At 42.9% G+C, this 72,089-nt stretch overlaps 3 protein-coding genes and 1 pseudogene across 6 annotated transcripts in view; all 4 read left to right on the top strand.

Annotated features, from left to right (window-relative positions):
- LOC147622503 (uncharacterized) overlaps positions 1-7,645 on the top strand; it is a 12,490-nt gene extending 4,845 nt beyond the window's left edge. The window contains exon 2 of the mRNA XM_086822078.1: positions 7,208-7,645. The gene's annotated coding sequence lies outside the window, so the exon portion shown is untranslated. The remainder of the gene's footprint in view (positions 1-7,207) is intronic.
- A 24,034-nt stretch (positions 7,646-31,679) lies between these two features.
- On the top strand, positions 31,680-51,570 carry LOC147622502 (uncharacterized). 3 transcript variants are annotated; one of them, XM_086822077.1, is made up of 6 exons: positions 31,680-32,435; positions 33,044-33,250; positions 33,430-34,520; positions 34,663-34,798; positions 34,951-35,295; positions 50,508-51,570. In XM_086822077.1, the coding sequence occupies exons 2-6, from the start codon at positions 33,076-33,078 to the stop codon at positions 51,149-51,151; spliced, it is 2,391 nt and encodes a 796-aa protein (XP_086678203.1). In that variant the 5' UTR covers positions 31,680-32,435; positions 33,044-33,075; the 3' UTR covers positions 51,152-51,570. The 3 variants fall into 3 exon arrangements, with proteins under 3 accessions (XP_086678203.1, XP_086678201.1, XP_086678202.1); XM_086822075.1 differs by having other exon boundaries at positions 33,424-34,520; XM_086822076.1 differs by lacking the exon at positions 31,680-32,435 and adding an exon at positions 32,762-32,897 and having other exon boundaries at positions 33,424-34,520.
- Positions 51,571-51,919: 349 nt separating this feature from the next.
- Positions 51,920-52,812, top strand: LOC147622501 (uncharacterized; annotated as a pseudogene).
- Positions 52,813-66,778: 13,966 nt separating this feature from the next.
- The window catches only part of LOC147622500 (6,7-dimethyl-8-ribityllumazine synthase), an 8,295-nt gene continuing 2,984 nt past the window's right edge, over positions 66,779-72,089 (top strand). Inside the window, exon 1 of one of the 2 annotated variants that reach the window (XM_086822073.1) lies at positions 66,779-67,216. In XM_086822073.1, coding sequence (XP_086678199.1) covers positions 66,898-67,216 — 319 coding nt within the window. In that variant the 5' untranslated portion in view covers positions 66,779-66,897. The remainder of the gene's footprint in view (positions 67,217-72,089) is intronic. The other variant, XM_086822074.1, reaches the window with a different exon arrangement.

Genomic DNA, 72,089 nt, shown 5'->3' with positions numbered 1-72,089 from the left:
TCTTTCATGAGGCCAGTCTACTTTTCAAGTAGAGTGATGACATCAGGTGAGAAGAACTATACTCCTATTGAGCAAATGGTGCTAGCCCTAATGTTTGCAGTTGGCAAGTTTCGGTCATACCTCCTACCAAAGAAGTTCACAATCATCACCATGGAAGAAACTTTCCCTTATGTCCTACGACACATGGATGTATTAGCCAGAATCTCCAAGTGGATGGTACAGCTACAAGAGTACGAATACACGACGGTGGTTGAGAATTCTACACGAGCAAGTTTAGCTGACGTGCTCACGCACCGATGCTATGAGAAGAAATTCAACTCAAAGCCCCGAGAGGTACCTCAAGTAGAGCCGCCCAAAGATTTGGAAGATGCACACACATTGTTCTTCGATGGTGCCTACAAAAGGAAGGTGGACAAAGCAGCAGTAGGGGTGGTAACAATCAATCCTGGTGGAAGCAAATTAATGGAAAAAGGTTTGAATCTAACTGAAATCCACTCTAACAATGAGGCGGAATATGCAGCATTAACCCTAGGCTTACAGTAGTTCATTGAGCTAGGGATAAAAAGGCTAAATGTTAATGGTGATGCCATGCTACTAATCAAGCAGATTCAGGGCACGTGGGCATGCAAGAATTCTGGTCTTGCAATCCACCTGAAGAAAGTGAGGGGTCTAATGAAGAGGTTTGAAGCAATTCAAATGCACCATGTGCCAAGGGAAAGAAATAGAGACGCAGATGCACTTGCAGGAGAACAGCTTGATGAGTTCATTGTGGGAGCGGTGGGAATCCAATTACCACAATTCCAAGGAAGTGATGATCTACATGATATCATGCACTTCTTGGAGACTGGAGCATGCCCGAGTCATCTTACCAAAAATCAAAAGAGCTGGCTTGCAAGGAAGGCTGTCAGGTATCGGATCAGCAACAGTGATCTTTACTGCAAGGGTAAGGATCTAGTGATGAGGAAGGTTCCTCTCTCTCATGAGATTGAATCAATCTTAAGCAGTTGTCATGACGGAGTCTGCGGGGGCCACTTTGCTCAAGAAATTACGAGCTAAAAGATTCTTCAAGCTGGGTTTGTATGGCCTAGTCTCCACCGAGATGTGCAACATTGGTGCAAAACATGTACAATCTGTCAGAAAACAGGAGTAAGAAATCTCACATACGAGCCACAGACACCTATCCAATCATTTGGTCCATTTGAAAAATGGGGGATAGATGCAGTAGGTCCTCTCCCTTGAACCCATTCAGGGAAGGAGTACATCATCATGGGAGTAGACTACATGACAAGGTGGGCTGAGGCTATACCCACTAGCCGAATCACTGCTTCAGAAGTGAGCAAATTTGTTTTTGAATCTATTTGCTGTAGGTTTGGGGCTCCCCTAGAAATCATTTTTGACAGGGGGCCTGGTTTCCGAAGTGATCTAGTAGGGGATTTAATGAAACGCTTAAGCATTAAGCGCCGCCACTCCTCAACCTACTACCCACAATGTAATGGTCTTGTAGAAAAGGTCAACGGTATGATTTGTAAAATCATCACCAAGCAGATTTGTGAAAGACCCAAAGACTGGGACAAACATTTGAATACTGCTCTATGGGCTTACAGGACATCATTCAAAACCGCCTTGGGGTTCACTCCATTTCACCTCATCTACGGAGAGGAGGCTCTCCTACCCATTGAATTGGAGCTAGCTAGCCTTAGGATGCTAGCCCATACTAGTGAGAACCCAAAGAAGCGGCTGAAAAAGTGCATTTTAGATCTAGAACGGCTGGAGCTAAACAGAGAAGAAGCCATCAACTACAATGCAGCACAGGCAGAGCATAGGAGAAGGAAGTTCAATGAGAAGATCAGGGACAAGAAGCTGGAGAAAGGCTCGCTCGTGCTCAGGTATGACAACCGTTTTGATAATAGAAAGGATGGGAAATTTCTTGCAAGATGGGAGGGACCAGTCTTAATTCTGCAGAGGTTTGACAATGGAAGCTACCAGCTACAAGATGTGGATGGAAAGATCCACCAAACAAGGGTGAATGGCTGGCGACTCAAACCTTATTTTCAAAGGATTGAGTTCAGGGATATTATGGAGCAATCATTTGAAGAAGAGCCACCAACTAGGGAGGATAGTCCTCCCTACTCTGTCAGACCATCATCAGCAAGCTAGAGGCATGAATGCCTCTAGCCTTAGGGGTGGGCTAATGATGTGGGATTTTCACCCAAATGTTTTTTGCACCTTAAAATGTCCAGACACCCCCCCTAGTGAGAAGAATGATGTCTGGAGCACCAGCTTTGTAGTTTTAGTGGCAGAAATGGCTTCTTGTTCATAGGATGGCATGTCTCGGGAGCACCCATGGGAATGGGGGCTTGGAAAATCTCTTTCACCAAGGCCAACTGGACTAAGTATTCACTTGAATGGAGGGACCAAGTAGAACACATGGTTCTAGGGCCCAAGGATAAGGCACACCAGGCTAGTCAACATAGGCATTGAATGCCAGCTGCACAAGCATCATCTTGCATCACAGTATGATTTCATAGTGAGCCATTTGGCACCACCAGCCAAATTAGCAGCTGCATAGGCAAGAAATTGAGTTCCTCTGACATCACTCGGGGAGTACAAAGTCCACCCCTTCATAATGGTCACCTTGGGCACATATGGAAGCTCACAAGCTCTGGACCCATGCCCACATGGTTATCTTCTTAATTTTCTCCATTTTTATCTCATCTGTTTTTCTTATTGTACCTGTGTAAATACACCTTTTGTTCACACGCATGGGTCAAGTTACTACCTACTCCTCTCACATATTTGGTCCAAACAATGTGGCCCGCTTGATTTACCTTAGCATTCACACATCTCTATACTTCCACTTACCCCGTACTTATACATATGTAAGAGATTTTTTTAATTTTATATATTTTACATATGTGCATATTTTTATATATAATATATATAAGAGAAAAAAAATAGGTTACGGGTACAGTGGAAGGAGGCCAGTCACTTTTGTTAATATGAGCACCAATTATGGTTGGTCCAAGTCTAGACGGTCACACTGGCAGGGTGGATTTTTGGACGAGCAAGGCACCTAGGGAAGGTAGTTAAATTTATACAAGGAATGCAATTCTGCTAACTCTGCCATTTGGAATGCCCTATCAGGTCATTGTCGGAAATGGGGAGATGTCAATGTTGGGAGACGTTTTTTTTAAAACAAGCAGCGAAGAAAAAAGCCTTTCATCCCAGCTCGAAGTTTTTACCAAAGGAGAACAAGTTCTTAACGAAGTCGAAGCCCACCTCGGTGGACAGGTTAGCTTATGGAATCGGTATTCAACATGTCATGGGTTCAAGACCCAGTCAAGGTGGATAGATTGTTGTGGCCTCTTGGGATTGATCCCACAGTTCTAGAAAAAAGGAACCTTCTTTGTTCAAGGTGGGACCACCCCCTAGTGGGGTGGTCAACTTCTTCATATATAATCAAAAGAGAATCTCTCTCTCTCTCTCTCACGCTGACGCGCATCAGCCAAGCAAGCCACCCACCCTCCTCGTCGCCTTGCGCCACCGCCTCCCCCTTTCGCTGTGCGTCAACCAGGAGGAACCCTTCCCCGTGCTCTGACCAAAACCGAGCAGGCTTCATCTCTCTCTCTCTCTCTCTCTCTCTCTCTCTCTCTCTCTCTCTCTCTCTCTCACGCGTGCGCGTGCGCGCTTTGCTTGGTGGTTCTCTCTCTCTCCTTCGCACTCGATCTGAGCAGGCGGCCATGGCTGGACCAGCCGCGGCCATGTATTCAACATCATGAGCTTCAGCTGAGAGGCCCCATAGGACCTCCCTCTCTGCTCTCTGGTGCCCTTTCTCTGAGCAGGCAGCCCACAAGGGGCCACCCCACAATGTCCAACATCATGAGCTTCTACACGAGGGGCCCCAAGGCCTCCCTCTCCCTCTCGGCGACGTTTTCTGAGCAGCAGGCCACTTGGGCCGCGCCCTGACGGTGTTCATCATCATGAGCCTTGTAAAAGGGGGGCCACCACTATGGGCCCCTTCCCCTATTCTCTCTCTCTCGCCCCTGGGCAGCGCACCAACACACACACTCTCTTTGTTCACACACACACACACAAACACACACCCCCCCACTATCTCGCGCGCCTGTGTTAACGCCATCCACACACACATTTTTTTTTATTTTTTTTTCACTAAGGCTAATATGGCCATTCACAAGGCCATGCTCCCACACTCCTACACACATTTGCCTCATGGCCACCATCAAGAGCATGTATACACACAATGGTACACTTACACATATGCACACGTGTACTCATACACTTGATCTGAGCAGGCGGCCATGGCTGGACCAGCCGCGGCCATGTATTCAACATCATGAGCTTCAGCTGAGAGGCCCCATAGGACCTCCCTCTCTGCTCTCTGGTGCCCTTTCTCTGAGCAGGCAGCCCACAAGGGGCCACCCCACAATGTCCACCATCATGAGCTTCTACACCAGGGGCCCCAAGGCCTCCCTCTCCCTCTCGGCGACGTTTTCTGAGCAGCAGGCCACCTGGGCCGCGCCCTGACGGTGTTCATCATCATGAGCCTTTGAAAAGGGGGGCCACCACTATGGGCCCCTTCCCCTATTCTCTCTCTCGCCCCTGGGCAGCGCACCAACACACACTCTCTCTTTGTTCACACGCACACACACAAACACACACCCCCCCACCATCTCGCGCGCCTGTGTTAACGCCATCCACACACACATTTTTTTTTATTTTTTTTTCACTAAGGCTAATATGGCCATTCACAAGGCCATGCTCCCACACTCCTACACACATTTGCCTCATGGCCACCATCAAGAGCATGTATACACACAATCGTACACTTACACATACGCACACATGTACTCATACACTCACCCATTCACACTTTTTCACTCACATGCCTACCCTTTTGATCACGTTTTTCTTACCCTATACACACACATATACAAAAATCTCTACTACTATATAATCAATACATTACTTACCCACACATAATCTTTGTAAACAAAATATATTTTAAAATAAATAATTGATGAAGGCAAATTCACATGCATATAGGCACGCATTCCTAAAGGTATAAGTGTACATACATAAGAACATGCACACACCCATACTATATACTTGCATACATATATATATATCTTATACAGCTTTCACCCCACCGTCAACATATCCACACCCACAAGATATATTTATAGATGCATGCCTAGCTATATTTCTACTATGTATAAATTGGTAAGTAAGCATCCATGAGCAAGTATACATGCATGTCAACATAGCCATACATACATGCACCCATGCATATACATCTCTAGGGAATCATCATGAGTCATCTAGGCAAGCATGTTTTAAACCATCCATGATTCTGAATCTATGGACATCCACATTTGTGTACATAGATGAAAATTCAAAAGGCACATGGTAACTATAACCGATTCAAGCACACACCCATGCAAAAGTTAACATGCTTGGAATATGAGCCACTATTCAACACTTTTTACATCATGGTATGCATGTACATGGCTATCATGGCCCTCTTTAGCATTGCATAATTCAACCATGTTCACTCCAACCATGGCCATGGCTTCACCATTAGGTGAACCTTCTTCGTCCCCGAGAAGCAGGTACGGTAACCTCGCCAACAGCTAATTCCTAAATCCATGTACAAAGCATTCCTACTTCCTTTTTCCCCCCCCTTGTAAATAATAAGTTGTGGGTGCATTCTAGCACCCACCCCACCCCCACCCCTCCTTTTTCTTTGTAGAAATATCTATCTCTTCTCTCTTTCCCTTCCCCTCTTTGCTCTCTCTAACATCACCTTTGGCTCCATTCATTAGGAGCCAAAGGTGGGGTTTCCTTGCCCCCCCCCCAAAAGTCTTTTCTCTAGGCCCCCCCTTGATTCCTCCCAACCATGGTTAGGTGCTCAACCCAAGCCCTAATCATGCTGCACCACTCCCATAAATAGCCCCATCTTCCCCTCTCAAGACACACGACACACCTTTAGGAAGGCAAGCACAATAACACTCATGATCATTTGCACTCGGGAGGAATTATCACATTGAGCACATGCATGGGCTACTTTGTTTTGATTTGAACCCCATTCCCTCATTGGTTTCCATAATGCAAGAGCCCCTCCTTCCCCTATTCCACATATGTTATATGGTGGTGGATGTAACACTATTCTCCATGCTCAATAAAAGCTCCTCCTTGATTGTGTGTCATTTCTTTCGCATTGTGGCTTATAATTTCTAAGCTTTTCATCACTTACTAGAATCTCTTTCCTTCTATCTCCTTGGTGTTTGTGATTAATCATTAAGAGCCCCCCCCCTCGTAACATTCTTCACATTAGCATATGTCTTGCTTATCTATTTTATTTTTTTTACGAGGGAGGATGGTGTGGTGTTTTGATTTAGTGGTGTGAGTTGGATGTCCTAGTCCATCCTACCCTTGGCTAGGTGGTGCCCCTTCTTGTTGTGCTCCTTTAATGAGGCCTAGGAGTTTTGAGAGGGTGTAGAGGCCGCTCTCCCATTTTCTCCCCTTCAACATTTGCTTTTCAACGGTGGAGTATGTTATGAATATTAGAATTTATCACATTTTATGCATTGAAGTGATGGTTTTGCAGGTTAATATGGAAGGAATGATGGTAGGACCGTTGGATTGATCAAAGATTGGATAGCCCACACCTAAACAACAAAAGTGCAGGCATTAGTATACACCGTTAGATCTTCTCTAGATCTAGGGCTCACAATGGATGCACAAAAGTGTAGGCATCTTTATGTACCGTCAGATCTTAGTGTAGATCTAGGACTCACAACAATGAGTGCACAAATTTTTAGACATTAATATGCACCGTTAGATCTTATTGAAGATCAAGGGCTCACATCTGATGCACAACCCTAAACTCTATTCATGTAAGTGAAGCCCTCAATTTGTATCATCTTGTTCATGGAATGAAGGGAAGCTCACATGATTGCCTCTAGGCACTCATGTGGGGGGAGTAGAGGTTTGCCCCAGTGTTGTGCATCGTCTCTTGTGCAATTATGCTCTCAGCCACTCTAGGCGACGAGCAACTCTTCTCCTTTCTCTATCTCTATTTTCTTGTCTAGCTTTGCATGCGTAGCACTAGATCTTGCAAGATGTGCGTATATTTGATTATTATTTTTATGTTTTTATTGCTAATTAGTGCTTCCGTTTGCAACAGTTGGCATGGAGGTATTCATCACTGACATATCTCCCACAGAGATTCTACAGCTGGACTACACCGACTAGTCCTTACCTACCTCCCACCTCACTCTAGCGTGTTCACATTATGGACCGCTTGTATATACTCCACTATGTTTGGTTTTATGGTATCTCCTTCATAGACCTCTTTTGAGTAGAAGAAGAAGAAGAATATTTCAGTCTCTCACCTTGTGTGTTCTTCTCTAGGGTTTTGTGTGTGTGTGTTTGCTTACAAGAACTCAAGCTCCTTTCTCCCCTACATCTTTTCATGGTATTAGAGCTTGGTATAAGCTAAGGAATTGAGAGGCAAGCATAGGAAGCGGGACGAGGGCAAGAGCTTCATCCTCTTCCCCCTTTGCGATGGCTACTACAACATTACCGGGAGCTCTTCCGGGGCGGCGGCATGCGACATCGGATTGAGGAGTTCGTCTTCACAGGATTGAAGGCAAAGTCATATTGTGTTGTCCCTTGGACTGCATTTTTTGGGCTGAAAATTTGTTTCAGGTTTATCTTGATCTCCGTTTATGAGTTAGAGTGCGTTCACATGCACTATCGAAAATTGTCGATATTCTGTAAAGCTCTGTTTTTTATCTACATATAAAAATTTTAGGTGTGCAAACACTGTGTCTCTTGCATAAAATTGTGATAGAGCTATTCGGGTGTATGTATGCACATTGTGGTTGCTATCTTTGAGAGATAGTGTGAATTTGGTACCGCTCCAGAGTATACACCAAGTTGTGCAGGTGTTGTGTCAAGTGACAACATTAACCAGATTGTTGCTGAAAACCTTGATAAGAGTAACTTCCATACTTGGAGGTTTAGATTCACCAATTTATTTATGGGTAAAGATTATTGGGATTACATTGATGGTGAACAGGAGGAGGCACCAGAGTTGCCTGAAATTTATTCTACTACTGCACAGGTTAAAGCATATAAGGATTGGAATCAAGGAGCCAGGAAAGTCATGCATTGGCTTTCTATTAGTAAACAGGATACCATGATTGGGCATATACAAGATGCCGAGTCTCCCAAGGCAGCATGGGATATCTTAGTACAGTTGTTTGCTACAAACAGTAAAGCTAGGAAGATTCAATTGAAGAATGAGTTGCATACAGTTGAGAAGAAGAATATGTCTATCAATGACTATTCTCTTAAGATCAAGAGTATTTGTGAATCTCTTGGATCTATTAATGTTGCAGTTGTGACAAGGGTGAGAAATCAAACCAAGCCAACGACAAAGATAGAGATCGAGAGAAAGAACCAGCAAACTCAAGCAATAGCGTGCCCTCTGAGCTGCAAATCAGCAAAGCGAGCACCATGTGAAAAGGAAAAGCAGCAAGCAAACCACTGCAGCCCATACCCTTGCCTACAGTACCATCACTCAACAACCCCAAGAACGAGGATTCGGCATCAAGGGTAGGATTCAAAACCTTGCTAAGCGTGGATTGGGCAGCTTTAGCATAGCCCAAGGGAGCAGAAGAACTGATTAGAAATTTTGTAGAAACAGACGCACTGGTTATACCTGGGAGGTTGCCAGTGCTGCTAACCACAAAACTTGTTCATGAGGTATTAGGGATACATGACGCAGGATACACAGACCTTGAGAAGACGTACCCGGTACAAAAGGAAATACCCAGCACTGGACAGATGCATCATATGAAAGATGTGGCCAACCCAGACAGAAGATCACAATTCCAATTCTACTTACACAATGTGGTGCATATGACAAAAAATGAAGACATGTCAATAAAAAACTACAGCAGGCTAAAGGCTGCAGAGGAAGGGATAGAAATGAAATGGGCAGGCATTTACATGGAAAGCCTCAAAAAACGGGCAGCTTCAACTCTGGAGAAAGGGGGTCACACAGTGGTGCATGCACATTTACGAGCATTAGCTCTCGCAGCAGCTAAGAACCCAGAGGCCAAGAGGGCTAGTACATCCAAAAGGGACAAAAGAAAGGAGGGTGATGCAAAACCAGGACCCTCCATAATAGAGCCAACTGCAAAAACAAACAGGAGAGACAATCCCCTCTCCTTCAAGGACATTGATGAATAAGACGTCTGAGCCACACACACTCAACTGTAACTGTAAAAGCTACCTTGTATTCAGCTTCATAGCTGGAAGTGGCCACTGTAGGCTGCTTCTTTGCTGAGCCATGATATACATGAATCACCAAGGTGAAAGCAAAACCCATTAGTGGACACTTGTGTGTCATAACATCCAGCCCAATCTGAATCACTAAAAGCATGTAGTTTTGTGACTCACCCCCCTTTGCATAAAATAATCAAAAATACTGAGTAACCTGCAAATAGTGAAAAACCCGCTTGACAACCTGCCAAATGCTTCGTACTTGGGCTATGCATAAATTTTCTCAACTGTGAGACCGCATACTGTATATCTGGCCTTGTGTTGCATACACAAAGAAGGGATCCAACAGCTTGCTAATACAAATTAGCATCAAAAGAGTCTCCTGCATCTTGAAGACTAAGTCAAGTACCTATCTTCATAGGTGTAGCCACAGGTTTACAGTCTTCAAGATTAAACCTCTTCAATAGCTTCTGTATATATTTAGCCTGCAACATAACAATGTCATCATTGAGCTGCATAAACTGGATTCCCAAATAATAATGTAAGGACCCCAAATCTGAAATCTCAAACGATGACTGCAAATCAGCCTTAAAGGCTGAAATATGATCTATATTAGGTCCCATGAGCAGCATGTCATCAACGTATAGAACAATGACCAAAAATGTGTCCTTACTCCTCTTCACATAGAGGGTACTCTCTATTGGACTGTTGTTTTGCAAAAATCATTTGCAACCAAGTATGCATGAATCTTCTCATACCATGCTCTAGAAGCCTGCTTAAGGCCATAAAGAGCCTTTTTCAACCTGCATACTTTAGACTCTTCCCCTTTCACATCAAAACCAGGAGGTTGCGATACATACACCTCCTCATGTAAATCACCATTCAAGAATGCAGTCTTAATGTCCAACTGATGTACATTCCACCCATGATGTGCTGCCAAAGCAATGAGACACCTAATGGTAGTCATACGAGATGTGGGTGCAAAGGTCTCATCATAATCAATGCCCTTTTGCTGGGGCATACCCCTTTTTGCAAAACAAGTCTGGCCTTGTAGCGATCAATGCTACCATCTGCTTTATGTTTTAACTTATAAACCCACTTAGTACCAATGGCCTTCTTGCCATGAGGTAGATCTGTCAAATACCAAGTGTCATTCTTGAGTATAGAGTTATACTCATCCTGCATAGCATGCATCCAATGATCATCATCTTGTGCTTCCTCAAAGGAAACAGATTCCTCCTCATTATAAAGTAGAAATGAGAACATGATCCATATGAGAATAATCTACATGATGAGAACCTGCATGAGTTCTGCTACGTAAAGGAGCTACCAACTTGCTATCCCTCAATGTCTACGCAAGCCATTTTGGCATACGCCTAGATTCTTCTATGGCTGCTCTCTCCTCATCCACTACATTCTCAATAATTGCCTCATCAAAAGGCTGATTTGTAGGCTAATTTTGTACCTGCAAAAGGCTGAATTTCAGCACTTGGTTGAGCATTCAATTGCTCTACATATGGCTGCCCTCCATTAAACAAAGGTAGAAGCAAATCAAATATGTCTTGTGAGCATACATATTGTTGTTTTTTGCATCTCATCATATAGGACCACAATGGGTAGTTAGTCCCATCAAGTTTATCCTCAGTAGATATCATGTTGAATACATCACTACTGCCAACCATGACTTTCTACCAAATGCAAAATCTTTCAACACACTGCAAGTACTCAGTATTCACTGGATGCAACCCTGGATGGTTGCCCAACTGACTGAATCACCTGCAAAGTGTATGAAAAATAACACAGAGTAGAGAATAGTGTTACTGGCAAAAGTATGATGGTCGATGTTGTTGAAGACACTGTAGATGCTCCTGCACACCAAATCTTTGCCACTACACAACCCAAACACCCAAAATTGAGCAGAACCAATCCAAAATGACGCCTCTCCACAACATCTGCAGAAACCTTGCGGTGCCCAAAATGCACTGTAGACCCTGAAATCATCATATACTTTGTATACAACACACTATAGTATACTCCTTCTTCTCCTAAGAGGATATCTCAATCAGAGACATAAAAATAGGGTCATGAGATGAGGGAGGCAGACTACTAGATCAAGTGTCAAGGAAGCTAGCTCTGATACCAATTGTTGAAATTAGGGTTAGGGTTTCAACAATGCACACACACAAGATAGAGAAGCTTGAGAGCACACAAACTCACTAGAATAGAATGAACAATTGTGTGCTGGATACAAACGATAAGTACACACCCCAAAATGAGTAGATAAGAGGGTGTACATATGCATGGGGGAAAAAACCTCCTAGTGAGGGAAAAAATGTCGCAGTGGTCCTAAGTGTGTTCACACACATCACTACCATATAATGCTACACACTCCCTTCCCATGCTTCATTTAACTCTACTCTTTTGATTTTATCCCAAGTCTTGCTCCTTCACTCAAGAGAAGTCAATGTGAGCTTTTTACTCTCACACACAAATAGTAAGCGAACCCACAAACTCAAGAAAAAAACAACAAGGTAAGAGCTCACAGAAAAGTAATCTCAAGTCAAGTTATCAGATCCCTGTTCCTATGCCATAAATTTCTGAGGTATTATTTTCTATGGTGCACTCTGTAATGAGAGATAGCCTAGGTGTAAAGCAAACATTATAGAGAAAGAAATCCTAGTGCACATACACAAGCAAAATTTTTTAGTGAGTTAGGATTTAATTTGAATAACCCATTACAAGGAAAATATTTTTAAAGAAACTTAGATAGTTGAATTTTTTGGTGTAGATTAGATCCATAATTTATCTTAGAACCTAGAGAGAGAGAGAGAGAGAGAGAGAGAGAGAGAGAGAGTCTTAATTATTGTTAAGAAACATGAGTACCTCAAGCAAGATGACTATGGTGTTGTGAATAAATGTGATAATGCAAAACACTAAGCTAAGGTGGATGAAGCCAAGTACACTCATAATGATGAAATATTAACATTAATAAAGCATAGACTTAAGTTTAGTTAGGTTACAAGATCGAGACTTGTACTCATAGAAAGACTTGAGAGCTTGCTTGATTTGATTGCTTGAAAATGACCCCTTTTATATAAGGTGGATACAACTTGGATTTTTTAGCTCATGTAGGATATTTCATACTTGCTCATATGGATATTTGCTAAATTGACACTCACTCCTTACCTTCCTTATGCTGCATGGAACCATATTTCTCAACACCTCTCCTTGGTGCCATATTATTAGGCTACTGCAAGGTGTTTGATGTGAGGTTTACAACTCTAATACTCCCCCATGAATGCTTGATCTGCTACTCTTAGGTAGTAAGGCTTGGTTATAATATGTCATCACCTCCCTATTAGTGCCAACACAACTAATTAAGGTGGTAAGGTGTGGTGGAAACCATAGAAATTATATTAGATGGGTTTCTACTCATATGGTGACCCCTTTTTACAACATGTAAGTTGAAAAATAGCTTGGGTAGTGAGTTTTTCAGATTGTTTACTTATAGAAGTAAGCTATTTGTTGTCTCCTCTTCTTTTCTTGATGAAGACCTTGTATGGTTATCTTCATGCTTTTTCTTCATGTTGATGCCGATTCCTAGCTTCTTTTCTTATCCACATAGTTCTTCTTCTGCATGTCGATGTTGATTCCTAGCTTCTTTTCGTGTCCACATAGTTCTTCTTCTTCTTGTGTGGCATCTTCTTTGTTTGCTTATAGAAGTAAGCTATTTGTTGTCTCCTCTTCTTTTCTTGATGAAGACCTTGTATGGTTACCTTCATGCTTTTTCTTCATGTCGATGCCAATTCCTGGCTTCTTTTCTTATTTACATAGTTCTTCTTCTGCATGTCGATATTGATTCCTAGCTTCTTTTCGTGTCCACATAGTTCTTCTTCTTGTGTGGCGTCTTCTTTGTTGTTTTCTTCTTATTTGGCCTATTTGAATATTTATTTGATTAATGAATATTGCTTTAATGATGAGGTGCATTGCCCAAGTGTTTTCCCCTTCTATGCGATGATCTTGCCATGGGTATTATGTTTGCCAAGTGAACTATCTCTTCAGGAGGGCCCTTTACACCAAGGCTCTAAAAGATAACTTTTAGAGTTTTTAATGTAGAACCTTATTTGAAGATTTGATGGCCGACTCCCCTTGTTAGTGTTGGCGGCGTGGCTGCTTCAGCTCTCATAATCACCGAACTAGATTGCTATGTGGTGCTCCAATGATTAAAGATAGCACTTCTTCTTCTTCTCTCTTTGCTTTGACTCTGTCTGATTCTACACTAATAATGATGAAAGATTTAACACTCATAAGCTTAGACTCAACTTTAGTTAGGTTACAAGATTGAGACTTGTACTTGTAGAGTACTCATAGAAAGACTTAATAACTTGCTTGATTTGATTGCTTAAAAATGACCCCTTGGGTATAACTTGGCTTTGTGCATATTTCATACTTTCTCATGTGGCTGTTTACTAGACTGACACTCACTCCTTACCTTCCTTGTGCTCCATGGCACCATATTTCTTAATAATTATTCCATAAATTAAGAGCAGTGGATGCACAATATCTACCCCGAGATGTGTAAATCGATATCCTAATATTTAAAAAAAATGATGGAAATAAGACTCATATGAAGTAAGTTTGTCAATAAGTAAACTTAGTGCAAACCCAAAAAACTTCTCTCTTTAGGAAAGTGTGAAGGAAAAAGACCTATGTGCACAATTTAAAGACACTTAGTGATAGCCTAAGGTCATGGAATAGAAGATTAGGGCCAAATCTAGATAATAAATAAGGGCTATAAATATCTTGATAGAAGAAAATAATATTTAAGAAAAAGATATAGAGAAAGAAATTGTTTATTATGTGAAAAGTATGACCAAGGTTAAGTTGGAGATTCAAAGTAATTTTAGACCAATTTATAACTAGAAAATCAGCATTCTAAGAAAAGAAAATACCTATGAAGATCCAAAGAGAGAATCCTTAAGCCTATAGCAGGATTGTCAAGTTGTAGACAAGAGGGGATCAGCCCCAATCAACAAAAAAGTTTGAAATTGAAATTAGTTAAGATATTTTAGAGATTTTTGAGTAGGAAGACTCCTAACCTTATGTGCATAGAAGTGCACTAAAGAATGATCATAGGAACTCTTAGAAATATCAACATCAAGATGATAAAATCTAAATAAAAGAAATAAGCAGTTGATCTGAGAAAAACCCTCAATGTATGTGAAAGACTCTATCCTAAAGGAAATATGGAATAATGGTGAGAAATTAGAAAGGAAATTATCTTGAAAAGACCTTGTTAGGATATATACAGGTAGAGGACTAGTCTTTAGTCAGTAATAATAGCCGAACAGTGGAGGGTGGCAAGATCTTATGATCTAGCCCCTCGTTTTTAGGAGACCATGTTGTCGAATGTTTGTTTATATTAGATTAGTGTGAGTGTTTATATTGGATTAGAGTGAGAGTTTATTGCAACCGATTTAGAGGTGGTAGAGTTTTATCTACATTACCAATTGTGATAAACTTACCTTCGGTCCCCTTGCCCTTCCATAGTTTGGTTGCTAGTGAACCTATCCTGTGAAGAAATGAGTTATGTTCTTCCTTTATGTGGACCCACAATCAAGTTGATGCTTTAGATTTTTCTAGACATATTTATGATGGATGAGGAGCCTGAGGATTTGGTAGATGATATTCCTACATGGAGCTCTGTGTTTACAGTTTATGAGGTGGAGTTAGCGAGATGCTTTAGGTTTGGAGGGTCTAGGTGCTAATTAGTTTGTGATGTTTTGGTTTGTTTGTAGACTGATTTAAATTGCTAATTTTTTGTTTTTAAAAAAATAAAAAAATTAGACTAGGACAATGCTACATAGAGGTAGTGTTGTTTGTTTTGTGTCGCGTAGATGTTTAGAATGAGCAGGAGAGAATATGAAGAGAATCAATCTATGAGGAGAGAAAGTCTGAGGAAGCAATGCAGAATTAATGGAGCTCATTTTTAGCCACCTTATTGATCAAGTGCATTTAAAACTTATATTGTCTTGATCAGTTTCTTTTACTAAAAAAAATATATTAGAGTTATGGAGATTGATTAAAATGTTTACACTATTTCGGATATGAATATGATGGAGGTTGATTGAATCCATGTCTTGAATTTACTGTTTTGGATACTATATTCATGCCTAACCTTCTTAGAATGTATCTTCCTCATAGAAAAATTAGAAATATAAGCTAGTATTATCACTTTTTGGATCCTAGGATTGAGACTTCCCCCAAGGCAATATAATAAGCTTTGAAGAAATAAAAGAAGTATTTTCTTATCTGCAAGAAATCTTGTTACTTAATTATTGTAAGGATTTTGATACAAGGATTCTTTTCTTTCAGATGAAATCATGAGGCATGGAAATCAAACACATATTACTATACCTAAAATAAAGGCATTGTAGGATAGTGATGTCAAAGAAGCACTTCATAGATCACAACCACGGCCATTCCAAGAAGGAAAAAATCTTGGAGAAGTGGTTCTGAATTGGATAAATTCCATGGATGAATACTTTAACATAGCAGAGTACAATGATCATTTGCAAGGGGGCTCTTGCTCGGTTTAAGATACCTGATATTGTCGGAAATAGTTGGAGAAATCATATTGACTCCAACTATTTGAATCAAGATCAACCTAGATGGGAAGATATGAAGGCATACCTCCTGTCCCCCAAGATTCCAAGAGGAAAAGATGAATAAATTACCTAAGACAAGAAAATCCATTAAAGCATACCATCAATCTTATTCTAGCCTTGTCAGCTATGCTCTTGCAAAATGGACGATAAAACTCTTCTTCATTGATTAATGCAAAGGTTAGATCCTCTAATAGATAGGCTGGTGAAGAATGTGAAGCCCTCATCTATAGCAGAAGTAGCAAGAATGGCTAAAGATTTTGCATAGGGTTTTCCAAAGAAGACACCCTAGCAAAAGTTCTTACCACCCCCATCCCCAAAGAGAACTCCAACTAATTTTGGGTTACCTAAACCAAAAAGAAGCCACGGACATGACCAAAGTCAAGGCTCTAAGACCAATGGACCCAGAGGACCACATTTTTATCCCAGGATTCCATCAAAGTTGTAGTGGAACTCAAGAAAAAGTGCAAATGCTTTAGGTGCCAGGCAAGCAGGCCACTTCATGAGTGATTGTCCAAACTCACCTATTGTTATTGTTGCCTTTCCTAATCCATCTACTCTAGGATCATCTCAATGCAAGTGGCCTACATTCAGGATATAAAAGTCCAAAGCAATTAGGGACCCCCGCCTCAAAATTGGAGAAATCAGAGAAGGCAAATTCCAGCCTAGTCAACTGCATTTAATGCTGCCAATACAATTGCTAACTAGAAGGAAGAGAAAAGAGGCAAGATTTATACTACCATCATTGAGTATTAGGGTCAAAATCATCATTTTTGGTAATTTAGACCCTAACTATTTACCAAGGTAAAAGTTTTAAGCTTTTAGTTGACTCAAGAAGTACTCATTTATTCATTTTTGCCTGGATTCTTGCATAAATTTATAATTGACCAAAAGCAGAGTAAACCAATGTAAGTGAAATTGTCTAGTGGAAATATTCTTTTCACATGCCATGAGACATACACATTAAGTTCTCCTTAGCTGAAAACTATACATAAAGCCCATGCTAAAACCAATGTAAGTGAAATTGTCTAGTGGAAATATTCTTTCACATGCCATGAGACATACACATTAAGTTCTCTTTAGCTGAAAACTATACATAAAGCCCATGCTAAAGCCAACCCACTAGATCAAAAGGAGATATTGTTGTAGGACAATATCCATAAATGATAAGGCCACATACAAATGTATCCATTCCTTGAGCCACCTACCTTTGGTAGAGATATGACCCAAGGGTCATTTCTTCACACCCACCTTTAGAGGTATAGGCTACCATTCTCTTGAAAAGATATGGAGCTTGAGCAATTTTCTAGAGCCATGTCTACACAGTCTAAGCTAGATGTGACCAAACAACCATTTGTCCACACTACCATGGCCATGCAACACTAGAGCTAAGAATTAGATTGTAAGGCCCATGTTGTGGCTCTAAAGACCTAAGCTAGATGTGGTCATCTCTATAGATCTAGTTAATCTCACCTCTACATGGGAAATGAGACACCTCTAACAACTATTTGTCTAGTCCTATCTCTAGAGGAGGCATGGCTCTAGAGCGATATGTCATTAGAAAAAAGGGAGAAATGGCCCTTAGTCCATATCTCCAAACCATATGGCTCTACTTCCATATCTCAATGCCATGAGCTACCCACCTCCTCTAATGCCCTGAGAGCTAGACTTAGAGCCCATGTCGCTTTAAATCCATAACTCACTAGATAAAGAGGAGATATGTCCAAACCATATGGCTCTACTTCGATATCTCAATGGCATGAGCTACCCACCTCCTCTAATGCCCTGAGAGCTAGACTTACAGCCCATGTGGCTTTAAATCCATAACTCACTAGATTAAGAGGAGATATTGATCTAAGGTAATATTTATTAAAGATATTTCTACATGGCCATATCTCCATTCCTTGAGCCACCTACTTGTGAAAGAGATATGGCACAATGTTCATTTCTACACACCCACCTCTAGAGGTATAAGCTAGCAATCTCTTGAAAAGATATGGAAGTTAAGCCATTTTTTAGAGGCATGCCTACAAAGTCTAAGATAGATATGGTCACATAGCCATTTCTCCATTGCCATGGCCATGCAACTCTATAGATAGGATATATACTTCAAGCCACAAGTTGTGGCTATAAATCCCTATCCATTATGATGGAAAGAAATGACCATGAGGCCACATCTGTAGACCTTGATATTTCCACCTCTACATGAGATATGACCCACTGTCTCTAGACCATGAGATTCCCACCTCTAATTTCATTATCTCAATGACATGAACTACCCCACCTCTAACTCCTTGAGCTAGAATTAGAGTCTATGTTGTGGCTATGAAGCCATAACCCACTAGATCAAGAGGAAATAATGCTCTAGGGCCATATCCATAAAAGATATGGCCGCATGGCCATATCCATAAAAGATATGGCCACATAGAGATGGCCAAATCTCCATTCCTTGAGCCACCTACCTTTTGAAGAGCTATTGCCCAAGGGTGATTTCTTCACACCCACCTTTAGAGACATGAGCTACCAATCTCTTGAAAAGATATGGACCTTAAGCTTTATGTGGCCATAAAGTCATTTCTCTTTTGCCATGGCCATGCAACTCTAGAGCCAAGTGCTAGACTTAAAGCCCCATGTTGTGGCTCTAAAGCCCTATCTAGTATAGATGAGGAGAAATGCCTCTATAGTCATATCTCCAAACCTTAAGATATGGTTGTAGGCAATTAGTTGTTAGAGAAAAGGGAGAAATGGCCCTTGGGCCATATCTCCAAACCATGTGCATCTACTTCCATGTCTCAAAGCCAAGAGCTACCCACCTATAATGCCCTAAGTTAGACTTAGAGCATATGTTATGGCTCTACTTCCATATCTCAAAGCTAAGAGCTAACCACCAATAATGCCCTAAGCTAGACTTAGAGCCTATGTTGTGGCTCTATAGCCACCCCCCATAACCCACTATATTAAGAGAAGATATTCCTCTAGGGCGATATATCCAGAAAAGATATGGCCACATGGCCATATCTCTATTCCTTGAGCCACTTTCCCTTTAAAGAGATATGGCACAAGGGTCATTTTGTCACATCTACCTGGAGGGGTATGAGTTAGAAATCTCTATAAAAGATATAGACCTTCAGCCTTTTTTTTACAGCCATGCCTACATAGTTTAAGCTAGTATGGCCACATAGCCATTTATACCATGGTTATCCAACTCTAAAACCAAGAGCTAGACTTTAAGCCCCATGATGTGAGTCAAAATCTCTTTCTAGTACATTGCCAAGAAGTGGCTCTATGGCCATATCTCTAGACCTTAATATTCCCACCTCTACATGAGATATGACCCACCTTATAATAATCTAATTTTATGGCCTGAGCTCTAGAGGGGACATGGCTCTAGAGCAATAAGTCATGCTAGAAAAAGGAGAAATGGCCCTTGGTCCATATCTCCAAACCATATAGCTCTACTTCCATATCTTAATGTCATGAGCTACCCACCTCTAATTCCTTGAGCTAGACTTAGAGCCCATGTTGTGGCTTTTGAAGCCATAACCTACTAGATTAAGAGCAGATATTGCTCTATGTTGATATCCATAAAACCATACCTTCATTCCTTGCACCACCTACCTTTGGAAAACATATGGCCCAAGGATCATATCTCTAGAGGCATGAGCTACCAATATTTTAAAAAGATATGGATATTAAGCCAGTTTTAGAGCCATGCCTACAAAATCTAAGATAGATATGTACAAAGAGCCATTTCTTTTCTCCCATGGCCATGCAACTCTTAAGCCAAGAGCTAGACTTTAAGCCTCACGTTTTGAGTCTCAAGTCATATAGTATATGGGCAGAAATGTCTCTATGGCCATATCTTTAGAGCTTGAGAAATGGCTCTAGAGCAATAAGTGTAACCCTTATCTCTTAAAGATGTGAACATTCTCTGTCTAGTCCCTCCACCACTAGCTCCTCCCATCTCCTCAAACTACCTCCACCACCACCTCTCAGCCAGCCCCACTTTCTCCCCTCCAACCCAGCTTAGTTCCTCCCTTTCCTCTCCCTCCCTCTCCCACCATCTTTCTCTCTCTCACTCACTTCATCTTACTTCTCTCTCTCTACATCTAGCTTAGATTGTGTAGGCATGGCTCTAAAATGTGGCTCAAGGTCCATATCTATTGAAGATATTGGTAGCTCATGCCTCTAGAGGTGGGTCTGAAGAAATGACCCTCGGGCCATATCTCTTCTAGAGGTAGGTGGCTCAAGGAATGGAGATATGGCTATGTATCCATACCTTATATGGATATATCACCCTAGAGCAATATCTCTTGCTAATCTCTAGTGGGTTATGGCTTCAGAGACACAACATGGGCTCTTAGTTCAACTCAAGGCATTAGAAGTGGGTAGTTCAAGACATTCAGATATGGAGGTAGAGCCACATGGTTTGGCGATATGGCCCAAGGGCCATTTCTCCCTTTTCTCTAATGGAGGTAGAGCCATATGGTTTGGTGATATGGCCCAAGGGCTATTTCTTCCTTTTCTCTAATGACTTATTGCTATAGATCCATTTCTCAAGGTTTGGAGATATGGCTATAGAGACATTTCTCCCCATCTAATATATACAAATTGAGAGCCAAAACATGAGGCTTAAAGTCTAGCTCTTGGCTCTAGAGTTGCATGGCCATGGGAGTAGAGAAATGGCTCTTTGGCCACACCTAGCTTAAACTGTGTAGGCATGGCTTTAAATACAGGCTCAAGATCCATATCTTTTCAAGATATTGGTATCTCATGCCTCTAAAGGTGGGTGTGAAGAAATGACCCTTGGGCCATATCTCTTCCAAAGGTAGGTGTCTGAGGGAATGAAGGTAGGTGGGTGTGAAGAAATGACCCTTGAGCCATATCTCTTCCAAAGGAAGGTGTCTCAGCATGGAATAAAGGTAGGGCCATGTAGCCATATCTTTTATGGATATCACCCTAAAGCAATATCTCTGCTTGATCTAGCGGGTTATGGTTTCAGTTGAGCCACAAAAGTTTAACTTAAAAAATTAGAGGTGGGTATTTCATGGCATTGAGATATGGAAGTAGAGCCATATGGTTTGGAGATGTGGCATAAGGGCCATTTTTCCCTTTTTTATAATGACTTATTACTCTTGATCCATGCCTCCTCTAGAGATGGGGCCGAAGAAATAGTTGATTATAGATGGGTCATATCTCATGTAGAGGTGGGAATCTCAAGGTCTCCAGATATGGCCATCAAGCCATTTCTTGCCATCATATTGGATAGGTCTTTAGATCCACATCATGGGACTTAAAGTCTAGCTCTTTGCTTCAGAGTTGCACAGCCATGGGGAAATTGAGAAATGGCTCTATGGCCATATCTGGCGGAGTGTGTAGGCATGGTGGCCCTAAAAAATGGCTCAAGGTCCAGCAAAATCTCCCTCCACCAAGCTCCCCTATAAAACACACTCGCAATCCTACAATTTACGGCCTAATTTTTGGTACTTTTTGTCGGTGTAAAAAGCTCTAGTTTTTCATGGCCATGAAAAACACGCTAGCATGGAAACCCAAGAAATTACTGAGATTTCTAACTTTTATGGTCTAGAAAATCCTTAGAATCTTGTACAAATTACGTGTATGCCATGTTATCTATAGCATGGAATCGAGACGTAGTTCAAAACGTGCACCATGACTTTAAGTTGAACGATATGGCAGTATGTTGTGAGGCGTGGTATGAGATGCATGGAATCCCTAAAACATCATTGTATTGTTAACAAGGAGCATTTTGAGGGTGGTGTGTAGCAATATGTCCATGGAAACACATGGATTATGAGGAGAAGCCTTGACCATATAGGTATGGCAAGAGCATTAATCAAAGATTTTGTGGAAAACAACTTCGAGCACATGCCTAACAAAAGTAGAACTATGTTGGATGCTTCAAAAGGGAGACCCAATTGGTGATACCAGAAACATATAAGCAGGTGGACATCTTAAATGAGCTAACGGGACACTTGACTGGTTGGGTTATGAGGGAAAGTTATCCAGGTCTTCATTTGGGAGGATTTGGAATATAGATTATCGGGCATGTAGGTAGTATTAATAGTAATACCATTTAAAGGATGTCACGAATTAAACTACTATTTGTAATGTTGATATGGTCTTGAAGCCATGTTTTGCCAAAGAGATTGATAAGTCGTAGAAAATGGTAGTGTTAATAAACACCATTTATGGATGTTGGTTATGCGATTCTCCACAATGTTTATATTACCATGAAGCCATATCATTGGGTTCCACATTTGTCCTTCAAGAATAAATGGCATTAATCAAACAATTCTTTATATGTGAGAATATATTTTTAAAAATGCAACTTATGAGATGTATGTTTAAGATAAGAAAAAGCATATCAACAAATTTGCATTTATCACTCATTTCCACTTGTAAACCTTCTCATGCTCTCTCAAAGGCAAGGGGTGGTATCTTTATCTTTTTGTGTGGATTTTGTGCTTTTGAGACCCAATACCATAGAATTGAGTTAATTGATAGCCTTATCTTGGGATTTGACTTGTTTTCTACCCAAAACTTTTTCTAGCAAAATCAAGTATGTATTGGGAAGGCTCCCACCTAAAGGTTTCACCAGTGAGCCCATCATGATAGCTTGTATGCAATTGGATGTGTCCTCAAGTCAATCTTCTTTTGTTTGGGAGGATGAAAGATGGGATTCGCTTTGCAAATTACTAAATTGTAATAAGTATGATTTGGAGTAGGCTTGGGATACAAGTACTTTTGGTGGAGCCTTTGTAAGACAATTCAGTGTTATAAATATGGGCTTTCAATTTTAATATTATAAATATTTTCCCAAAAAAGGAGTGTACATGAGGAATCTCTATGTGTCCCTGGAGGTGGTTAATGAATGCCGCAACCCTAGGAACACCTCTAGGTAGAGTGTAAAGGTCCTAGTTGCAAAGACTACACAATCTAGGCCCTTGTTTCTACACAATCCAGGTCTTGTCTTATGCAAAGCTCGGGTTTTTTTTTTTGGAGAGAGTGATTTTATTATTAGGAAAGGTTAGTTACAAAAAAGAAGAGTGATATGTCACTTGTGATAAACAAGCTAAGAACTGAGAAGTAACCGTTTAGCTGAGTCTAAGAGCTCCGACTTGAAAGGGGTAGTGAGAATTCACAGTTCAGCAGTAAACCGCTCTTCCTTCCATTCTGGGCGCTGCATGTGTGGGCACCATCGAAAGACGATCTGATTTCGTGCGAACCAGATCTGTTGCAGCACTACATAGTGAATCTTGGGCTAGATACTGGCAAGTGTCGGGTTAAGAAAAGTGGTGTCCCCTAGTAGCGCATGCTTCCAAGAAAAGTGGTGTCCCCTAGTAGCGCATGCTACAAAGAAAATTGGTGTTGTGTGCCCCTACTATCCAGCCACTTCTTTGTGCCTCTCCATAAAGCTTGTGCGGTTGGGCATGCCCAAAATATATGAAATGTGTCCTCATTTTATGAGTGAGGCAGAATGTGCACATCAGCAAGATAGGTGCCCAAGTGGCAATTCAGTCTCTTGTAGTAGGGAGCTTGAGATGCAGGAGCCTCCAGAGAAAAACATTAACTCGCACAGATGATGTTGCCAACCATACAGATATAGTGCAACGGACTCAGGTTCGTATAGAGCTCGAGCATTTCCATCGATGGGCCAATCTGCTATACTAGTGCGTTTGTGGCATGTACAAGTCAGCTCGGGCAGCGGTTTGCCTTTGTTGGTGGCCTAGTTGGTAAGCCAATTTTTTGCCTTGAGAATCAATGCAGTTGGCCAGGGGAACGGAAGAGCTTTTGCAGCAGCTTGCAGTGTAGCAAGAGAAGGCGGAGTAAGACTAAACCGATGAGCTATATCGTCCCAGTCCATCCATTGGGTAGTGTTGCTGTCCCATAGATCATTTCATGCATGCATTCCCTTTTTGTGCAGTTTTCAAGTCTGATTGACATTCCTTATTAGTGCCTGCGGCTTGCCATTGTCCATGTTGCACATTGACCACTAGATGCTTTCACCCCCAGTGCCCCATCAGCGGTGAGAGGCCGTTGGCCCTTCCACTGTGTTGAAAATACAAGTGAATAGGGTGTGTGTGGGAACAAGCTCTTGGCTAGAGGCTGTACAAGAAGATGAGTAAATGTGAAAGAACCTGTGAAAAGGTGAGAAGAATCTACTGGGAGAGAATAAAGGGTAGCATGAGAGAATTTAGGAGTGTGGAGTTATTCTGGGAGATAATCAGGGAAAAGAGAAGAGGTGGAGAGAATCAGGCAAAAGAGAAGAGGTGGAGAGAATCAGGCAAAAGGTGGAGATATTCTGGGAGTGAATCATAGAGAAATCAATGGGATTTGATGCTTGATGTAAACTCTATAAATTGAGGCATAGCCCTAATGAAAATTTGCTGGTTTTTGAGTATCCATGCCTACATTAATCTATTTGCTAATTATTCACTAATTACATCTTAATCATTTGCTAATCACTTTGTTAATGATGTTGATTCTAGTGTTTGATCCACCATAGCTCATCATTATGCTCAAATTTCAACATGGTATCAGAGCCATGCCTAGAATCCATCAGATTTATGAGCCCATTAGTTAATTAATTAGGACTAGTAGAAAATTAGCAAATAATCAAAATTTTAGTGAGTTTTCACTTCTCCCCTTCACCCTCAGCCAGTGGAGGATCTCTAGCACCTTGCACACATAAAATTAGGGCACAAGCTTTTAACACAAGCTAGCTAACATCTTTAGCTTCAAGCCTATCAAGACGGTGCTGCAAACCGCCACGAATATGCGCAGATTTTCGCTAATTACTGGGCGCCGTTTTTCTGAAGCAGATTGGAGATTTCTCCTTCATCAAGTCAAATCCTTCTAATTCCTCTTAGCCCAAGGTGTAATCAAGCATGCTCTACAAGCTGGTGAAGACAAAATTGAGTTTCATCAAGTCTACAGTGAGATCCAAGCTCTTCATCAAATCTACAGGTGACTTTGGTAAAACAGAGATTAAGCTTTCAATATTTGGTCAAATCTTGTGTTTCTTGGCTTAATCCTCTACTAGACTCATTGCTATTGATGCCTTTGAAAGCATTTGAGCTCATTTGAAGTGGAAGGCACCAGATCTGGACTCCCCGCATACTCTGTTTTCTGTACACAAAACAGAGCATTAATTTGCTAATCAGTGATTAATCAGTGCTAATCACTATACTTTGGTGCAATTGAGGGTTCAAATTAACCATAAGGTATCTGATACAGATCCCTATAACTTCAGATTGCAATTCGGAGTTGGTTTGATACTCCAACCATCCCATACAAATTGGTTACCCTTGATTTAATGTAATTTCTGGTAAAATTATGCTGATAAAATTGTGATAATCATCATTTTGCATTTAACCCTTGGTTAATGCCTGTAAATCTCACTCAAAATCAAGATTATTCACAGCCAGAGTTGCATTTGGGAATGTGCATAAGAATGGATGCTATACGCATTATGTATTGGGCACATTGCATCAGTGTAAAAATGGGAACAGACACTGCCCTTGTCCAGAATAAGGCAAGAGGTAAGACCTCCCGCATAAATTTGGGTTTGCATTGCATAATGATACAAAATAAACATAAAAAGCCCAAAGGAACTGTTAGCAAAACATTGAAACATGTTGCTCACATGGAGCAAAATGACCTGACGGACAAGCTCATGGCCCCAGCCATGGAAGAAGAAGAATATCTCTTTCCAAGAAGAGGATCCACACCGAGAAGAAGATCTAAAGGATGATATGGACACGAGAAGAGAAGCTGCCACAAGAAGAGAAGCTGCCCCAAGAAGACTGAAAGAAGAGACGGACGCGTGGAGAGAAGCTACCACGACAAGAAGACTGAAGACAAGAGAAGATGTGAGGCTCCAAAGAGTGAGGAGCCATGTGAAAATCTCTGAGAGAGAAAGAGAGAGAGAGACCCCACAATCCAATGTAATCTGCCCCAATAAAGTAAAACCACCTCTGAGCCACCAATGATGTAGGCCACGTGGTAGATGTATGTGTGAGCACTTTAGTCAAGGTCGCGGGCAACTATAGTAAGCCTTGGACACATAGAGAGAGAGTGTGTCAAGGACTATGAGTTTAGAAAATCTCTGAGAGAGAAAGAGAGAGAGAGACCCCACAACCCAATGTAATCTGCCCCAATAAAGTAAAACCACCTCTGAGCCACCAATGATGTAGGGCACGTGGTAGATGTATGTGTGAGCACTTTAGTCAAGGTCACGGGCAACTATAGTAAGCCTTGGACACATAGAGAGAGAGTGTGTCAAGGACTATGAGTTTAGGGATCTGAGGCACTGGTCGCAGGCTGTCAAGTAAGAGAGAAACTTGATATAGGGTCCAGGTGTGCTAAGATAACTTGAGGGGAGGTGTAGGCACTAGTCGCGGTGTAAGCACTTTAGTCAAGGTCGCGGGCAACTATAGTAAGCCTTGGACACATAGAGAGAGAGAGAGTGTCAAGGACTATGAGTTTAGGGATCTGAGGCACTGGTCGCAGGCTGTCAAGTAAGAGAGAAACTTGATATAGGGTCCAGGTGTGCTAAGATAACTTGAGGGGAGGTGTAGGCACTAGTCGCGGACTATCAAGTAAGGGGAGGCAAACTTGGTATAGGGTCTAGGTGTGCTAGGCGTATTCACTTGAGGGGAGGTGTTGAAAATACAAGTGAATAGGGTGTGTGTGGGAACAAGCTCTTGGTTAGAGGCTGTAAAAGAAGATGAGTAAATGTGAAAGAACCTGTGAAAAGGTGAGAAGAATCTACTGGGAGAGAATAAAGGGTAGCATGAGAGAATTTAGGAGTGTGGAGTTATTATGGGAGATAATCAGGGAAAAGAGAAGAGGTGGAGAGAATCAGGCAAAAGGTGGAGATATTCTGGGAGTGAATCATGGAGAAATCAATGGGATTTGATGCTTGATGTAAACTCCATAAATTGAGGCATAGCCCTAATGAGAATTTGTTGGTTTTTGAGTATCCATGCCTACATTAATCTATTTGCTAATTATTCACTAATTACATCTTAATCATTTGCTAATCACTTTGTTAATGATGTTGATCCACCATAGCTCATCATTATGCTCAAATTTCAACACACTGTAGCCTAGTGAACAATTCCTGCCACCCATCCACAAGACCATTCACTAGAGTAGATTGCTTGATTGTGCACTAGATTGCTTGATTGTGCACTTGCCTCTTGAGACGAGCCTTTGCTTCCAAGATACGTTTGGCCATCGCCCAGGTAGACCATATGCATTTTGGATGAAATATCTGGTGATTATTCCCCATGGGCGCCCTATCTCAATCCTCTGTAACCATTTAAGCATGAGGGTTTGAGAGCTTACTTGAAGATTGGTGATTCCCAACCCTCCTTTCTGTTTAGGGGAGCAAACCTATGCCCATGATATTGAGTGCCAGCTCTTCCCCTTTGCTCTGCTGCAGAGGAAGTCACGGAAGAGTTTATTAATCTTACCCCAATCCGACTTGGAGAATGCACAATAGGAGGCAAGGTATGTCGTGTAAGATGACAGTACATGCTTAAGCACCACCAAGCGCCCAATGAATGACAAGTAGGCCTTGCTCCAGTGTACCATTTTACCCTGTAGTTGGGGAAAGAACCAACCGAATCTTTTGCTTGTTACTAATGTCCATTCGGATAGGACAGCCTAGTAGTCTGAGAGGGGTGCCATGGGGGATCCATTTGAAGTCTATTTGAGATCCCACAGTTGTCTATCTCCTCTCTCCTGTAGTAGGGCTTCAGCTTTGGTAGTATTGTTCACCGATCTTGATAGTTGGCAGAATTCATCTACTACCTACAGGAATGCATCAATGTTAGTTTCTTCATACACCAGAATAGAGCTGTTGTTGTCAGCAAAGAATTGGGTAGTCATCTCTTGGCCCCCTTCTGGGAGAGGGATGCCTCTCTCCTGAAAGGAGCGAACATTAGCCAGCAGTGGCTCAATAACTGTGGCAAAAAAGAGGGGCAAGAGGGATCTGTAATCTAGATTCTTACCTACAGACGCAAGCCAACAACAAGGATGAAGCTATCAAAATCTGCTCTCGCACACGATGGCTGGCTAAGGGTGGCCCAACTAGCCTTTTCTTTCGAACAGTCCAAGAGAGACACCAATAGGAAAGAATAAGTAGGGTATAGAAACCAAATGGCTCCCTCATTGAAGATGAAAAAGAGATAGCTTCCCTCTTTACTACCAACAGGAAAGAATAAGTAGGGTATAGAAACCAAATGGCTCCCTCATTGAAGATGAAAAAGAGATAGCTTCCCTCTTTACTACCCACTTGTCAGCCATTAGTGGAGCCACACCCACCCTTGAGGATGGATACCCGGAGCGAGTGGATAATTTCTTGTTAGGAATATCCACCTCAATCGATAGATCATCTCACAGTGTTGAATAGGCTGTTCACAGAAGAAGAGTTAAGGTATGTTGCCAATAAAATGGGCAAGGAAAAGACCTGGGTTCGGACGATCTGCCCATAGAATTTTATTGGCACTTCTGGCAGCTTATCAAGGCTAATCTATATGCTATGATTAATGAAGCCTACCAAAGGGAGGAGCTCTCCCTTGAGGTAAACGGAGGCCACATAAAGCTTATTCCCCGAAGAGAGCTCATAGGCTGACAATCGGGGACTGGCACAGCCACTCACCATGCTGAACACCTCATATAAGGTGTTCACCAAAGCCATAGCTCTTAGGATAAAATTCCTTCTTCCTAGAGTGGTTGACCTAAATCAATTTGGGTTCGTGCATGGCCAACATATACATGAGGCAGTTCTTAATGTTGAATGTGGTATTGACTATGCACTCTCGCTCAATCACCCATACATGCTTCTCAATCTAGATCTGGATAAAGCATATGATAGGGTCAGATGGGATTTCATGCTTGCAGTTTTGGAAAAGATGGGATTTTGACATGCCTTGATTGGGATGGTCCATTCTTTGCAGAGGTCAGAATCAATGGAACGACAGTTGGGGAGTATGCATTGCACAGATCTGTCAGGCAGGGTTGCAGTGTGCCCTAATTTCATCAGGGCCCTCCTGCTGTATTGCATGCATTTGCTCTCAGTCCTTCAACCCCACTGAGATTCTGGCTTGTCTGATTTGGGCATGGGCCTTGCTATATTTTTATAGAAGTTTGTGGTGTACCAGATACATCTATCCCGTTTATCTTGTGGGGGCCCACCTTGGGCTCTTGCTGCCTCCCACGCTCTAAACACTCCCTCATCAAACTTAGGTTTCCCCAGGTGAGAGATATTCAATTTGAAGGGGGAAAGGAGAGTTCCTACACGGAGCAGAGGTCGGCATATCAAAGGAGACCATAATGGGGGAATGGTCCGAGTATCCTCGATCAAGGAGGGTGCGTAGGTCCCATGGCGGGACCGCCAACCAACCTCCATTAGATGCATAGCATCTATCCAAACGGAAGGCTCTCTAGTCTTGCCCCAGTTGCTTGTTAGTCCACGTGTATCTACCTGCATCAGCAGTTCTGCATGTAGTTTTGGCATCAACCCAATTGCAATTCTGATTGCATGTTCTCCATGTGTCTCTCTCTGCCAGGCATGCATGATTTTTTGGATGAGACCGATCCTCTACAGACTCAACCATGCCAGGCATGCCAGGCATGTATGATTTTTTGGATGAGACCGATCCTCTGCAGACTCAACCATATTGAAATCGCCTATCAAGATTGCATCTTCCCCTTCCAGTCTGTCCCATAGAGTTGCCTTCTCTGTAGAATCGTTATAGGAGCGTAAACATTACACAGAGTGAACTGAGTAGAAGCATTGGTTACCTTCAAAATCTAAGCATGACCATTTTCTTCTCTGAAAACCTCCGTGCACGACCATCCTGTCCTAAGGAGAATCACCGTACCTCTAGCTCGGGTGTACGGTGTGTTAGTGAAGAAAGAAGTTCCACCCCTCTCAAGATTGAGTGGGCAGTCGCCACCAGTTTTCAGTTCCTGCAAACATAATATGTCAGAGTGCCATGCATCAAACAGGTCTAAAACCTCTCGTCTCTTTCAACTAGAGCACATCCCCCAGATGTTCCAAGAGATAATTGTTATCTGTGTGTGCAGAGTCATGTTAATCATCTTGAGACATGTCCAGCTCAATCGGTTCAAGGGCTGCAAAAGCATCATACTTATTGCCCAGAATGAGGTTTGTCCTTTAGCCCGAGCTTCTTTCTTGAGCAAGTCCTTGCTTGACCCCTGTGGGGGGATATTAGGGTTTCTTGGTTGCAGAGGGGGATGGGTCAGTGTGTTCTTACCTATCACACCCAAGCCTTGGTCTTGATGGGGCTCTCGATCTCTCTTTCTCGATGATTCTGTTGTTGGGATCGGGGCCACATGTGTCGGTGTTGCATCAGAGGGGATTGGAGACGTGTCATCACTCTTCTTAGTGTCTTCGCTAGCATTGGAGCAAGTGTTGCGCCTGGGTTGCGGGCAGTCCTTGGCAAAGTGGCTGACTTGTTTGCACTTGTAGAGCAAGAGTCCAGGAATGTACCGAATCATACATAGATGTTGAACTTGACGCCTTTCGATGTTGTGAGCGCAAGGACATCCGGGATGTTGTTTCATCTGTCGTCCCAGAGAATGCAACACCACCTTGGCCCGTGGCCTTCATTGTGTTCTAGTGGAGGGGTGTAGAGCACTTTGCCCAAAACCCCTACCACTGTGGGGACCTCCATCCATAGGTAATATGGCAGGTCAGGAAAGCTAATCCATACCAGGCATTCATTTTGCAGAACATGTTCAGGTTTGAAAGCAGGGTACTAGGGGATGATGTGTACCAGGCTGCCATTGTAACACGGGATCACTGCACAAATGCTATCTCTTTGTGCCCCTGATTCCACTAGAACCTGAAAGAAGCCTTTTCCAACGAAGTGAAAGCGGGCCAAAGTGGCCTTATCTTGGAAATCTGTGGTGAACCACCGTTTAAACTCCTCCTCTGACGGGATATGCTCAGCGAAGTACAGATAAGCCCCGTACTTTGTGCCTCGCTTGAACTCGAGGCAAACATGGTCCATAGGGAGAGTGACTCACGCGGTGAAGACCTTCTTCGGGATAGAGGGTGAGAGATCATCAACAAGGTTGGTCTTTGTGGTGCGGAGGTTTGCAGCGACAGCATGCTGTAGACTTTGCATGATGGTGGCGTCCACTGCTCCGAACGACAATGTGTTAGCATACAAGCGAAGGTGGTGGGCCGTTGGGTTCTGAGAGTCCGTGTTAAAAGATGACGGCATTGGTACAATCACTGTAGCAAGATCCGACGGAATCAGATCCACGGCATGTTGGCCGGCCAGGTGTCCATCTGTGTGTGCCACTGCTAGTCCCGAGGTGGCGTGGGCGTGCTTGCCATAAGGAGAGTATCGAATTCGATCAGCCGCCGCCCATGCGCCAACTGTTACTGCTACCCTAACTCTGAGTGGGGCAGGCGGCGCGACGGTCGAACCCTACAGCTGGTGGCCCTAGGGTTATCAGTGTTTGCCGTACGGGGTGGGCCTAGGGTTAGCACCGTGCGTCTCCATTCAGAAATACTAGTTTGAAAGAACAACTTAGGGGATGTGTTAGAAAGCTAGGTTGAATGAGTGACTTTGTACCCTCTCGCCAAAGTGTTTCTTTCACTCAAAGTTTGGTGGAGCTTTCAACATCAAAAGGTCGCGGGGTAATCCACGTCAACAGACACGCATGCTAGATTTTGGGGTTTTGCCGAAATTTTCTTGGAAAATCAGAAGCCGTCTCGCCGGCAATGGCAAATTAGGGTTTCGAGCGCAGGGTGCTAGGCGTTTGTTTCCAGCAGAGAAATTTAGGGTTTTGGTGATTTACCGTTTTTGAGAGACCCTCTGGTACCCTGGGTTTTTCATTCTGATTAGGGTTTAAGTCTGAGCAGAGAAATTAGGGTATAAATCTGGATAGTGTATCGGAAAATCTCTGAGTAAGTTAGGGTTTGGAGGCGATCTGTCTTGCAAAAGGCGCAGAGAAAATTGGATAACATTTTCTGATGAACAGAACGTGCAAAGAAGCTGCCCGCGTCTTTGGGAAAAAGCTTTGGCCATGACAGCTAGTAGCGGCCATTCAATGGGGACAAAATGGGGGTTTCTGGACAAATGTAGAGGCGCCCCCTAAATCTGGAGGCAAATGGTGCATCGTCGGCTAGCCGCCAAATCAGTGGGCAGTGGATAAAATGGGTGCTAATTGGTGGACAGGACCCGCTTAATCTGCCATATCTGCAGCACTTTTACTGAGTCTCTTCCTGCAGACAGATGAAAGCAGAAAAAAAAGCAAAAAAGCTTCTGTGCTGAAGAAAACGCAGCAGCTGTTGAGGGACGCGGTCTGCTTTTCTTCTTCTTTTCTGGGAAAGAATCTGTCCGCCACCATAGCCGATTCTTCCAAAGTTTCTGCAGATCTCAGGTTCACGCCTTTCCATTTTCTTCAACTAACAGGCTTTCCCTATGATCACCTCCCTGTTATAACCTGCTTCTATCTTGCCATCTTTATGGAAAAAAGTACGTTTAAGACAAATCCATAGCATGAATTGACCTATCCACAACATTCTGCCAATTCCTTTTCTTTTGTTCAGAATGGAACAACATCATCAGCTATGGCTGTGTAGTGCCACTATCAAAAATCATACTAACATGTAGTGCGGTAGCTACCTGACGTACTATACAATCACCTAAGTTCGCAGACCTTGGAGCTAGCCATGGCAGCAGTCGCAGACTCCGTCAGTCATTGCACTGTGGAAGTTGCATGGTCGGTTTTGTCAGCCATGCGTTTGAATCTCGTGCCAGACATCGTGTTGCCAAATTTACATGGATTATTTGCCAGCCATGGGTGTGGTTTCCCTGCTTCCCTCTATGTTCGCCTATTAGTGTATGGATCTGACTTCAGCCAATCCCTACCTTCATCGTGTTTGCGTAAAGAGTACCACCTTATGTTGAGGATGCATCTGCAATCAATCATTTTTGCATGCACTGCTTGATTTCAAAGCCCTCTGAAATCTATATATCTGGCTGCAGGGAATGCTTGGTCTTCTGATGCGTACGTGAAGATGGGGGATGCTTCATTGCCTACACCTGATCCTCACTCCCTTCATGATAATCAGAACCCTGAGGAAAGTGGAGAGAATCATGTTGGACAGAATCAAGCAAATTCAGCCAAAGATTTGGCTTCGAGTGTCGTGAAGGGACACTTGCCAGACCTTTCCGAGCTGACAAGTAGTGAAGGTTAAGCATCTCCAAAAGTTCCTTTTTCAGCATCAATCATGGACTAGTCTTTTGTAGCATTTATTGAAGTTTGCCATTGCATATGCATGCCACACACACACACACACACACACACACACAGAGAGAGAGAGAGAGAGAGAGAGAGAGAGAGAGAGAGAGATGATTGGACATAGCTGCAGGTCTCTCATCAAGCAAGCTTAGATTGGACACGGCTCAGCGAAATGCCTTTTACACAGGAATTGAGAAGGAACATGAGACACACTCAGGAGGCCCTTGCATGCAGGAATCAGATTTCAAACGACAGTTGGAATCTGAAATAGCCCAAGTTGATCCCGTGTATGAGAATGGAAGCATCATTCAGAATAGTCATGAAATCGAAGAAGAGGGTTCAGATAGGGCAAATTTTAGAGATTCTAGTCTGTTGTCTACAAGTCCTCAAGAAGGTACGCAAGAAGCAATGAATGAAGGGACAGGAACTCATTTACCTGAGGATGTCCACGACTTCAAAGTACCAGAGAAACCATCAAATGAGAAGGAACATGGGACACACTCAGGAGGCCCTTGCATGCAGGAATCAGATTTCAAACGACAGTTGGAATCTGAAATAGCCCAAGTTGATCCCGTTAGCGTGTATGAGAATGGAAGCATCATTCAAAATAGTCATGAAATCGAAGAAGAGGGTTCAGATAGAGCAAATTTTAGAGATTCTAGTCTGTTGTCTACAAGTCCTCAAGAAGGTATGCAAGGAGCAATGAATGAAGGGACAGGAACTCATTTACCTGAGGATGTCCACGACTTCAAAGTACCAGAGAAACCATCAAATGTTGCCCAAAATTGTATAGAGCTGGATTGTCCTGTAGTGGATAGAGATTGCCAGTCAACTGATACAAATCACTCTGTCTCTCTATCAGACAGTCTAAGTGCAGTTACAATTGGAGAGAACAGGGAAAACACAAATGTTGGGTCTAGTAAGGCTACAAGTGACAGTGAGCAGACAGAACATAGTCATGTGAATGAGGATAAAGGTGTGCTTGAAAAAGGCACTGAAAGACTGGATGAATCTCACATAGGATTAAACTCTCCTGACATCAGCACTGATATTTCTATGGAAAGCAACTCAGATGACAATGTCGAGGGCCTGGTCACTCGCACTGCAAATGAAAGCAGCCATCCTGATAATAAAATTATCAGTGACGCTGGTGGTATTTCAGAGGCTTTGCTGCTGCATACAAGCACGGGGGAAAAAAACGTTTCCAAAATTTTCGAAAGTGTATGTAAGCACTTCCTTAGCTTGGTTAATGAAAACTGAGTTGTACATTGTTATTATCTTGGTGTGTACTACCTTAATTGTGTAAGAGATTTGAGAGTATGTAACAAGGTAAGAGCTTTGTCTTGATTTTGCATGAGTGCAGGAAGTAGATCAGCCTTTTGATGCTAGTAAGCAAGAATTGCTGGATCAAGAGAATGGTACAACAACACTTGTCAGCACTGACATAGAGGGATGGCAGCGTTTTGATGTCGAGGAAAATGAGGCCAATGTGGCACGTGGTATGTGGAAGTGTTGGATATTTTGAATCAAAAAGTGGGAGTGTTTATGTCTATGAGGGTGGCCACGTGTCAAGAGTTGATGTTTGTGTGGCTTATGGTGGTTTTTATGATTTTGAGGTTCTTTCTTGACATTTATGTTTATGGATGAACAGTTGACGACACTTCACATCAAAGGCTAGAACTTTGGGAACAGTTATTGGAAGATGGATTAGAAGTCACTGAAAAGGATGTCCAGTATCCAACTCCGCACATTGGAGGTGTAGTAGGTTTAGAATCTTCTTTACACGAAGAGTACGAAATTGGGTTGGCTTCACCAGGAAACCCTTTCATAGAGGGTCTTGACAGGATGAGCAACTTCTCTGAAGCAGAGGGTTTTATCTTGAATAGGAACTTGCCAAGCTCTCGTCTTTCTCATAGTTTTGAAGCGCACACTTCCTTGCATGATGCTAAGGAAGGACCCTTTCATAATGCCAACAGCAACGAAGATTCTTTGTCAGGTATGCACGTTTTGCTGGCTGCTTTGCTTGTGTAAATTGAAGCAGAAAGAGGAGTGTAGTCCATGAGCCATATTAGCGTTGGAAGGAGAAGAGAGAATGGAGAGGAAAGAGGAGAAGAAAGGATAGTAAAGGAAAGAGGAGAAGAAAGGATAGTAAAGGAGATACGAGGGAAGATGAAAGCCTGGAAACAAGCTACTTGATCTAACTGATTTTTAAACTTTAGAAAGAGAAATGGCATGTGTGTTTGGGAAAACGTGGCTGAAACAGTGAAGGGGAAACGCCTGAACTAAGAGAAACTCACCATTTTGGATATGGAAATAGGACACAGAGCCACCCAAAATGGCTGTTTTGGCCTGTAGGATTATCAGATCTGCAATGAAGCTCGTGTAGCTTATCGTATGTTGGTTGAGAGCATAGAAAGTGCTTTGCCATCACCTGCTTTTCCATTCATGTGCCAGGATCTCCATCCACACACATTGAATTTACACCTTTTGATGCATAAGGGCAAGTTCAGGTGGCAGGGAGGAGGTCATGACAAGGGGAAAAGGGCTGATCGACTGGTTGTTTATGCTGTGGAAAGTGTTTAGTCAGTAGGAACTCCTGCAGGCTGAATTTACGCACGAGCATATTCAGGTAGGAGATTGTGATGAGGGGAAGTAGCTGGTTGGCTGTATTTTCTCAAAAAGCAAGCTGTTTTTTGTATATCTGTGGTACTGCCAGGTGTTGCAGAGCTGATGGTATAGAAATAAATTAGCACAGCAGGCTGTATAGGCAACAATTTTACAGGCCATTCAGGCTGTACAGTTGTACGGATGGCTGTACACATTATGGATGCATGCACATGTTGGAAAACATGGTGCCACGATCACAGGAAGTGAGAGTGGAGATGGAGATGGAAGCTCAAGTTATGGTGATGGTGACGAGAGAGAGAGAGAGAGAGAGAGATTGAGAGAGAGAGAGAGAGAGAGATTGCAACATGAACACAATGATTGTATTATGAATGATAATACTCACACCATGTACAATGTATTTATCGGCACTAGGGCCTTATCTTCTGACCCCTTACTAAGAGGTGGTTCACTCCAAAAGACTCAATAACCCTTTCACACTATTGAGACTCCAACACCCCCCCTCAGAGCGAAGGTGGTGAGACACAAACGCAAAAGAAGCAACCAACCTCCAACTCCATCACATCACTGCAAAGAGGCAACCTAGCCACGCACATGTCCCGTGCCATAACTACTCTCTCAACCAGCTTGTGACCGAAGCTGAGATTATCACTTAGTGGCCAACCTGGGTAGAGAACCCTAGACTCATACAAAATAGGAAATCAAAAGGTAGATAAAAGATAGGAAATCAGGAAGCTTTGAAACGTTGCCGTGCCCCGCACCTCCACTGTTGGCACTTCAGCTCTGCCCATGCAGCTTTGCTGCCATTCGCCACGATCGTCATCCGCCTCTACCCTACCACTTGTGCACAACTACGATGCAACCGATCGGGAACCGGAACATAAGATAAACACTTCAAATATACAAAGAGAGTATAAACGCCACAACAATATAAAGATAGCACAATGAGCCGGAACGGGCGGCCCCCCAATAGGAACCTCTTTATTCAGTGGAAGTTTTGCAGTACTCAAGGTGAGGGCGTAGTCATGCACCAGACTTTCCACAGAAATTAGAATATTGAGCAACCTTCCACAGAGCATAAACAAGATTTAGACCAAGCTCTCTTTCGAAAGCGAAGACAAAACAATACCAATAGCTGTCCAAAAACTGTCTCAAAATAGACCCGAATCAGCCCGCTCGTACGGCCAGAACTGATAGAGAGAAAACCACCGGTAGCTGTCACACGTGTGGGAGTACCGCTGCAGCCACATGTGTGAGTACGGCTGCTGTACAACTGACTGTATTGCCAACAGATGACCAGTTTGGAGGCGGGTATTGTAGAATTGCAACCACCACCCTGTAGGTGGCCAGAAGAGGGCGAGAGAAAGAACACCAGTTTCTGCCCTCAGCGTGCTGGTGCTGTGCTATGCGCAGCCAGGGGAGAGAAACCACCAGCAGTCGACTAGCTCAACAGATGGGAGAAAAAGCTCCTACACGGCCAGTTTACAGGCGACCAGCAGAGGTAAAACGCTGTACAGTAGGCGGCCAGTTTGTGAACAAGTGAAGAGAGAGATTTACACCAAACTGTCAGGCTGCCCAAGACCGGGTGAAGAGGGAGCAAACAGTAGCTGCTGTAGGGCTGCTCACTTCTGCGCATAAAAAAAGAGAGAAAACAACTGCTGTCAGCCTTGATATCCTGTGCGCCTCCACTCAAGAATAGCCCTTCTACCCCCTTTTCCACCACGATTCAGCCCCCCCCTCTTAAGATGGAGTCGACCAGCTTAGAACAGGGCTCCTGCTTTTCCCTTTTTGCCAAAAGTGGCTGTGTTTGCTCAAAATATCCCAGCTTTTGCTTTCCCCAACTTGTTCCCCAAGTTTGTAGCTAGGTGCCTCCTTCTTTCAGGGGTACATGCCCAAATAATAATATGTCCGGCCAGCCTTTAATGATGTGTGAACACTTTGACTTATAAACCATATAAGTCACTTAAATGATTAAAATCCCATGATGCTCCATGGTGTGTGGCCATCTTTCAGGCCAATCCTTGCGAGTGAATGCTTCAGCTTCCTTTTGTGGAAAATCCCCATTCTCACCTTGGTTCTGTTCTGTGTGTGGGCTTGCCCCAAAACATTTATCAAAAGTGGTGAAGGGACCAAATGGTGACACATGACAACATATTTGGGCTTCTCCACAGAATACGTGCATTATGCAAGGTTCTTCTTAAGAGGGGGCGCTTGTGTGAGCTATCTACTAAGGGAATGATTTGATAGCTTATACCCGTCAACGATATATCTCTCTGCATTTTTTGGGGAGCCTTGGTTGCCACATTGTCAACAAGAATGGGACTCCTTCACACACAAACTTTGGGATCTTTTTCAACAATAGTCACTGTTTTTCTTTTCAGGTGTTTCATGCAAGCGTAGCAAAAGCGACGGCGTAGGTGTTGCGTGGCAGAAGAGGCGGATGCTGACTGAGCACATAAACAATGGTGAGCTACAGTGGAGAGGTGGTGGCAGAGAGCCGGCATCTGGGCTGAAGATGCAGGTGATTGAAGCCTTGAAAGCCTTTATGGTACTAACAATAGGTTTGAGTGGGGGAGGCCCTACTAGCTTGGGCTCAACAGTCATTGCTTGGGTCATGGCTGGGGAGTTTCTTGGGGCAAGTCCGCGAGGTATACCCCACTTTGTGACACAAAAGCAATGACCCTGTGTTGATATTGAGCCCTTTCGGTTTGGTCCAACTGTTTACCCCTTGTGCTCACTTGGGCTTTCTAGTCTAGATGAGCTTTGTATTGTTCGTGGCGGGCTTAGAGCTTGAGGCTCTGGAAGCTACTGGCTTGAGGTTGCCCCCGTATGGGTTTAGGTCTGGTTGTGGGCCGTGGCCCTCTGCACCTGCATTTGATGGCTTGGGTGATTGGGGCTTACTGGTCTTGGGATTTCCACCATTGTACTTTATGTCTGCACATTGTGTAAGGGCGAGTGCCACCTTGAAGTCCATGGCGGAAAAACATTCACATCCCACTGGATTTGTGTGTCTACCCCATACAAGAATTGCCCTTTCTTGTGGCATCAGATTTGCCTAACTGCAAGGCCATGTGAGTAATCTTCTTGGCAAACTGGAGGGGACAGGTTGCGAACTCTAACGCAAACCTTGGAACTCGCCCTTGAGTCTATCAAGATAGTGCGGTGATAAAAACTGCCACTTCAAGTCCGTGACAGACTGGTCCCAATCGTAGTCCACAACAAATTCAGTGTGGGCCTTGGATCAATCTTCCCATGAAACAATGGCTTCTCTTGGCAAATGACAATTATTAAAAATCACCTTATCATTATCCGTCCTACTTACAACAGAAAAATAAGCTTCAAATTGATTTAGAAGAATCGATTTTACCGTCATACCTTTTTGAGAGGGGGTCCCCTAAATTCGAAGAAGATGGTGTCGTCTTGTAGTCGGGGGCAAGGCGGAAACAATCGTGCTCCTCCTGTCATCGTGCATCATCTTTGGCTACTTACTCTCTTCGCAAATTCTCAATTAGCTTTTGTTGTCACTCTGGGTCACGTCGCTGAGCGTTGAAATAGAGTTCCATTGGACGCATTGCCATATCATCAGTCCTATTGAAGTTTTCGTTGCTCCAAAGCAAAGGCATGCTCGAGAGATAAAGGAGTCGTCGGAGAAGGGGTCGGGGCAAGTTGATCATAGCTTGCATCATTTGCAAAAGCTGTTTGTTCAGCGCACTAAGTGGGAAGAAGGATGTCAGATGGGGCACTCTGCTTCTAATGAATGTGTCAGTTGATGCCACCAGTTCTTCTTGTTCCTGTTGCTCTCTCTCCTTGTTGGAAATCGCCATTGTGGGAGCAATCAAGGTTCTGCCTGATGGCAAGTAAACTATCCACTATGGATGTGGGTTGCTCTTATAGGATGCCCTGGAGCACTAGTAAACCATGTAAGTTTATTAGTGACGTGTGAACTAGTAGTAATGATTCTCCACAGAGGGCACTTTTCACCTTTGTATATCAAAGGGTTTTTTCGCTTGTGTGCACACACCCTTATGGTGTGTAAGTGACCTTTAAAGGTCACATGTTGTACTATGTACCTGATCTCATTGTCTCATTATTGTGTGTGCATTGTGTAAGCTCACTCTCAATCTCTTTGTTCACTGTGCATTCTATTTCATTGCTAAACCTAAATCTAACTGGAAACTTAATAGTGGTATCAGGATCAGCTTGCCCATGCGCGATCTTGTACCTGTCTGTCCATCTTCACCCGATGCTTGTATAATCGCCGTACCTTGCGAGCTGTATTGTCCTCGCACTGTCCATACTACCTACATTAACATAGCATTTTCGTACACTTGCGCACCTTCGTCCGTATACCCAAGCCTCTGTCCATACTACAACCATATTGTGTGTTGCTCTCTATACTAGGCACATGTTGCAATTGGACCAACGTATTTGTACATGTTGCTGCCACATCAAAAATTAATTTGGCCGTTTTTCAAATTTTGGTGAAAAACAAAGAAATTGGTCTCTTGCATCCAACGAAATTTGGGGCTGCATAAATTGGAGCTCCCGCAACATCAAAAACTTTGGGGCTTTTCGTTTGCAACTATCAATTTCACTAATTCCTAGTAAAATTGTCATTGTTCTTTGCTTTTCAATCAATTTCTTGCAAGTGTCACTTGGTTGGTGCTAATTCAGCTCTACTATAGAGATTTGGCATCATTACTTTCAGTGAATTTTAGCAAGACAGCTTGCGTTTTGCGCTTGGTATTTTAGCAGAAATGGCTCAAAATAATGTATTTGGGATGTTGACAGCAGTGGACAGGTGGGGATGGTACAACTATGCATTATGTACATACATGATGTGATGTATGCTTGTAGCGAAAGGGTTTTGGGGGATCATCACAGGAAACAAAGTTCACCCAACAAATGTAGTTGTACTGAATACTCTTGTAAGAGGAGAATGTGGCGGGCATCTTGTTGCGCAACCTGTAGATCCACCAGATTGGATACACGTGATGCGTATGGGATGCACTAGTTGCCCTTCACTAGACTCGCAATGAAGCAATAGTCGCCTATCTGAAGGGGTAGCTAGATATACTGGAGATGAATGAGGGTGACTCCATGAATGAGCAACCTGTAGATCCACCAGATTGGATACGCGTGATGCGTCTGCTCATTCCCTCATTGCATTGTCTGTGAAGAGGATTATAATTGCTCACATCTGATCATGTGTTACAGCCAAAGATGTATGGGATGCACTAGTTGCCCTTCACTAGACTCACAATGAAGCGAGAGTCGCCTATCTAAAGGGGTAGCTAGATATACTGGAGATGAATGAGGGTCACTCCATGAATGAGCACCTGACAAAAATGAAAGATTTGAGAGAGCAACTCATTGATATTGATGAGGTAATTCTCGACAGCCAGCTTGTCACTACGATTGGTCACACTTTGCTCGACTCTTATGGTACTTTTCACACCACTCTCAACACGACGATGAGGGGCAGTCCCAACTCCACATTTTTGGAGTTGGTGCCATTACTCTTACAAGAAGAGCAGGCTAGGACCAATAGGTTCGGCATGCATGGTGGGTCAGGCATTTGCAGCCGCAAATAAGGGCAAAGGGAAGGCATCTTCACATGGTGGATTTCAGCCAAAAGCCCAACCGTGGGCTACTGGACTGCTCGCCGACTGTATTTTCTCAGTCGTGTGCACTTTTCTGCTGGCCGACTGCATTTATGCAGTCGTGGACATTTTTCAGCAGTCGTGGGCACTTCCTATGCTGGCCGACTGCTCTCCCAGGGGTGTATATATAGGCCCCTTGCCCCCACCACTCAGTCATTCAGTTTTCTCGGGATCTTGTGTATAGAGAAGAGTTTACACACCTATCTCTTTGTGTTTCTTGTGCTGTTTATTTTCTGCAGTCCACTTGCTCTTGTCTACCGAAGTTTGGTTATCATTTCCGCTGCATATTCTGACATGGTATCAGAGCCATAGGCTCTAGACAGATCTTGGGCGTTTTTCTGAGCAAGAGGGGGAGCGTTAGGCTGCTGATTGGTGGACTGTTTTGGGCTGAACGGGAAGAGAAGGTGCAAGAGGAAGGCGGGGCTAAGGTGCTGGACAGCCACTTGCAGGTTTACAGATTTTTTTCCCCACCCACCCACCCTTTTAGGTTACTCTCCGCGATGGCAGATTACTAGAGATGGCTGAGAAGCGCGTGAAGATTCCGACTCTCCCCACGTTCCCAGTGGATCGTCGGTTGGACGGGTCCAATTACAGCATCTGGAAGGTCATGATGGAGTCGATTCTGGAGTCATATGACCTTGCTGATTTTATTATCATCGGGGTGCCATGGCCGGAAGCTGAGGAAGGGGAGTTACTATCGACGAGGAAGGACCGAGAGGCACAAGCACACATGTGGGATCGTGTCAACGCCAGGGTCCGGTCGTTTATTTTCCTCAATTGCACACCACAAGTGATCAATCATGTGAAGCACATGACGCTGGCGAGAGGCATATGGGAGCACTTGGCTTCTTTGTATAACAGGGTGTCACCCATGAAACGGATCTCCTTGGAAGTGCAGATGCGGGTTATGAACCCTGCAAAGTCTTCGACAATGCGGGAACACATCAACAAGTTGCAGGCCCTTCAGCAGGAAGTCCTTCAAGCTGGGAAAGAGATATCATTTGAAGATATGGCCATCACACTGCTTTCCCACTTGTTTGGTCAGTATTCTGCTTTCTATTCCTCGTTGATCACGAGTGGCAGGCTCAGTACCATTACTTGGGAGGAGCTTGTGCCAATGGTCTTGGACCAGGAGGAACGTTTCACGAACCCTCCTCACGGCGGAGGTTCGGAGGCCTTAACTGGCCAACGGTCGAAAGGCCGGAATAACAACAAGGGCAAAGGGAAGGCTTCACCGGAGAAGTCTTTTGAGAAGAAGCCTGATCCAGAACGAGAGAAGCTGAAGGCCGAAAGATCTTGTAATGATTGTGGCGAGAAAGGCCACTACTGGAGGAAGTGCCCTAAGCGGACAGGGAAGAGTGCTGATTCCTCAGGCCTCAGCTGCAAAGACTCCGGCATTTGTGCACTTAGAGATGGTGGACTCCGATGCTTCATCATCTTCGAGCAAGGAGGCAATTGGCTTCACCGCAAAGGATACTCGGGAATGGATTCTCAACAATGGTGCTTCTAGGCACATGACTCCATCCCGTGACTTCTTTCTGGATCTGAAACGGCAATCAGGTCGTATCTTTATTGGCGATAACTCCACTATTCCGATACATAGTGAGGGCCGGATGGAGATTATTCCCGACGGCAAGGGGGGCAAGCATGCTTCCCGTGTTCTTTATGTCCCTGCTCTAGGTTTTCATCTTCTGTCAGTGCATGAGGTATGCAAGATTGGCTTTCGGGTGGAATTTGAGGAGCATTCAGTTGCTCTAAGGGACCGTGAGACTGGCAAAGTTGTTTGGGAAGGCGGTGTGGAGAATGGCATCTACAAGCTCTCTGCACTCTCCTCACTGACAGGTTCTCAGGTCAGAGATTTGTGGCACTTCCGTTTTGGCCACTTAAATGTGGATGCTTTGAGGCGCGCCTTCCGGGACCAGATGGTGGTTGGCTTGCCAGATGTTGGTAGTAGGCAAGGACGTTGCAGTTCTTGCATACGTGGTAAGCAGCACAGGGAATCCTTTCCGAAGCAGGCTTCCAGGCGGGCTTCGAAACCATTGGAGTTGATTCACACTGACTTGTGTGGACCTCAGCATATACCATCTTTGGGAGGATCTCTCTATTTCATGCTGCTTGTTGATGATTGTACCAGATTCACGTGGGTCTACTTTCTTTCCCCAGAAGGACCAGGCTTTTGCTCGGTTCAAGGATTGGCACGTGATGGTGGAGAAAGAGTCTGGATTTCAGGTCAAGACTCTCAGGGCTGGCAAAGGAGGTGAATTCTCCTCGACTGTATTTTTTCGATTTTGTGCAGATCATGGCATCAAAAGGGAATTGGCCAATACCGGATCGCCTTCGGAGAATGGAGTTGTTGAACGCAAGAACAGGACTGTGGTGGAGATGGCGAGGACCATGCTGGAGCATCGTGATCTTCCTCGTCCACTTTGGGGTGAGGCTGTGGCAACGGCTGTCCATACCATTAACCGCTCTCCGACGACTTCTGTACCCCATATGACTCCATTTGAGGCATACTTTGGCAGAAACCCGATGTCTCGCACTTCCGTGTCTTTGGGAGTGACGCGTATGTACATATTCCGAAGAAGCAGAGGGGGAAGCTTGACTCCAAGCCCCACAAGCTGGTATTTGTGGGGTATAACTCTCTTTCCAAGGGATACAGGTTGTATGATCCAGAGAGGAACGAGATTGTTGTCAGCCGGGATGTGGTCTTTGACGAGCATGTTCTAGCATCCACTGTCGAGGAGCCGCCACTTCTTGGAGATCCAGAGGAGTCTGATGATGATTCCCAGTCTATCACTCCAGTTGATCCACCTCAATCATCACAGGAGGTTGAGCCCGCAGCTGGAGTTGAGCCCCCGCGACCACAGGAGGCTCCACGATCTGTCCGAGTACCTAGGTGGTTGTTAGACACCCTTCGGGAGTCGGGTGTCACGGAGCTACCCTCCGAGTGGACCACAGAGAACGGCCCTCGAAGATCACATCGAGTCCGAGATAAAAGCAACACGGCGGAGCTTCTTCAGGTGAACTATGCTTTGATGTCTCGTATCATGCGGGATAAAGAGCCCACTTCCGTAAAGGAAGCCCTTTCACAGGATACTTGGAGGAAAGCCATGCAGGTGGAACTTGATGCCATCGAGAAGAACAACACTTGGGAGTTGGTACCGAGGCCGTCGAAGCGGTCAGTCATTGGTGTCAAATGGGTCTTTAAGACCAAATACGCGTCTGATGGGTCGGTGGACAAACACAAAGCCAGGCTTGTGGCTAAAGGTTATGCTCAGCGGCCAGGCATCGACTACGAGGATACCTTTGCACCGACAGCGCGGATGTCCACGATTCAGACCGTTCTTGCCCTTGCTTCTTCTCAGAGGTGGCCCGTGTATCAAACGGATGTAAAATCTGCGTTCCTTAATGGTGACCTGCAGGAGGAGGTGTACGTTGAGCAGCCTCCAGGCTTTATTGTTCCAGGATAGGAAGGGATGGTTTACAGGTTACGTAAGGCCTTGTATGGTCTTAAGCAGGCTCCCAGGGCTTGGAATCAGAAGATTGATTCCTTCTTTATTCGGACTAGATTTCAGAGATCGGTTGCAGATCCGAACCTGTATCTCTTTCGGGAACACGGCATGGTCACACTTATCATCCTTTATGTGGATGATCTCATTCTCACCGGCGGTCATGTGGAGCACATTGGAGTGACGAAGGCTGCCTTGTCAAAGGAGTTTGAGATGACCGACTTAGGCTTACTCCACTTCTTTTTGGGATTGGAGATCTGGCAGACCCAGAGGGGGTTTTTCGTCTCTCAGCAGCGGTATGTTCATGAGTTGCTTGAGGCCTTTGGGATGGAGAACTGCAAGTCTATTACTTCGCCGATGGACCCGAACACAAAGTTAACCGTTACAGATCCTTGTGAGCCAGTTGATGCCTCGCAGTACCGGAAGTTGGTTGGTTCATTGATCTGGTTGCTGAACACCAGATTGGACTTGAGCTTCTCCGTGGGGCTGTTGACCTCTTTTATGCAGACGCCATTGAAGTCTCATTGGGACGCAGGATTGCGGATCTTGCGGTATCTGCAGAGTACGAAGGATCTGGGACTCTTTTACACAGGAGGGAATGGAGTGAAGCTCCAAGGTTCGACTTAGATTGGGGAGGAGATCCAGACACGAGGAGATCTACTTCAGGATACAGTTTTACCCTCGGCTCAGGAGCAGTTTCTTGGAGCAGCAAGAGGCAGCCAACTATTGCCCTTTCTTCGACAGAGGCAGAGTATCGGGCTGCTTGTGGTGCTGCTTGTGAGGTTGTATGGCTGCGGAGGTTGCTAGGCGAGATTGGGTTTCCACAGAGGGAGCCCACAGTCATCCAGTGCGATAACCAGAGTTGTATAGCTATTGCTCGGAACCCGGTTTTCCATGCCCGGACCAAGCATATAGAGATACAGTATCACTTTGTACGTGAGAAGATCTTGGCTAGTGACATCTTGCTACTTTATTGTTCGACGGAGGACAATGCGGCGGACCTCTTCACGAAGTCTCTACCTCAAGCTATGCTCAGGCGGCACTCCAGCTCCCTTGGGTTGGTTTCACAGCCAGGAGCTGAGAGGGGGTGTTAGAAGTCATCTCCTGTCTATATTTATACACCAGGGCCTGTGTTGTGGGTGTGCCCGCCCAATATAAGGTGTTTTATCATTTTTCCACACTCCCCGTATTTTTCCCTATTTTTTCCCATTTTTCCTAGTGGTGGGAGGGTTGCCAGAGGGTGCCAGGAGCACTCCAGTGCTGGCCGACTGCATACAGATCAGTCGTGGGCTACTGGACTGCTGGCCGACTGTATTTTCTCAGTCGTGTGCACTTTTCTGCTGGCCGACTGCATTTATGCAGTCGTGGACATTTTTCAGCAGTCGTGGGCACTTACTATGCTGGCCGACTGCTCTCCCAGGGGTGTATATATAGGCCCCTTGCCCCCACCACTCAGTCATTCAGTTTTCTCGGGATCTTGTGTATAGAGAAGAGTTTACACACCTATCTCTCTGTGTTTCTTGTGCTGTTTATTTTCTGTAGTCTACTTGCTCTTGTCTACCCAAGTTTGGTTATCATTTCCGCTGCATATTCTGACAAGTTGATCATATGTGGGTGTTTGGCTTATGCTCTTGTACCTAAGCAACTCCACACCAAGCTTGATGGCAAGGCTGTAAAATGCATATATGTGGGATACAACAAGGAAATCAATAGCGACCGCCTCTATCATCTAGTCACACGGAAGATTTTTATCAGTAGGGATATTGTGTTTGTGGAAATTCAGTTCAGCCCATGCTAGAATGTAGAAAACACTCAGATCCCAATGTGTGTTTCAGGACAGCCGTAGCCTCAGGAAAGGGCTGTAAATCAACCATTATAGCATGATAATCAGGTCGATATGCATGTTGAAATTCAGCCAGTTTATCCAGCAACTGTTGAGGATGTAGTTGGAGATGAAAGGACAGCCATTCAACCTGTCCCTTGATGGCTGTTGTAAACTTTGTAGAAAAGCTGATTCACAGCTCCACTCTCTTAGAGGACTAGATTTGGTTGCCAGAATGCTTCCAATAACTATATTGATTATGCATGTATTAGTGCATTGTGTGATGATAAGGAGCATGTATCTCATGAGGATGCACAAGAAAATCAGCGTTGGATGAGTGCCATGCAGCAGGAATTTGATTCCATACTTGGGTTTTGGTTGACTTACCTATGGCAAGAAGGCTATTGGCATGAAGTGGGGTTTCAAACTCAAAAGAAAGTCTGATAGTACCATTGATAGGTACTTAGCAAAAGGGCATTGATTGTGATGAGACCTTTGCTCCCACTTCATGCATGACTACCATTAGGTGTGTTACTGCATTGGCAGCTTATTCGGGATGGAAAGTGCATGAGTTGGACATCAAAACCGCTTTCCTTAGTGGCAATTTGCATGAGGATGGATATGTCTTGTAGCCTATTGGTTTTATGATGCCTAGTCAGGAACACAAGGTTTGCAGGTTGAGAAAGGTCCTAGCGCTTGGTACGAGAAGATACATGCATACTTGATTGCTCATAGGTTTCGAAATAGTCCACGACTAAGAGTACCCTCTATATTTGAAGGATGGAGAGGATTTGATGATACTCATTCTATATGTGGATGACATGCTGCTTATACAAGTGAAGCACTTTCCTTCATGTACATACTCAATCCTTTGCTCTCTAGGCCTCTTGTACCCACGCCTCTTGTTGGGCCCACTTTTGGCATCATTTACATCCCTTTTAGGTGGCTGTACGCCATTTTGCAGGTTTGGGACAGCTTTATCTTTCCCCTTTTTTCATGCGGCTATCTTTGCTAGAATGCGTCAACTTCACCTTGCCATTTCTCTTGGGAATAGTGGCTGAAATTAGCTTGTAGAATGTACTTCAGATACAAATTCAACTTGGCTTGATAGATGGGTTTAAGTCCCAACTCTCCTCATCTTCAATCTTCATAAAAGGAGATACCTCCGAGAGCACCTTCCAAAACCTTGATACATATGCATGGAGGGTTTCCCTGTCATTTATGTTTCACCCAAACCCACTTCTTGCGGATATTCTTTATGGCATTAGGAGACAAGAATTGTGTCTTTAAGATACATGCTCACATGCCGGATCTTTGACTTCTCAAAAAACTCCTCATCACTAAATGCAATGTCAAAGTGGGAGATGAAATACTTAGCTTTAGATTTGTCATATTCCCCATGGTATGTCTCAAACTTGATGGACTTGTCATCTACTTTGAACTCCTTAACCCTGGTCCTGTGATGCTCCTCATCTTCATGCTTCCTCTTTTCTTTGTCAACCAAGGCAACACGAGTAGGGGTTTCCATAGGATTCTCTGATGCATGAGTGGGCACAACCGATGGAGTACCATGTTGCACACGAGTCTCAGGATCACCCCGTTTGAGTTCAACAGGAAGTGTTCCACGAGGTACATAGCAGTCATAACCATCCCGAATACCATACAGGGTAGAGGCATGATGTACATGATGCTCTCAGTCATCTAGTGTACCATACGGGGTAGAGGGATGGCGAGAAGTATCTGACACTTCTCTCTCTTCATGATGACCCGCAGATTTCAGCCTCATAGAGGCCGCACCATGTGGATTTAGATGGGGAGGCTTCTTAAATTGAAGCTCACCTTCCTTGCCTTCCAACACATCCCCATTCCTGATGTGAAAACATTTGCTAGGCACACAAAACATGTGATGCAATGCACATCTTGCAATGGACAGCTTCCCCCATCATCATTACCACAATCAAAATCATGTGTCCTTTTCTCATCATTTACATGATATCCATGACTCTCGTGCCCTTTGCATTAATCCACAGAAAAATGGAAACATACAAATGAGTCGTCAAAAATGGAATGATTGTTAGTAATGATTGAATGAATAAGTCATACAGCGGAGGTCCCTTTTATGTACTTACATCAGCCCTATTGTCTATGGGATTATTGAGCATCCCATATGACACGTGGCATACTTAAAAAAATAATAATAATCAAATTAACCAAAAACAGAAGTACAATAACTGTAAGGAAAACTGTCTACAACCTGCCCCTTTGCTATCAAAAATAGTGTCTACAACCTATGCTAACGGCGTAGCTCTATCAGGTACATCCCAAGCATCTTAGACCTCTGTAGTGTATCACCACATTTCGGTAGACTGTTCATGCCCGGAATGGTTTTTGGATACAAGCTACATGAATGAACTACACGAAGACGTCATCATCATCATGACCACATCCATGGTCTTCACGGAAATAAAAAAGATATACACCCACATCATCACGTATAAAATCCACAAAACATGTGTCAATGCATGCATCATCACTCTCCTCCATCAACTTGATAAATTTTATACCTATAACCATGCGTGTCATAGACGTGATCATTATCAAGAGCATCACCATCAACGGCATGGTCATAATCATCATCGTTACTATCATGATCATAAGCGGACCAAATCTTGCTTTGAAGAGGCAATGGAGTCTTCCTCATATCTCATCGTAGACTAGGCAAGTAAACAAAGAAATGCTTCTCTATCTCTATCTCATTAGTGGTGCATATTCTTACATGTTTGCTCCTCCAGAGCATAGTTGCATTGAAAACATGTTTCGTGTCCAAGGCTTGGGTATGAAATGCTTCAAAAATCTTTACATAATCTTTTTTTTAAGGCTCTTTAATCATTGAATTTGGGTCGTTATCTTGATAGCGACCCTTGTAGACCTAAAAAAAGAACAGAGAATGTACTTGCAGAAGAGCCTACACTGTGCTGTTTTCTCTGCAAGGTGGTGCTGCTGATTTCTGCACCAAATCTGCCCATTCTGACCCCCTTGGGATTTTTGCTTCCTGTTTTTGAGCTAGTTACGCTCGATTTTTGCTGATTTTGCCTAAATTTTTGGGGAAAATCAGATTTTGAAATTGCCCATGTAACTCCCAAAGGCAAAATATGGGAGTTCAGGCTTAAAAAGGTTTTTTTGGGGCTTGTACCCCCTCCCCTCGAAAAAAGCCATCCTCTCTCTGTATGAAATGTTTATGAAACATGTTTTCTGAAATGCCTGGTAACTATGCTCCCATTGCTGTCCTTGCCTCAATCCAGAGACGATGGGATGATACTCTCATATGACCAATGGCAATGAGACATGTCTTCAAAGATACCTGGGTTTCTCACCAAAATGCCCTCTGGGAGTCTCAAGAGATACTATTTGCAGAAGTGAAGCTTTGTTGTGACTCCTGTGCAGAATTTAGATGGATGTGAGAGAGAGAGAGAGAGAGGAATGTGGACATAAAACAGCAGAGGATGTATGGTGAATGATTTCTTATGCAGGGCTAAGTGGGTGTGTGCACTTTCCAATGTGACTTATTGACAACTTAGTTTTGTACCAGGTATGCCTCAAAATACTGCAAAGTCAGTGGGAGAAAACTTGACCAGCCAATCGGAAGTTGCAAATGAACATGGAAGCAAGCCACAACTGCAGCCAAGCTATCCTTCTTTTTCTGACATTCCAAGGTCTCCATTGGATTCCATGGAGCCATTTGAGGCGCCCTCTTTTATGAGCCTTGTGGATCCAGAATCCGATGTACTATTCAAGGCATCCATGCCTACTTATCAGGCAGGCAGTAATGTAAATGGACATGAAAATGGTGGGGACAAGTGGGAAGCTAATTTTGATTTAATGGTGCCTCCAGCACAAGAAATAACAAGATCTTTATCTTTACCTCGAGTAGCAGGTGAGGCACAGGTGCAAGGGCAAGGGCAGAGTTTTTCTTTCTCTTCTAAAGCAGTACAGAGCACATCAGCAGCCAGTAAGAGAGGAAGTCCTCCACTAACTGCTACTTCTCAATCAAAGCCTTCAGGCTTCTTGTCACCCAAGTTGAGTCCCTTAGTGAAGAAGGTGGTTGACAAAGTCCGAACTACACCAGTGCTTGCTAACGAAGTGCTTAATACAGTTCGCCAAGTGATCAGCCCAAAGACTACAGATGACAAAACAACTCAGAAGTCAATCTGGACACGTTGCATCTGTTGGTAGTTGAAGTTAGAGAAGATCATCATATTCTGCATAGGCTTGATGGGTACATGCTCTGGCATTGTTTCTGCCATTCAGCATTACTGTGTATATATCATGGACCATGGTGTTGAATCATTGGTTATACATTTTTCAGCAATATAAAGCAGCATAGCTGTGTGTTAGCATTTGGGAAGGTAAAGGTATGGCCCATCTGGTTCTGTAAAGGTTGGTTGTATCTAATGCATATTAGAAGCAATGAGATAAACTGCTGGAGGTGAGGAGTCCTTTTCACAGCAGACACGGCCTGTACAAGATGTAGTATTAGGGTCCAAAGGTATTGTAATGTGCTGTAAATTACTATTGCTCCAATTTGAGCGATGATGGATTGGAAGAGTTCTATTACTGTAATGGCTATCAATAAATTTTGCATTGTTTTCTCATTTCATGTCCCCTTTCTTTCACCGACCTATGACCGGTACAGGGCTTAAGTTACACTGTTCCAGTGTAGCCTTCTTGTTTCTTTGCCATCAGCTTTTGTTGTGGTCTAAAGATGAGACAACAATTTATTTATTTTGCCTTTTCAATGCAGATACGTATTTCACATCACTTACAACCCTGTTCGTGGCAACAATTGCATGGACAAGGCTTTTCACACAGGCAGCATTGTGGGCTGAATTGGAAATCTGGTCTCTCCCTCCGTCATGTCACATTTTTTGAAAAAATATTCTCCGGTTTCTTTATTTTGCTCGACGACCACCATACTAGAACTCTCTCTTCATGCTCCTCACCATGCTTGCAACAACATGGACAGGCTATGATTGCATCGTGTTGTGCATCGGAGGGCAGATACTGTAGACCTCAAGGCAAACCCTATGCATGGATGCCAATTCTCTAAGGTTTCCATATAGGATCATTTTATCTAAAACCGGACGAGGTTTCGTAGACCCGACATCGTACGCATTGCATGATTGCGATAGATTCTCACCACCCTACCATAGAGTCCTTCAAACTCACCCCCGAGCCTGAGGTGTGATTGCTGTGAGCCTACTTGGTATCGATGGTTTCAACCTAGCATCCCATACCACTAGGCCGAACCACCCACCTTGCAGCTGCATGGCCATGAGGTCTTGCAGGCCCCTACTTGCCCTCTTGTCTACCACATGGATGCCTCAACAAAGATAACCTCCTCTGCTTGACAGAGGATGATTAACTCATAAGTGTCCTCAAGGTCACTTATATAGCAATAACATAGCTATTACTAGCTCTTGCTTTATTTATAATCTTTCTTGTTTTTTTATATATGCTTTTAGCCATTATTAGCCCTCGGTTATTTTTTATAAGCTCTTAGCCAAACTAGACCTCATCCTACTAGCGTCCTTAGCCCATGTGTGAATCCTCCACCTAATCCTAACCCTAACTTGGGTAAGTCCACATCCCTAACTTGTGGCATGGGTGCAAAGTGGTGAGAGTCGCATGTTGTTGATTGACTAAGGTGGTAGGAGGTTCGATCATGTGCTCAACTACCTGCGAAACGATACACCATTTGGATCAAAGATGTGGTTGCGCTCAGAGCCTTGTGGGAAGAGGCTTTCTTCTTCAGCCTCACAGGCTTGGAAAGGCTATCTGAGGAGAGGATCCAAGTGTAGGAAACCCTAAGCAAAAGGAAAGCAGAAGAATTGTAGCACGTTTTTAGAGACAATGGTCTCTTCCCCACCTCCCTCGCAGCACGAGCGAAGTCGAAGTCTGGGCTATTATGATAGGTTCTTGGCTTGGCACCTTTGATGTCCTAGGTGAACCTGCCTTTCAAATGGATGAAGACTTCTGACCTATATGTTCTCATGAGAAAGGTACATTATCGTGTGTTCCTATTTAGATTGTGTAATCTTTCAAGGGTAAAAGCTACTAATGATCAGCATAATTTGATGTATTAGAGTTAAGTGTCACTGGTATAGTTGAAATTTAATGACTAGGTGAGCTCTTCTTGCAATACGTAAAATGCACACGTCTTCTCCTCAAGTTGTTAATGCTTGGCATGCAAGCACATGCATGGAGGCATGGCTTATGATGTTCGGGATACCCCCCTAAATAGTGTGATGAACTCAATTGGTAGAGAGAGAGGGAGAGAGAGAGAGAGAGTTATATTAACATTTTCAAAAAGACCCAAAGGGTCTATGAGACCAAAATGATGTGTACGAAATCTTGTCATGGACGAAATAAGAAAAAGCAACAATAAACTAGAAAGATCTCAGACTCTTAGATTACACAAGATGAAAAAGAGAGAGAGAGAGAGTGAGAGAGAGAGAGAGAGAGAGGGAGAGAGAGAGAGAGAGAGAGAAAGTCATATTAACGTCTACAGAAGGCCCCAAGGACCTATGAGACCAATACTGAGCCATGGAAAATTCAAAGAAAAAGTAAAATGAAAACATCTGATAGTACATGTGATCAACAGATGATCTTGTGTAGAGTGAGAAATGCTGTGATCAGCTAATGTGACGATCCTCACCTCGGCCAGAACCGATCTGATGGTGGAGTGAATGTCAGGTCTGTGATGGGAGCGTGTCATGTCAATTGAGAACCTCACGAATCTATCTGTGTGGTGGAGCGTCTTGATGCTCTAGGTCAGGGACGTATGGCTTGCAGAATGGATCGAGCTCTCTAGCTAAGGACTCCTCTGGGGCGTGGAGCTAGAGCATGGGTGCGGGTGGTGGGCTCTGATGTCATAGTAGAGGAACTGTTGTGGGCAGTGGATACAGAACGCAGCCATTACAGAGTAGAAGCGCTGGCGGTGGCTCGCGATGACAGAGAGAGGGGCTGGTAGTACGCAGGCAATTGCATGAGAATCCCTTTGATTTGCCTATAAACCCTACAAAGTAAAATTTATGTCTTCCATTTGTGAGGTAGGAATTGTTACATGTAGCTATCACCGGTGTGAGTGGTCTGAATCCCTCTCGGAAGAGGCAGTGGAATCTCCCCTGAATCTCATAGTAAGCCGGGCAACTGAACATATAATTGGCCTTATCCTCTACTGATCCTGTGATGCATACTGTGCATGTCCTCTCCTCATGTGGGATATCCTCAGCTTACCAGTCTCTACTCTGAGGCAGTGGGAGGATACCCTGAGCTGGCCGATCGTGATACGTATAGCATGTGACATGTGTATCTGTATGTATCCCACGATCTCAAAGAATCCATCCTTGGAGAGTCTCAAGAAGTGATCTCTGTAGAGCTCACACTTCTTACCAATCTCTGACGGAGACACCCATGTCTAGTGTATGTGTAGCCTGAGTAGATCTAGCCGGATGATCCGGTTGATCTCTTGTCGTGAGGTCAAGGTAGGGGGAATCCAAGCTATACTGAAACAAGGGGAGATGGTCCATCTGTATGCCATGTGCATGAAACCACTCGACTACCTTAGAGTACCATGCATGTGTGTGTGAGTGTGTGTGTGTGTGTGTGAGAGAGAGAGAGAGAGAGAGAGAGAGAGAGAGAGATTATTGTTTGCAAAAGACCAGAGGGTGTATGTGATCAAAAGTGTTACAATGAATCCATGAAAGCATTCATTGGGTGCTCAAGTTGTTAATGCTTGACATGCATGGAGGCATGGCTTGTGTTGTTTGGGGCACCCCCCCTAAATAGTGTGATGAAGTGAATTGGGAGAGAGAGAGAGAGAGAGAGAGAGATTATTGTCTACAAAAGACCAAAGGGTGTATGTGACCAAAAGTGTTACAATGACTCCACAAAAGCATTCACTAGGTACCCCTTTCCCATTATGCCAGCCCTACCTTTGCTAATGCTTGCTATTTTTTCATCATTACTTGCACAACTTAGTTATCCTTCCCTCTCGAGCTCAGCTGGTTTTGAAACACTAAGTTGAGGCTCTCTTAGCTGCAAAATGTTTTGTCAATACTGGCCAATAGGATACAAAATCGAAATGCTATTGCTAAACTCCATGTGCTATATTGTTCCCAAGGAAGAGCATGTTCCTTGGTCTTATATTTTTTGGAGATGAAGCATGCCAGCTGCCCCCACATGAATGTGGTTATATAATATACATATATCCATGTATATTAGTATATACTAGAACAAGGGTCCTAAGCTCAGAAGTTTAAACAAATCATAATTCCCAACTCGATGTGCTATATTTTTTCCCAAGAAAGAGCATATTCCTTGGTGTTTATTTTCTCACTGAATCTGGTTTTCTCTCACCTAATTTGGTTTTTTCTTTGTGATCTTTTCTGGTTGAAAGTACGATTGCTTTGGAGCCTATGTAGAATGCATTCCTTGCATAGCTTACCAGTTCACAATATGTTTACGGGAAAAGTCATTAGTGGGCAGACATTGATTTAATTTTTGATGTTGCTTGCAACTTGTAAGAACCAAACACGTTGACAAATAGGAGTACATTTGATCATGTAAATCAGTTTTTTCATATTTGAAAGACTATCCCTCAGGGCAACACCGTTTTAAACGGAATCTTCCCCATTGTAGGTATTATGAATATAGTCCACAACTATTGGACATTAACTAATGTTGCAAATGACATCAATAACAACTACTAATTTCCAATACAAATTGTAAATGCACAATTTCTATGAATAAGTTATATATTAAACTTTGTTGGGCGTGGCTAGCATGCCAACCCCTTTCCATGGATCTCCAAGTGTTTGAGCCATTCCGATTTCTGTCCTCTCATTGTTGGAGGCATGGGTTTCATTGAATATGTCTTTGGAGACAATTATTAACTATTGATTGGAGAATAATTTTGTCTTGAAAGTCTCCTCATTTGAGTGGAGAACCACGTCAATCTCAAATTCTTTGGCATCCCACTTTCACCGGATAGCTTTTCAGTAAGCTATGGAATGCATGCCTCATTGTGTGCTAATCTCTCTACAAGGAATAACCTAGCAATTTAAGAATGAACTAGCAATAGCCTAAAACAATGAAATCCAATGAATACAGAATTCAAATAGAAAACACGAACAATGAACCATGCATCCACATGTTGTCCAACACAGAGTAAACCATTGCAAGTGCGAGTGAGACTTTCTTAGTCCTCGAGTCAACACTCCGAATGCGAATCTCTCGTTCTATGAGTCCAGCAGGTTGATAAGCTTACTTGTCTTTGCTCGTTCTCATTGTCTGAGTCCTTCAATCTCTTGAGGACTCTTGCTATGCCTTCAACTAGACATTTACAATTTCTAAGAACTTTATATGGTTATCAAGGTATCTTAACAATCCTTTCAAGATAGGTCCATTTCTTACGGAGTATTCTACTCTTGAGTTTGAATCAGGTATAGTCTATAAGGTCATAATTTACCTTTTAATTTGATCACAACTATGCCCCATTGTTTAGTACTATAGTTTGATCACAACTATACCCCATTGTTTAGTACTACAGTTTTTCAACCTCTTGTAACATAAGGATTTCCTTAATGTAATCCACCTTTAGTTCAGATCTCCCCATCTTACTTACCCAAATCATTGGGTAAACTTGGCTCACCACTTTATGAGCATATATCGCCTTAATTTAGTTCTTTAATCATTGTCAGAAGTACTTCATGTCATATGAATTTGAATTCCAATTCATTGTTCTAGTCCTTAGGCCTTAAGTCCTTTAACCTCTCAATAAGGTTTCCTTGGGTAAATCGTAATGCACACAACTAGAGATTGCAATTTAATCCTATCTTTCCAGTGAATTTCTCATGTCCTTAGGTCTCTTGTGGTTGACTTGCACATTCCTAAGGTGACCACTTAAGCCTAATTATCAAATTTGTTACATATGTTTTTCTCTAAATTGAAGTATTTGAGGTTTCTAGGGTTTCCTCTTAACCAAAACCTTAAGAATTTACCCTTAGATTGACTCTCGTATCCACAACATTTTTTCCACGTTGCTTGAGAGAGAGAGAGAGAGAGAGAGAGAGAGAGAGAGAGAGAGAGAGAGAGAATGGCGAATTCTTGTCTAAAAAGCATCATTCTTGTTTATTCAGACCACCCTAAATGCAAGTATCAAGTACAATCACCTTCATTAAAAATCATCTAATATTATTTTTTTCAAGTTTTGTTTAGGATTTATTTAGGTTTATGGAAATTATCAATGAGCTCTCAACCTTCACAATAGACTTTCCAAGATGCTATGTGTGTGTGTGTGTGTGTGTGAGAGAGAGAGAGAGAGAGAGAGAGAGAGAGAGAGAGAGACTTGTTTGAAAGGCCCACAAAGTTTGAGACCGTCAAAGTAGTAAAATATTCCGTAGATCTCTTCATCTCTCTTTTCACTCACACTCTCTCATGCTTGAAAACATGTTCACCTGCAAAGATGGATGACATGCTAGGTTGACACCTCTGTACCTCTGCCACTAGTATGGTTGGTGAGATTATGGTTGATATGCCACCAATTGGGGTTATATAGGTTGTATGATAACCACTTTGGGTGGCATAGTTACATCGGATCATATAGTCAGGTTCACACCATGGACCTTATATGTTTTAGTAGTAGAGTACTTTCCCTTATAGTAAGGCTCATATAGTCAAGTTCACACCATGGACGTTATATATTTTAGTAGTAGAGTACTTTCCCTTATAGTAAGTATCTTATCTTTATGTTATGATTGTAGAGAAGTAAGAAGAAAGGAGAAAATTCAACCATCTCTCTCTCTCGTGTATGCTTGTCTACTCTTATGTGTGTGTGTGTGTGTGTGAAGAAATTTTACTGCAAGAACCTCAAGCTCACTTATTCTTCTCATGGTGTGCTAATTGTTTATGGTCGTCTATGATGCGTCAATGTATTGGTTTTGCCAAAGGGCTTTGGAATGTCGTTATTGGCATTGAGGCACGTCTTATAAGGCTAGCACATGATAATACATGTACTTTGGATGATGACAATAGTTCAAATGTAACTATGGCATTTGCCTCCACACTCCCCATAGTGGAACAAGCAAGGTGGGATGGCATGGATGCACATACATTAGTGACACATTCCATGAAAAGGAGAATTATTTCTCATGTTCGCTTATGTAAAACTATCAAGTAGGGGCTTGGGATACACTTGTTGCGCTTTACCAAATGCGTAACAAGGCACAAGTGGCCTATTTGTGCAAGTAGTTAGAGTCCAAGTATATAAATGAGGGAGATTTAATGGATGAGCTCCTCACAAGGATCAAAGATCTCAGGGAGCAGCTTGCATGTATTGATGAGGCCTATCCGAACAGTTCAGTAGTGTCTTTTGTTCTCATAGCTTTACCCATCAACATAACTTGGCATTAGGATTACCCTTTATCATCAGCCGAAGTCTGGATGAAAAGCCCTAGTGTGAGTCTAGCTGGTTTTTGCAATGCTCTTGTAAGAAGAGCGATGTTAATAAAACCAAACTAGGATGCTTGTGGGAGATCAGGCATTCGCTACCAATCAAAAAGGTAAAGACAAAGCCTTTTCTAAAGTGCAACTTTTATGTATAAAAAAAGCCTAGGCTTCTCACACAAGGATACTGAGAAAGGGGTGATAAGCCTAAGAAGAAAGGAAAATGCAACTTATTGTCGAAAGCCATGCCACTATATCAATATAGAAAAAGGCTAGAGAAGGAGAAGAAGAAAGAGTCATGCATGGCTGTGGCTAATGCATTAGCACACCAAGTGGTGCTGAAAAGAATGAGTCAGCAAATTATGCACAGGATGATTGTGCATGATCCTTCTGTCCTCATGATGTATACATGTTAGTGATAGATTAACATGTATGTTATTTTGATAATGGTGCTAGTAAGCACATTACTTCTCAGCGTGATTTGTTTGCCTTCCTTGAGTCTGCTCCTCAAAGAGGCATAATAACATGTGCACACAACTCCTCATATCTAGTGAAAGGAGTTGGTAAGGTTGTTCTCACTACTATAAATTGTGGGACAATTATTCCCTCACACAAGTCTTATTGTTGTTCCAGGCATTAAAAAGAAATTCTTAGTCTCTGCCATTGCTACGATAGGCCTAGTGGTCAGGTTAGTTGATGTGATAGGTGTACAGTTCAAGACTGGAGTGATGGAGACATCACTGTGGTATCTAATACTCTAAGCCATGGGTTTTTAGGATATGAGAGATTGGCATATAATGCTTGTTCAGTTTGCCACACGTGCTATAAGTGACGCGGAGCTATGGCATGCCCACTTTGATCACTTGAATTTTGGTAGTTTGTTGTGGCTTGAAAGGCAAGAGATCGTCTGAGAGTTGTGCCAACCTATCAAACACGTATATGAGGGGTGCATTTTGGGCAAGATGCAATGGGCATCATTCCCAAAAGATGGATTAGTTAGGGCTATCCAAAAATTATACCGTATATGAGGGGTGCATTTTGGGCAAGATGCAATGGGCATCATTCCCAAAAGATGGATTAGTTAGGGCTATCCACATACATAGTGATGTATGTGGTCTAATGAGGACACCATTGACTCGGGATATCTCTACTTTGTGGCTTTTGTTGATGTTTACTCCCTGCACACTTGGGTGTATCTGTTGAACAAAAAGTCAGATTTTTACATGGTTGAAAATGGTTGAAAATATGTCTACATGTGTAAAAATGGCACCCTTCATATAACTCGCGGGGGGGGGGGGGGGGAGTATATGTCAAAGGAGTTATATATATATATATGGCTGAAAGAGGTATAAAACATCAACACATAGTGCCTCACATGCCTAAATAAAATGGTGTGGCTAAGAGGAAGAACAAAAGAGAATGCCATAGATAACCTTGAAGGTGTCTCCTTAACACAGTGGGTCATCTACTAATCTAAAGATATTATGGGTACTCTTTGTGTTGCGGGACGCATAAGAAGCTAACACAAGGCATGGATGATGAGGGCTGGTGTGGATGCACTTGGTGGGGTGTGCGGGCAGAGGAGACACCTTCGTGGGGGTGCAAAGGAGAGCCAACTAGTGTGTGTGCATGCGGGACAAGGCACTATGGCGTAAGGTGGTTGACACATGTGCAACATGGGGCATGCTAGAGGCGTGGGCAGAGCAGGAATGAAGGCGATGTTGAGATGGAAGGGTCTATAGCCAAAAAGGGTAAAAGGGAGAGTAGGGCACGTGGGAAAAGGCAAATGAGAGGGATGAGCCCGAGGCATGGGCTTTAGTGAGAGTCGAGACCTAGGTGGCTAATGTGACACAAAGGTAGGCCCATCATGGGGGCATGGGTGGGCTACCCCCCCGCATTGGGCAGAGATGTCCACGGAGTTGGCTCCTAGTGTTGCCATGCAACAACCAAAGGGGGCACAAGCAGCCCGCCGCCATGGCAAGCCACACTGCTTTTTTTATAATATTTTTTTATTATTTTAAAAAATAAAGTATAAAGGGAAAATTTTTTAATTAAATGGAAAAAAGAAGAGGGTTATTTTTAAATTATTATTTAATATGTAAAAAATATTAAAGGGGTTTTTAATTAATAATTAATGTGTAAAAATACATATAAAGGTGGATACATTCTTAGAATTTAAAGCCAAGGGGGTCTAAGTTGCATGAAAAAATCAAAACAAGGGGAGAGGGCTATGAAAATTAAAACATGGGGGGAAATGAAGGGGGGGGATCAAAAAGGAGGGGTAAAGGGAAAAAATTTCAAGAGGAGAGGGGGGTTATTTTTATGACTTTATGTGTGTGGGGGGGGGAGGGGGGGAGGTGTGTATATATGCATGTGTGAATGTTTGTGTGCACGCGTGTTTTGAGAATGTGCACATGGGGGGGTGTAATGTGTGAATATCTGTGTGCACTTGTGTTTCGAGAGTGTGCACAGCATGTGCGCTTTGTGTGCATGTTCATGTGTTTGTGTTTTGTGGATGTGGACATGCATGTGTTCGTGTTTTGTGAATGTGAAGGGTGTGTGTTTTGTGTATATGTGAATGTGTGCACGCATGCGTGTGTTTTTGGTTTTTTGAATTTTCTTTCACTTTGTTTTTTCCTTTTTTCCATTTTCTAGTGTTTTTTTATTTTTTCATTGTTTTGGTTTTTTTTCTCATCGTTCATGATGGATGTTTCTATACACTTGATGGGATTGGCTATGTTACATATATACAAGTAGGGTTAAGGTTTTTGGCTTACCATGTAAGCTTACTTATGAGCGAAGGCAGAGAACCACTGGCCCATCCATGACAAAAGTTTGGATCTCAATGAGCTTTGTTCTTCTAGTTCCAACTAGTGAGTTGGTGTTGCGACGTGGCGCATGAAGGTATTGTGGGACTATGGCGATCCCATTAAGCCTTAATATTGCTTGACTGTGCAAAAGAAGTGTGTGCACGGCTCTCTTGGGGGCTTGGCAGCATGGGTGGCTTTTCCTTGATGGGAATTGAGTTGGTTATTGCCTCTTGTTACGTGGTGACTTTTGACTTCTTCGAAGGTGATGTTCAAATGATCAACACATGAGTCGAGGTGGCAGCTACTACTCTCCATTCCTATTTAAGCTTTGAGGTTAGTGTTAGCGGGGTGGCAAGGCTTAAGATCTCTATATTGCATCTTTGATTTAGCGTTTGACAATGTGGTTGTAGAGGCGTGTGCTACGGGTTTCCTTTCCTCGAGATCGAAATGTAGGGATTCCCTTTGTGAAAGCCTCGTGCTTCTAATACCTTAGTTGGACCCACCGAAGTGTAAGCCATTAAATTGGAACTAAGGTTTGGGGCTATCGCTTAACTGGGGTGTGGACCGTGAGGCCTTCATATCCCAAATGAAAGGATTTTCCTCCTAGAAGCCTTGAACTTTTAACATCTTGATAAGTATCCTACGGGGCTCAAATTGTGGGTAAAACTATTTTGCTTGAGGTTCCCACTTTAATTCTACTCATGGGTAGGCTTCTAGCTACCAGGTTTTTGGTTGGGCATTGTACCTTCCTTAACTAGATAGGGTACTCTTGGGTTCCCACTCCTTGGTTGCCTCCCTGAAGGTTGTTGAGGTTGATGCTTAACGGGTTTTCTTTGTCTTTATCGGCTATGTTTTGGATCTCTATAATGGTTTGATGGTGTGATCAACACAGAGAGGCGAGTGTTAACCCATTTTGGGGTTAATAGGAGTTGCCACTATAATTCTACATCAAATCGCAAAGACAGAGACACCAAAAGCATGTGTGGTCAATCTATGAAGTAATGGTGCCCAAATCTACAACTTGAATAGGCACACAAAAATGGTATGACAGAATATTTATGGTGATTCCTGCTCTAAGAGTGTGTGGCCACAAGCTAGAATGGATTACCTATGAATCTACTTCATGCATGTATTATGAGATTAAGCATTATATAAGCAATAGGCCACTTATGAACCTTAGGTGCTTGGTCGACCACAGTTTAGTGTGTGAACACTTATGGCCTTGTATATATATAATTTTCTCTCATAATGTAGCATATACTCCCATTGTGCCATTGAGTCTTGCTTTTGCTAATTACGTTCTCTAATGCAACATATACTCCCATTGTGCCATTGAGTGTTGCTCTTGCTAATTACCTTTTCTAATGCATGCTAGTGAGTGTGTATGAGTGATTTTAGGTGAGAAGAGGGACAAGGATCCATAATCTAATGCAAATGATGACAAAACATTATATCCAAGGAGGTGGGAGCTCTTGAAGCAGTGTGCTCGAGCTCGGCCATTGGAAAGTTCCCCATGACAATTTCTTGCTAAGGTTGCTCTTGCTAATTACGTTCTCTAATGCAACATATACTCCCATTGTGCCATTGAGTGTTGCTCTTGCTAATTACCTTTTCTAGCTAGTGAGTGTGTATAAGTGATTTTAGGTGAGAAGAGGGACAAGGATCCATAATCTAATGCAAATGATGACAAAAAATTCTATCCAAGGAGGTGTGGAGCTCTTGCCGTAGTGTGCTCAAGCTCAACCATTGGAAAGTTCCCCATGACGATTTCTCGCTAAGGTTGCTCTTGCTAATTACATTCTCTAATGCAACATATACTCCCATTGTGCCATTGAGTGTTGCTCTTGCTAATTACCTTTTCTAATGCATGCTAGTGAGTGTGTATGAGTGATTTTAGGTGAGAAGAGGGACAAGGATCCATAATCTAATGCGAATGATGACAAAAAATTCTATCTAAGGAGGTGTGGAGCTCTTGAAGTAGTGTGCTCGAGCTCGGCCATTGGAAAGTTCCCCATGACGATTTCTCTAGGAGAGGTCAAAGTAATCACTTGTGAATGTGTTTCTAGGAGAGGTCAAAGTAAGAAATAACATTTTTGGCATTGCTGTTGGAGAAATCCTTTAACTACTTCCATTGTTTGTTCTCCAAATCTACGTATAACCCATTTCCCATTCTCTTGAGTAGTAATCTGCACAAAAAAGAAGTGGTTTGATGGAGATTTGTATGAGTTTTGGTGCTCTCTTTTTATGTAGAAAAGAATGCTTAGTAGTTTAATTTGTTGTTTTATTATTATTTTGAGTAGTTTTTAGTGTTCATATAGCTTGCACATAGCATATGTTAGGTTTAGATCACGTCATTTGCATCAGAATATGCATTAGAATACATATTAGTTGATTTTTTGCTCTCTTAAAAGTTTAACATAGAGCCATTTCGCTTAATTTTGACTCCTTAGATGAGTTTTTGGCTGTATGTTAGTGAATTAGAGTGTTAGCATAGATCTTATTTTAATCCACAAAAATTTTCCTAGCAAACACTAAAAACCTCTTAATTTTCATAAATTTTTCTTAATAAATTGGTTTTTTGATTAAGAGGGTGATTAGCAATTTTCAAGAATATGTTTTTTAGAAAATTGGATTTTCAAAATCTAATTTGATTATACAAATAGTCAAAATTGATGTTTTTGAGGTTTTTTTAGTGTGTTTGGATGCATCAAAACATCCAATTACACCAATTACTCCATCAATTTTGAAAAATTATCTCTTTTTTCCTCAAAGCGCACAAGAGAAAAGAGTAATAAATCAAACCATAATTAATCTACCTTAAACCATGCACATGGTTTAGCAATCACATTGCAATCTAATAATCTGCTTGGTTGTGTTAATTAATTCATAATTAAATATTAATTTGAGCCTAAGGATTAACCACAAAGGGAGAAAATAAGCAAGGGAGTTCATCCTTGATTAATTATTTAAAATATTTTTACATAACTCATTAAAGCTAAATAAAGTGGGATTAGTTTGTTTGAATCTTCTCTCGTTTGGAATGCATTCAAGGCATGTGTAAGAGAGTGTAAGTGACCTTCAATGCATGTGTAAGAGGTAAATGCTAAAAAAGAGGGAATGTGTCATAAGCTTTAAAGAGGGTGTAAGTGGGGTGTTTTCTCACCCACACCTTTTTGAAATCTACCCTTGGGAAAACCCAAAAAACCCACCCAAAATCAAAATGAAAATCATTCCCACCTAGGCACGGGTGCGTGTGCCACATGGCCCCAAAAAAGAAAAATATGATCACGGTCAAAAAATTTTGATCATGGCTAGAAAAATCCATTCATGGCCAAAAGATCTGATCACGCCTATGATTGCACAGTCATGATGGAAAGTCATGGCTCATGATTGCATAATCACACATAAAAAACGAGGGGTAGGAAAAAAGAGAGTATAAAAAGTAGCCCTGTTTGTAAGCATGTATCTCCGAAACCATGAGACCGATGAATGTGTTCTAATGCTCATCTTCAAGATCTTTCCAAGCTCTTTAAATGTTTCCTTGAGTGGACCAAGCCGATTTTCCTCGTTTTGGCCTCCGACCGACTGTTGCAAAAAGTTGACCCGAAAATCGAGACAAAAAATGCTCAAAAAACAAGCTTATGGACCACGTTTGGACTACGATTTGAGCCACCAAACCTAATCTTCATACCTCATAACCCTTATCTTATCACATATCTATCATAACTTGCAATAATTAGGCATGTCTATATAAATTTCCAAACTCATGGAAAAATATGATGGATCGACCTATCTTGTTCAATTTATGTAAACATTTGAGCAACGATGTGAAGCATTTGGAAATCCGGATTGCCCTACCAAGGCACATGCACCCAATCTATGCTTAGTGGTTAAGGTAAGTAGATGGTTCATCACGTTGATGCTTATGATGATTAGGGTGAATTTCAAAACTCTGAAGATTTCCTTTATCTATGGATTCTCAAGACAAGCTCTAAATGGAGTATGTCAACAAAGCTCTACATGATAGAGCGAACACCTAAGGAAATGGTAAGGGTTACATCTTATTCATAAAAGCCCTGAACTCACAATGTGAGGACTAGGAGAAACTCAATGATGCATAAATGAAGTGATGTTTCCTCGTGGGTTAAAGAAAAACACTTTGCATAATTTGATCATAGTCTTAAATCCAAATTCTTTTAATCAGTGTTGCAAAGAAGATACCATTGATATGAACTTTTCCTCATCTAAACCATTGATTGTAGAATTCTGTAACGCCTTACTTGAAAACTTAGAAATTCACTATTGCCAGCAACCCTTCCCATTTTATCCCATTCTCTTGTAGACGTAATGTGTTGTGCACATTGTGGGCACCACCATTCCAATCTACATTGCATGTACTGTAAGCCAATCGTTTCATATTCCAGTCATTGTAAGGTGTTCGGTCATGACATCTCACAATGTATGTATTCACATGCAACAAGTGGCACAATAATCACCTCAAAACCAAGAAACCCCATGTACACATTTAGTCTCCTTGACTCAAACAAAAATAAATCTAGGGACAAGGTACTATTATAATGAGGTGGTAGCTGCAACGCTTGGCTTGACATTGGTGCTCAGTGTTTTAATCAACTTTGCAAACTTTTTTGTAGAGGGTCCTATTGATAGGCCTAGGGCTATACCTTTTTTGTATTTAAGCATAATCAATGTACATGGTAGAAGTCATTAATGTGTGTGTATGTATCCTTAAAAAAAAAGAAAATGGAGCAACATGCTCGCTTGGAATGCTCAACTCCTTATGCTTTTATTTACATTTCAGAAGTGACATATTTCTCAATCTTTGAAAGAACAAAAGATCATAGAAGAAGAGGTGGGAAAACCCATCCCCAACCATTCTCCAAGCCTAGATCATCTCTTTTTTTTTCGCTCCTCCCTCCCTTTTTAGGCAAGAAATTGCTTTAACCATGTCCCAAGAAACTGTTTAACAATAAGGGCTCAAGCACTATGTGTGAATAATGTGGCCACAAGAAATTGTTTAATAATGTGGCCTCAAGCACTACGTGTGAATATCCAATGTTGCTCTTACTTTTTACTTGCTTCCATGCTCTTCTGTGCTCCATTCTTAGAGCATGAAAGCTCCACATGTGGAGATGCTCTTACTCTCTACAACTCTTCGTTTCTTTTCTTTGCCCATTACAATCCGTTGTATGTGTATTAAATTCCTTTAGTCATTGCACATTCTAAAGGACCAACTTTTATGGCATTAATAATGCTCGTCAAAAATGTCAAAAATCTAGGGATGGGGGGATTGTGTTTGGACGTGCAATATTACTTGTCTAATCAAAGAGTTCCCAGAGCCCAAGTCATTTGAAGAGGCCCTTAAAAGGAAGTAATCTATAATGACTTGCACCCAAAGGAACTAATCTATGCCTTGAATCCATAGATATGTAAATTACCTTATTTCATTACCTTTTGCACAAATTTTGACTCTCCACTCTCTTTCACTATCGAGTGTGCCCACCAATGCCACAAAGTGTGTGAAGACCCTCAAGAGACCACAAAGTGCACACTGTAGCTAGGTGCCCGACTTGCCCTTGTAAAAGCTTATCCTTGGACCTTATCCAACCACTACACTCTGCAACTAGTATAGGAAATCTCAGAGAGATGTTGGGAGCTTATCACCAGCAGGCACCTGCATGGTCCTCCACAGCTGCAAGCTCTTCATGGTCCCCTCACAACTACAACAAGAAGATATACCGCCTGCTTCTGCGCCCCTCTGTCTTCACTTCAGCAGAAGCCATGGAAGCTCTCACAGCTTCTTCCTCTTCTTCTTTTCAGAAGCCCTTCAATGGCAGCTGCAGATCCCCCATCGTGCAAGCCTCTCTCACAGAGTCCCCTGTGCTCTGGGCAGTTCGCACGTGCGTCTTGTATGCCCTTGTGCAGGTGGGAATCGCAGGCCACCCCTCTTCTCCAATTTTGGGAGGTAAGTTTTCATGTTTGTAAGCAACCTTCCTATGCATTTTGTTTTTGTTTTCTTCACCGAAAAGAAGGCGTGCATGAAGCCTAAACGGGTTGCATTGGCAAGAATCCATGTCATGTTGACATCTTGGGATTTGAACCTTCATGTGACCGTGATGGCACATTTGGATGTGTGATTTTTCTTCTTCTATATCCATACATACATACGTACATACGTATGTACATGCGCATGTGTGTGTGTGTGTGTGCGTGTTTTCAGGCGGTCGCAGCGGCAAATGAAATTCTTGGTTAATGCCGAAGGAAGGATAGTTCTTTCTCCTACTGGCTTCCCTTTCTTGATGAAAAACTCAGCTCTAATGGCTGATGATGAAAACAAGATGGATCTGCTAAAATAAAATATCTATGGATTTTATTTAAAAAAGACTCCAAGAGGGGCAAAGAGCAAAGAGGCATGTGTGTGTGTGTGTGTGTGTGTGTGTATGTGCGCGAGTGTGTTATGTACTTGATGCTAACCAGTTACCACATGGTTAGTTGGCCTAATCTGGGGATAGGGGACCTTGAGGATTAGTGTAGCAGGTTGTGAGCTATCTAAGCAGAATGAGTCTATTGAGTGGACTATTTTATTGTATTATATTCTTCCGGTCAGGTCGGAGGAGAGGATACCTATGTCTAGGTTTGGGACACGGTCTATGCAAGCCTTGGCCCTTGTCCTCTGGGTGGTCTCTAGATTTAGACCTAAGGTTGGGAGGTGAGCTAGCTTGCATCTCTTTCATTCGGTACTAATCATGCTTGTCCTGTGTTTAGGAGATCTTGGGGGATCCTATAGTTAGTATCAGAGCTTCCTAAACACGAGAAAAAGCCACGTTTGCATATGGTTTCCACATGGTTGTTAGGTACGAAAAGTTTGATTTGGTACAGTATGTTCAAATAAAAATACGGTGGAGGTACGGACCATTAAAAAATACTTAAAAATATAAATATAGATGCAAAACTTAGAGAAGTTACAAGTTACAACTTACAACTTACCCAAAACATAAAAATTTAGAATGTTGCAACTTGTAGGTTACATAGAAAATGGAAGTAGACAAATGTACATGTGACATGTCAAAGAGTCATGAATATATATAAAGCCGCAAAAGCCGGCATGCAGCATGGGCAAGTATAAAAATGTGAGTACAAAAATGCAAAAAGCCCATAGAGGACTATAGAGGCTAAAAGCCTATGTCACCATCTATGTCAGGAGTTAGGACTCAGAGCTATTGCTAGGCTCTTTAATATCCTCACTAGAGGAGACACCTTAGAGCTCCCACCAAAATCCCCATCGCTAAGAACATTGCCCTCATCATCATATTTGGACTCCCTAATATCACCATGAACTGTCGAAGAAGACTCCGTAATGGAAGCATCTTGAACTCTAATCGCTGCGGGAGTAGAGCTCCGACTCGTGGAGCCATGTTTGACATAGGTAGCAACCGGGCGATCAGAGCCTCGGGAGCCAAAGGTAAGAATAGGCCGAACCTGTACTCCACCTCTAGCGGCGGCCACAACGAGTGCGAGAGACTCGTCTATCAATCTCCTCTAGCTCTTTGTAGAGCTCTGCATATATGGCCTCCTCTACATTACGCTCCTTGTAGACACTTTTAAGAGTGTCCACCGTCAACTTGAATACGTTGATGTTTACTTACAAGTTTTATAATTGATTAGGGGCTAAATAATAAAACATTGAAAGTTATGTAAGTCTAACATGTTACATAACAATATATCTGTCTAGCTTGACTCATATCGCGCATTGCACGCACCATGCGCAAGTTATTGCAGCAATAGACCAGCCGCTCTAACTATCTCGTGCTCAATCGATTGTGTACCTTCGTGTGTATAAGTGAGTGGGAACTCCGGTTCCTCTCATATGCACCTGAAGAGCAATCCTAATCCACAATAAAAATATATAATGTTCAGGATTCTAGTATCTACGCATAATTTAGTAACTTGGTGCCAAGTGGTTAGTGGTTACCTGAGCTAGAATCCTCAAAGCTACTCTTTGTAGGTGAGGTTGTTGGTAAGCAAATGACTCCTACCAAAAGAGAGGCTTCACCATAGAATCCCTCCTCCAATATACCGCACTGGCGAATGCGGGGCGTCTCTGATCATTATAGTTGATGAGCTTCTATAAGAGCTGAAATTGCCCATTCTCATCATCGGGTGGTAAGAAAGCATCCCTAGCTAAAAGCAACTCTTGATAAGTGAAAAGTGAGAGTGCTATGTAGGCAGGATGCAACAAAGCAGCAAGGCTATGGATAGGCCTCTTCATCCACTTCCATCTCTTCTCCACGAGTGCCAAGATAGCATCGCGTCGAGGAGTAGCCTCAAGGGGATCACTGTGAATTTTAAAATAAAGGGAAGAATATCTTATATGAGAAAAACGAAAGAACAAGTATTTAGATTCAATATTCTATTTTAGTTTATTATTTATTCTTGAATCTTATTTATCTTGTTAGCATATACTCTGGATCAAGCTCATCGAGGACTGTGCTGTGGGTAATCTCAGTAATGGCCTCTCTCATAAAGTGAGTGAGGAGCCCCATAAGACTTGAGAGTTGAGTAAAAGGTCAAGGCTAAACTTTCAAGCTTCAAACTCAAAAATTAAAATTGTATCTCACCTCGATTATGGCTTGTTGAATGTGGCGATGGATGAACTTGTCCGAGGTTTTCTTCCCCGCATTTCCGGCATCCACGGCCCACAAGAAGTACGTGCCAAGAGGGCAAGATACTAGAATGTTGAGGATGCCCCTCTTCTTTCTATCGGTCCATCTGTCGGAGAGGATGGAACACCCATACTTCACCCATCCCGCATTGGACGGGCTCGAGGGTCTTGTTGATTCTCTCCTTTTCTTCATCAAGTGCCTTCGTGCGCGTGTCGTTGTAGGTGATACGATGCCAAGGGCCATGGCATGGTCCTACTTCAGCAATGGCCCTCACCATCCTTTGCCATTGAGGAGTATTGAGGACACGAAATGCGAGATTGCACTCAATGACCGTGTATGTAATTTCCACATTTGCGTCTTGTTGCTTTGCTCGGACCCAAGAGAGAGAGAGGCCACATTTGCTCCAATGGAGCCTCCAAGAGTGGCTTGCCGGAACCTCAAACTCACTTGGTCTCTTTGATGAGGGGTTGGTGAAGGGGGAGAAGGATGCGGAGAAGGATGTATCCTTTGCCGGCGGATGACTTCGTCTTGAGCGGCGGCAATGGCAAGGGAGACTCTTCCACTATCACTTGCTTTGCTAAGCAAGGAGTACTTCTTCACAATGCCATCGGAAATGTCTCGAGGGATCATCTTGCAAGGTGTGTTAGCACATTCATCCCCAGTTTCTGCCCATGTTTGGTGTCCTTTTGGTCCCTTTTGCATGGCCCTTGATTGTGGGTTGGCCACCCTTATTTTACATATTTTTCAGGGATTTTTCCTAGCCTGGATGCATTTTCCCAGTCGGCTAGCTTCAGAATGCCTTGTCCGCGTTTTCTGATTTGGATAGTTTTTAATCTTTTTAGGTTTGGTCCTATTGGTTGGATCAATGATGACAGCTTCAGATTTGGCTCCCGTACCACTTTCTTGTTATTTCCTAGATGAGGCAGACAAGTTGGATGGTGGTAACTTTCAATCATGGAAGTTGCAGGTTACTTCTATTCTTAGGGAGAATGATTTGATGGAGTCTCTCGTACAAGAATCGGTGCTTGTCGGACCTTGCCTTTGTGGAGGATGTGTCTCGGTGGAGGAAGACTGACAGACAGATCTATGGCTTTCTCCTCCTGAACGTTTCCAAACATTAGTGAACGTTTCAATCGTTCCGAACGTTTGGATCAGATCCAAACGGCGTTTGGATGCAACCTTGGTTAAGCGTTTAGCTAGTAGTCAGTCCGTTTATGCCTATGTACGGATATCACATAGATCCGCAGTAACGTTGGGACTTGAGGGTACTCAAATTGATGCAAGAAATGTTGGTCACTACTAGAGATTCTATTAGTAGTGGAGTTTTACGATGATAGGAAGCGTTCACCTAGGGAGTTTTTCGAAGGAATGCTTGTGTAAGAGTACCCAAAGATTCTGAGACGTTGAGGACGGGGAAGGTTGCGAAACTATCTTCTAGGTACGATCCTAATGTGGATTGGTAATGTGTTTAGAACTTTAGCTACAACGATTGTCTCCGTGACTTTAGGTTATCCGAATTTGTGGGAGTTGGAGATTGAGGAGTTGTTGGGTTCCTTGTTTTGGTTTTGTCTCTTGATCCACCGAGATAGTCTTGTAGGAACAATGGATTGTGATTAAGTTGGTTCCTATATAAGTAACGATGTGGAAAGATTAGACATGTGGGAACATGATTTTGGAGTTAGTTGTTTTGATGTGGCTAGACTTTCCCGGATTCATTTCCGAGTGTGGAAATGTTTGGGGTTAGAGGACCCTGAGGATTAGTGTAAAAGGCCGTGATTACTTGGGCTAAGTTGTTTATAAGTGTTATTCCATAAGTTATAGCTATTTATGAGTCAACGGTGGCTATTTATAGGTCGATGGGATGAGCCTAATAAGTGGACTATTGTTGTATTGCATCTTTCCGGTGTGGTTGGATGATAGGAGGCATGTGCCTAGTAGACTTTGTCCCTAGGCTTGGGACACGGTCCATGCAAGCCTTAGCCCTTGTAATTGCAGCTGCATTGGTGGCACATTAGGGGTCTGTACACGTGCCGTAGTGGGTTGACTGTTTGCTTCCTACTAAATGCCTGAAAAGGGGTTCATGTGGTGCTGGTTTTTAATCTCTGGTTGGGCTTTGGTGGATGAATGAGCTACAAATAGGAAGAGTTCACTTCCCACATTTTCCTCCAACATTTG

This window comes from Cibotium barometz, chromosome 28, assembly GCF_041138505.1.
Source record: "Cibotium barometz isolate CiBa-2024 chromosome 28, ASM4113850v1, whole genome shotgun sequence".
Lineage (NCBI taxonomy): Eukaryota > Viridiplantae > Streptophyta > Polypodiopsida > Cyatheales > Cibotiaceae > Cibotium > Cibotium barometz.
This window is presented reverse-complemented; position numbering and strand designations above follow the sequence as displayed.

Coding starts and splice junctions, on each gene's coding strand:
- LOC147622502 (XM_086822075.1), top strand. CDS start 33,076: ATGGGGGATGCTTCATTGCCTACACCTGATCCTCACTCCCTTCATGAT. Junction 33,251..33,423: donor CGAGCTGACAAGTAGTGAAG/GTTAAGCATCTC, acceptor GATTGGACATAG/CTGCAGGTCTCTCATCAAGC. Junction 35,296..50,507: donor CAACGAAGATTCTTTGTCAG/GTATGCACGTTT, acceptor GTTTTGTACCAG/GTATGCCTCAAAATACTGCA.